Source organism: Maylandia zebra, linkage group LG5 (assembly GCF_041146795.1).
Source record: "Maylandia zebra isolate NMK-2024a linkage group LG5, Mzebra_GT3a, whole genome shotgun sequence".
NCBI lineage: Eukaryota > Metazoa > Chordata > Actinopteri > Cichliformes > Cichlidae > Maylandia > Maylandia zebra.
This window is the reverse complement of record NC_135171.1, coordinates 29,320,309-29,392,397: the sequence shown is the minus strand read 5'-3', so window position 1 is coordinate 29,392,397 and position 72,089 is coordinate 29,320,309. Positions and strand designations below refer to the sequence as shown.

The window sequence follows — 72,089 nt, the reverse complement described above, 5'->3', positions numbered from 1 at the left end:
CAGTGTATGTGTGTGTATACCTGTTCAATTTCAAAACTCAAACCTCTGATTAAAAAAAACACCATTACTGCTGCCTTATTATCTGCGGAACATCAATACACTTGTATTAAAACCTTGTAAAGCTTGGTCATTAGTTATTGTTAAGCTCTGACCCTCTTGGACAGTGTATCCTGTTCTTGTCCTGTCTTTCTTCCCTCACTCCCAAACCGTCATGGCAGATGGCTGCCCCTCCCTGAGCCTGGTTGTGCCAGAGATTTCTTTTTATTAGAAGGGAGACTGTTGAGGTTTTATCTGGTTTATATCTATCTTTGTAGGGTCTTTACCTTAGAATATCATGTGCCTTGAGGAAACTGTTGCTGCGATTTGTCATTTTATGAATAAAATTGAATCAAATTTTATTTTGTGTTTTTAGCTAAATGACGGAAATTTTTTGGCCACTTAATTATGATGTCAAAATCTATGGGTAAAACATACCTTTATTTGTTTTCATGTTTAATTTCAGCTTCATTTCTGTCTTAATTTCTGTTCATTTTGTGCTTTCAATCTACTTTAAAGGAAATAAAAAAAAAAAAAAAATCTTCAAAAAAGACAGGAAAGACTTCACCAATAATGGGAGTATCTTTTTTTATTTTTTATTTTTTTACATTTCTGCCATCTTGTGGCCACAGTCGAGAGCTCTTTTTTTTTTTTTTTTTTTTTTTTTTTTTTTTTTTTTTTTTTGCCTGTCCCGTTTGGCTCTTTTGCCATCAGAATTGTTGTCTAAAGGCAAAGAAATATGCCCAACGGATTTACTTTACCAAATTGACCATCCCAGCCTTGCCATAATGGTCCATTTGATTCACCTTTTATTGTTTATTCGTTTATTGGGCAGCACGGTGGCACGGTGGTTAGCACTGTTGCTGCACAGCAAGAAGGTCCTGAGTTCAATTCCACCATCAGGCCGGGGTCTTTCTGTGTGGAGTTTGCATGTTCTCCCTGTGTTTGCGTGGGTTCTCTCCGGGTACTCCGGCTTCCTCCCACCGTCCAAAGACATGCAGCTTGTGGGGATAGGTTAATTGATTAATCCAAATTGTCACTAGGTGTGAATGTGAGTGTGAATGGTTGTCTGTCCCTATATGTTAGCCCTGCGACAGACTGGCGACCTGTCCAGGGTGTACCCCGCCTTTCGCCCTATGACAGCTGGGATAGGCTCCAGCGCCCCCCGCGACCCTGAAAAGGATAAGCGGAAGCGAATGGATGGATGGATGGAATACGGGACAGACTTGACTGGGGGAAAGAAGGGGAGAAAGAAAGAGGGAAAGAGAAACAGCTGAGAAGAGGGACAGGGGAGAAGGGCAAAAAACAAAAACCAACAGAATGGGCAGCAAAAAAAAAAAAAAAGCATATATCAATCACCTGGATCACCTGCTGAGAAAGAAAAAAGAAAACAAGCAGAAGAGAACAAGAGTAATAGAATAAACAACATCACAATGATATATGGGAATATGACAGTAAATACTAAATATTAAACATTATTGTGCAGCACATAAGATCAACAGAACACAGTGTGCTTTGAGGTAGGAGCCAAAAAGGGTGTAGTTTGTGGGTGTGATCACCCGTGTGTACACCTGTGAGCATGGACGCGTTTGTTTTTTGTTTTTTAAAAGGTTCCTTCATGTAATGATCTGCTAGAGGGTGTGGGGGGGGGGGGGCACAGCCCCGTCCTCCAGGGCATGAAGCAGGTATGGAGGAGATCAAAACTCCAGACATCCAGAGGCCCTCAGAACACAAGAGACCAAGGAAGACCAACATAGGGGCAGCTGCGCCACTGTCCCAGAAAGAGCTGAGGAGAGTCCCAGATGAGGGCTCACTCAGCAGCCGTGGAGCAGAAGCCAGGGGGAGTTGAGTACACAGTCGAGAGCTCTAATTGTTTTTTTGCTGCAGCTATCTCTGTTTTACAGGCATGTCAGTCTCCGATAACCAAAGATGGAAATGGGCAAGCAGAGACGCCAGCAGCTTTTTCTGGTAGTTTTTATAAGCACATTGTGAATAAAGCTCTAACCTTTGACTGTGAGCTCCACCCATTTTTATGACATCCTCCACAATGAGGTGCATCTCACGTGTCGGCACAGAGGCAGGCCTGAGACACGGAGAGAACAGAAGGTGAAAACCGCCGCGAACTGAAGTTATAATGCTGGAAAAAAACAAGGTTTATTTCAAATCAATTCACAAATGGAGACACAATCAATTTTGACTGCATCAAGTAAAAATTATTGTTTCTGCACATATGTTTTTTATTTATTTATTAGTTTTAAACTATCAAATTAAATCACAATTTTATCCTTTGAAATTAGACAAGATGACCCCACAGACACAGAAACGTCATTCTGGTCACTCCCAGTGAAAACCTTAACATTTTCAGCTCTGCCACCTCCACCTCGGCCTCCTGTCTTTTTGTTTGGGCCACTGTCTTGAAACCATACATCATAGCAACTTTCATTTTCCCTATTGATGATATCCTTCTGTCACAAAACACACCTCACACTTGTTTCCACCCACTCCATTTTATAATGGGCTTTTAAATTGTTTTTTTTTTTTTTTAATTAAAGCCCTGCTAATTGTTATCTGGTGGAAGGTCAGACAATTAGCCAACCACTACTTTAGACATTATGAAATGTCAGAATTTCTTAAAATAATTAGATAAAGAACATACTTTGGATTTTTCCCAGTAAATAGTGGCATTGTAAGGTTATTCCTTCTGTATGTTTTTTAACTTTTTTTGTATTAAAACTTTGTCCATTTTGACTTTTCATATTCCAGCTGTACATTCTTTTAAAAGCAAATCTTTGCATTTCCTGAACAAATATATTGTCAGTTGTTTTTCTTCACAAATCTGACTCTGAAACACACTGTATGGTCTGAGTAACACTGCGGTCTAATGTCTCCTTTAGGCCACTGAGGGATGATGACAACACCAGTGCAGAATTTGTATCTGATGTCCCAGTAACAGCTTACAATGTGCAGTGGTGTCAGCTTTTATTTCAGTGTATGTGGTAGTAGTGATGACATATAATACAAAATGTGACATTTATATAAAACATCAGTGCTGTACTTTCTGTACAAGTTCGTGGTGCAGATATGTGACTAACAATGGTGTAACTATGCAAACAATTTAAGTAAAGTAATGGTGGTAACAATAACCAAATGATAATAAATAAAATGTTCTTTACTTATGACTGAACAAAAGTAAATGTAGAGTGACGCAAACAGACACGTTATTCTGTATCATAATTCTTTTTATGACACACCTGTTCTCTTGTGTCCCAAACAACAAATAATAATAATGGATTGGATTTATATAGCGCTTTTTAAGGCACCCAAAGCACTTTACAATGCCATTATTCATTCTCTCTCACATTGGTGGAGGAAAGCTACAGTTGTAGCCACAGCTGTCCTGGGGCAGACTGACAGAAGTGAGGCTGCTATATTGCGCCATCGGCCCCTCTGGCCAACGCCAGTAGGGTAAAGTGTCTTGCCCAAGGACACAACGACCAGGACAGAGAGCCCGGGGATTGAACCGGTGACCTTCCACTTACAGATACGTTTCCCAACCCCCTGAGCCACGGTCGTCCTTTATAATAATAAGAAACATTATTAGCACAAGGAGACTGTAAACTGAATGATACTGAGCATGAATGATTACAAACAAACAGCAAAGAAAGAATGAGTTGTGTTGGTGTGATCGACTTCTTGTTACGAATCTGGGTCGTTTGACCCAGCGTTTTGAGTTTTAGTTTATTTTTGATGTTTATGGTTTATGTTTAAGTTCATTAGGTTATCTAAGTTCATTTGTTTATTAGATTCCTCTTGTGTCTTCTACCCCTGTCAAGTTTGTATTGTCATGTCTGCGTCTCACGTTGCCTCTTTTATTTTGAAGGTCCATGTCCTACGTCAGTGTAGTCAGCTTTGCTTCCTTTTTCTCGTTAGTGTCAGCTGTTTCCCCATGTGTTTCCACTTCCCCTAATCACCCTTGTGTGTATTTAGTCTGTGTGTTTCTGTTCGTCCTTTGTCAGGTCGTCTGTTGTTCACGTCATGTTTCATGTCCAGGTTGTTCTTGTTTGTTTAGTTCTCCCAGTTTAGGTTAATGTTAGTTTTGCTTCAGTTAGCCTTGCTCTTTGTTTGTACATTTCTTACCAGCCTCATTAAACGGCTCGCTTTTTGTTAATACCCAAGTTTTGGTTCCACGTTCCTTTTGTGTCTGCATTTTGGGTCCTCTTTACAAATTCCTACAGTCTACCTCCACCAGACTGTGACACTTTTTTTTTTTTCTTGACACTTCTAAAGTACACAAAAAATGACCCAAACATCCACAAGGTTTTGACAGTTTATTTGGCAAAATTATGCAATCACTTACTGACCCTTTACCAAATTGTGTAAAAATAAAATGTCTACATCAAGCTTTTTTTTTTAAATTTTTTTAATTTTTTTTACTGACTAAAATTACACAGCTTCTACCCTGTGATTCTGAGGAATTATGGTTGGACATTGACAGTACAGGTGCACTTGAGGTCTCTGAAGGAGGAGCAGTCAAAGTCAGCCAGGACGGTCTTCTTGCCAGTCTTCTTGGGAAGTAAGAAAAACGTAACACGAAACCTGTGGCTTGGTTTCAGGTCTGGAAGTCTGAGGGAAACATAAGAGTAAAACAGAACAGTTAAGGTTAATGTTTAATTTGTGAGACCGGATTGGTAAAAGCTTGTGTTCCTAGAACTGTGACGACAGGAGAAAGCTGCAAGATGGGCCAAGGAGGTGAGCAGAAGTTTCTCCACTGGAATTTTGCTGTCCTGATTTCAATGGCCCATCCACTGTTTTACTCCACTGTTTTACACACCATTACAGAAATCTCAGGGACTGCTGAGCACTGTAGTCAGTGGCTAGATAAAGGGGAAAGACCCCAGCTGAGCCCCGAGACGTTAGGGACCCACACCCAGGTGTGATCAGCTTCTAGTGAGCCTGTGTCATTTCAGGTGGTGTGAAGACGGAAATAATGCCATTGCTACATGGAGGAAAAACTGGTGCACACAACACTTGTTGTGTAAAACTGTACACAAGCATTTAGAATCCAGATAAGTTTAAATTATGCACACACGCTTACATGCAATTTTGCTCTCCGTCCACGAGACCACTTCCAGAAATAGTCAGAGTGCAATCTGTCAGTGTCTTGTTGACTGGGTTCATGAAAACCACTTCAGCAGTTGTGCTTTGGTTCACGCTTGCCAGACTGGGAGTCTAAAAGACAAAGATTTTACAGTTCAAAAACTTTTGCATATGCAATATTTTTCCCAACCAAAAATTAGAAACCACAACACGTATATCACTTTCAGTTTATGCAACTTCTGCTATAAATATGACAGCCCACATCATACAACACCACAGATACAGGAGGTGCATGTTTTATACACAGTCATGCACATAGAAAAACACTCACTCTCTGACCATCGCGCATGATATCAGATAAAGGTTTGGGCACACTCACGTGTTCCATCCCGAAGGACAAATATGAAATTTGGTATACATTAAAGACTGCCAACTGTAATAATGTGACCTAACTCCTCATGTAGCAATCAGTTTCAGTTTAACTGTACCAGCTCCATGACCAATTACTTTTAAATACAAGACATGTCAACTGGCAGCGATGGTGCTTTTTGTTTTGTGCTAATTTAGCAAGTCTTTATTTCATTTCACATAATTATATTTATCATTAAAACAAGTACAGCAGGAGATAACAACAGCTGTGAGCTAATGTGTCAGTTGTTCTTCGAACAAAGCTACAGAATGATTACAGAGTGAGAGAGATGGTAGTTTTTTACTCACTGTGATGGAGATTGGAGGATCCAACAGAATGACATCATTCACTGCTAGGTACACATTTTTCGGCTCCAGCTTATCTGTGACCATAGCTGAAATCTTCATGCTGTCAGAGTCCACCATGTGCTCATGGTACACCAAGAAGGGGACCAAGATAGGGATGGACAGATCTGGAGCAGATAGAGGGAGAGAATTATAGTTGTTGCAGTCTCTCATATGACCTGATCTCTCAATCTGTCTTTGAGGTATCTCTAATCTAAGAATAAACCCCACCCCACAAAAAACACTTCAGTCCTATCCAATTGACTCACCTTTCCCAGGCAGCAGTGTCTCTTCCTTTACCTCACTCTGGATGTTTTCAACCGGTGAGCCATTGTACCTCATGGCCTGGACGCTGATATTGATGGACACAGGCCTGGCAGTGCTGCTCTCACTGTTCAGCACCAGCTTCAGACTCACGTCCTGACCGTCCTTTGGCTTGGATACCTGCAGCATCACAAATAGAGGAATAAGGTACAATTCCCTGTGCACCAGGTTTATTATGCACAATTCCTTAAAATATGATTAAAAAGATATGCTTAAAACAACAGCTTGTGAGATTTGAGTTTTCTTAATTTAGATAAGCACTTTGCTTTTAGGTAACAACGATAATGGTCATCTCTTTTGAATAAGTTGTGGTTTTTGGGTGGTTTTTTGTTAAAATTGATTTATAGTAGAGACCATTAAGCACAGCCTTTGCTAGCCTTTGCTAATTTCAGCCAGTGGCTATAAACTATGAGTGATTTGTAATTAGACAGCATTCAGTGTGCTTCATGCACAAGATATAGTTAAAATGTAACGTTTTCATTCTCATTAAAGCACATACAGTAAAGACGAATGCAATCCTTAGTTCCAACAAAAACATTTGGCCCAATCACCACCACAGTTGTTAACATTAATGCTATTTGTGGGCCTCCTGATGACATTTCAAAAGAAAACTTGTCAGATGATGATCCTGCAAACAGCCAATCCACCAGTTATTCATCTAACTGGCTGCTCAGCTAGAGCAGGACAAGTGTGCTAAAATGGTCATACTGTAGACACTTGAGTATAGAACTGCATATAAGAGATAACACATTTCACATTGACAGTGCTTTTTTCAGTCCTTTTTATGGTTTTATGGGGTCTGGTGGATTGGATGAGCTTTTATTCATTAACTGTTTTGGTTAAATTATTAAAATTAATTTAAAAAGGCAACAGAGGTAACTTTTTGTTACATTTGTAATAATAAAATTTTTTAGAAAATCCAGACACCAAGTAAGTACTAAAATATATTTAAGATTCACTTAAATAGAAAAATAAAGAGATACAACAGGAACTCTGTGATGTACCTCTTTAAATTGGATGTTTATTTTTGGCTGTGGAACGATGCCCCCAGGAGATGTTCCATTGGTACTGTTTGTGGCCCCTTCATTGCCCATTGTCTCCTTATTTCTGGAGAGGGCATATTTAAATACGGTTCTCTCCTTCTCAGTGCCTGTGGGGATTGAAAATGTTGTTGAGTTCAAGATTCACAAATTAATTTTTATCAAATAATATCAAATGTTCAGACCATAATGAAATGAACCTTCTCATTACTGATGAAGTTTATTACATCTTCATCTGCAATATATTTTGCAAATTCCTATTACTCCATTAGGTTTATATAGTTGAATTTTGAAATTCCCAATAATACAAAATGTGACATAAATTATGAAATAATTCACAGAAATAACTTTAATCTGTCAAAAGTAATAATAAATAAAAAATTCCATAAATCTTAACCAATGAAAGTCAGACATTGCTTTTCAACCATGCTTCAACTGAATTATTTAAAAAATAAATGCATGAAACAGGCCTGGACAAAAATGATGGTACCCCTAGAAAAGAATGAAAATAATGTGACCAAAGGGACATGTATGTTAATCCAAAGTGTGTTCACTAATCAGCATCACAGGTGTCCACAATCTTGTAATCAGTCAGTGGGCCTATATATAGGACTCCAGGTAGTCACTGTGTTGTTTGGTGATATGGTGTGTACCACACTCAACATGGACCAGAGGAAGCAAAGGAAAGAGTTGTCTCAGGAGATTAGAAAGAAAATAATGTTAAAGGTAAAGGCTACAAGACCATCTCCAAGCAGCTAGATATTCCTGTGACTACAGTTGTACATGCCATTCAGCAATTTAAGATCCATGGGACTGTAGCCAACCTCCCTGGATGTGGCCACAGGAGGAAAATTGATGACAAATCAAAGAGACGGATAATTCGCATGGTAACAAAAGCCCAGAAAGACTTCTAAAAAGATCCAAGCTAAGATTCATTCTCAAAGAACATCAGTGTCAGATCGCACCATCTGTTGTTGTTTGAGCCGAAGTAGGCTACATGGGAGATGACCAAGGAGGACACCATGGTTGAAAACAAATCATAAAAAAGCCAGACTGGAATATGTCAAGTTTCTGGGAGAATGTCCTGTGGACAGATGAGACAAAAATTTAACTTTTTGCCAAGGCACATCAGCTCTATGTTCACAGACGGAAAAATGAAGCATATCAAGAAAAGAACACTGTCCCAACTTTGAAACATGGGGGAGGCTCGGTTATGTTCTGGGACTGCTTTGCTGCATCTGGCACAGGGTGTCTCGAATCTGTGCAGGGTACAATGAAATCTCAAGACTACTCGATTCTAGAGAGAAATGTGCTGGCCAGTGTCAGAAAGCTCACAGGTCATGGGTCTTACAACAGGACAATGACCAAAAACACACAAAAATGGCTAAGGGGAAAGCATTGGACTATTTTAAAGTGGCCTTCTATGAGCCCTGACCTCAATCCTATTGAGCACCTTTGAAAGGAGCTGAAACATGCAGTCTGGAAAAGGCGTCGTTCAAACTGGAAACAACTGGAGCAGTTTGCTCATGAGGAGTGGGCCAAAATACCTGCTGAGAGGTGCAGAAGTCTCATTGACAGTTACAGGAATCGTTTGATTGCAGTGATTGCCTCAAAAGGTTGTGCAACAAAATATTAAGCTGTGGGTACTATCATTTTTGTGTCCAGGCCTGTTTCATGCATTTTTTTTTTTTTAATAAGTCAGTTGAAGCATACTTGAAAAGCAATGTCTGACTTTCATTGGTTAAGATATATAGAATTTTTATTTATTACTTCTTTTGTCAGATTAAAGTTCTTTCTGTGACCATTGTGAGTTTTTCTTTCATTGACTGAAGGGTACCAACAATTTTGTCCACGTGTGTATAGTTTCATAATATCAGGATGGCAATGGACGAAATGGTCAGCTCAAATCTTTGAGTTTGTCAGCTGAACTCACCTTCCTTGTACTTGTACTTGTCTGTGATGTCCAGCCTCGTGTTGGAGCCAACAGTCTTGGTGGAGATATTCTGTCCGACTGACTTGGTGTCAGAGAGCATTTTCGTCATTGTGCCATCAGCTTTACACTGAACACAAAAAAACTATTTAGAACACAAAACTAGACATAAAACATTTCTGCCAAAGACTTCCTTCTAAATGGGATATTCATGTATTCATAGAGTCGAGCTATGTATACTAACCAGCCAGTCAATGCAGTCCGCATTGACCTCAGCAAAGACAAATGGGACATCATATTTGAGATCAGTTTCTCCATCCAAGATGGCTTTGACTGGGGCTGGACCGCAGCAGTATACACCTGCATATGTAGAGCAGCTCATTCAGACAAAGTGTTCAAACGCAATACTTAGAAATTTATCTTATATTTACTATCAATAAATTAAAGTAATAAAACAAAGGAAGAAACAGTTTAGACAAGAAATTTCATACCGTCACTCTTTTCCTGTGGTGTTGGATCCACAACTTGCCACCCGTCATATTTTCCATCCTTTGCCAGGTCAGTTCGGGTCATCCAGCACTCTAACCAGACGTGGAAGTTCCTTAAACAGATACAGAACACAACATTCTGATGTTGGAGTGAGTGGAAACTCAACACTGGATTTAGAAAGTCCAGAACAGTCAACAGAGCTGGACTAAGTGACAGCATAAGGAAATTAAAGTGTTGATCAAAAACTGGGGGGTTGTTGATGATTTTGACAAATTAATTTAAACATGGACAATTACAAAGAAAGAATAATATACCATCTTCAGCTGCACCAAAGAGTAAAACAGTTAAATGTGAATTATAAAATATTAGGGCTCTCTCTTATAAGTCCTTTTTATTAAATGATTTAATAACTGACAACATATTAATTTGTTCTGCCTTACTGAAACCTGGTTACAACAGGTTATATCATGTTAGCTTAAATGAGTCCACACCCCCTCCATCCCACTGTCAGAAACTTGAAACACAGGATGAGGAGGTAGAGTGACAACAATCTTCTACTTTTCTACTTCAATCTATTAATCAAATTAATCATAGACTTAGATGGAGTTTTAATTCATTTTGAAAGCCTAACTCTTGGCCTAGTCCACCATAACGGAAAAAATCAAAAGTCAGTTTTATGTTACTATCGATCTTCCTCCCGCCATCCTCCAGATATCATGGGAGGCCCCTGCAATAGCCTAGACCTACTGCAGCGTAACTAAGAGAGGATTCAGGGCCACCTGGTCCTTCCCTAACTACATGCTTAATAAAAAAGAAATGGTTTAAGTCTAATCTTAAAAATAGAGATGGTGTCTGTCTCCCAGTTCCAAACTAGGAACTGGTTTCACAGAACAGGGGCCTGAAAGCTGAGGACTCCCATTCTACTTTTAAATATTCCAGGAACCACAAGTAAATCAGCAGTGCAAAGTACAAATTAAATGAAAAGCCAGACCCTCCCCAGCCAAGACTCACAGACTTCATAGGTCCCTCAAACTGCCAGGCCTCTGGCTGAGGACCCGAGGTTAAAGGACAAACAAATCTCACATGCAGGGTGAGTGGGGAAAAAAAAAAAAAAAAATCTATATATCTATATATATATTAGGGGTGCAACGATACTCATATCGATATTGAACCGTTCAATACAGTGCTTTCGGTTCAGTACGCATATGTATCGAACAATACTAAATTTTAAATTAATTTTATCAACTTTTCTTCTGACGATGCTGTCTGTGTTGAGAGCTCAGTGGATCTGCGTTTGACTACTCTGTCTAGGCTGCACTGTCGAGCGCAGATCCACTGAGGCGCAGGTAAGCTAGCAAGACAGAAGCTAAGCTCTCCTTGCAACATGGCAAATTGAACCTCCCCCATCCTCATTCAGATCTGGCCTTTGGAACTATTTTGGTCTTCATGTGAAGTATGACCCTGAAGGTAAGCGCGTCATGGACAAAAGTAAAACAGTATGTCGGATGTGCCACGCAATGCTCAATTACATTGGTGGGAACTACTGCGTTAGCGCAGTTAGCTCGTTAACATGTTGACGCCGTCCAGCTGAAGCACGGGGCGATCCGTGGTAGCTCGTTAACGGAGATTTGCTGTGTTGTGGCGTTAACATCATTTCAGATTAACGCTGACAGCACTAGTGGGAACACAACGAATATGACTGCACATTTACACCGACATCATCCTAGTGCAAAGACAAGTGGAAGCAGACAAAAACAACAAGCACGCATGCTATAAACTTTACCTGAGTCATTTAGACAGCCTTTAGCACGTGATTCTCCTTATGGGGACCTGATATGTTTCATATGCTGCTGAGAATATACCCCAGAAGAAGCGTATAGTATAGCTTTTATTTTGGAAAGAGTCATTTCTCTGTAATAAACTCTCCAGTAATTTCTCGATCAGATAGATTTATTATTTTATTACTTTGTTGTTTCAGCAACATTAAATTTAAAAACTGTACTTTTGAGTTAAAATATATATTTATAATTTTAATAAATGACAAATTAAAAAGGCATGAACATTTTTTTGTATCGAAAAAATATCGAACCGTGACACCAAAGTATCAAGCCGAACCGTGAATTTTGTGTATGTTGCACCCCTAATATATAGAGATAGATAGATAGATAGATAGATAGATAGATAGATAGATAGATAGATAGATAGATAGATGTCTTACCAGACACTGTCCTTGGTCTCTTTCTCTCTCACTCCATAGTCAGCATGGTACACATCAATGGTGAGATTCTTGTTATTGTCATGAGCTGACTGGAAGTTGGTGATCACACGGCATGGGATGCCCAACAGACGCATTACTGGATCCCAAAAAACAAAGAAAACAGCCAAAAAAAGAAAAGAAGTGAATGAAGCATTTGTCAAATTGTACATTAGATTTTATTGTTAAATATCATTATTCTTAATGCTATGCCACTAGCTGGCCCAGTGATAGAAAGTTGTAAGTAAGGAAAAGACAGATGAGACCCCTGCATATCAGTAATATTATGAACTTCCAGAGAACATCTAGTATTATCCTACATTAGTACTTTGGTCTAGAAAATTGGCGGTTGTACTGTGAGTAAGGACTTGCAGAGTTAGTAAGTACCTGAACACATCACGCCAGCAAATACCCAGCACTGTCCATATTTGACTGATTGGCAGTTCATGTCATACCAGTGCTTGAGGATGGGATAGCTGCCAGACCAGTGAGTGGGTTCATTCCCACCCGAGTATGGACCTGACCACCGTCCCTCCACGACGCCATAGTCATCATTACTGTTGATCTGGAAGCAAAAAAGGAAAACAAAGTTCTCCTTCTTATATTGTGATTTATACAAGTGAGCTATGGTTTCCCTCAAAATGGTTATAAAACATTGATTAACAAAATGCCATAAACCATTCCTTCCTACATGTTACCTTGATTCCTTTTATATTTAAAGTATAATCCTTTAAATCACCCTTTTGCAGAAATGTTCTTTGCAAATAAAATACATCTGTACAGAACAGATGTATATTCATAAATATCCTACCATGGCGCTGACCACACGACTGACGTAGATGGGGTTACAGCGAGCAGAAACATCATTGGCTGCATTTGCCAGGTGTTTGGGGTTGACATCCAAGATCTTCAGACAAATCTTCACCATGTCTTCTTCAAACTGGGCAGGAAGAGAGCAGCTTATCTTAAACTACAGTGGTGTAAGTCATTCATACTTCATAGCAGAGCAAGTCTATTCATACTTATCGTCAAAAAGTATCTACAGTAGTGTCAGATTGTATCTATGTGACTCACTGAGTCATTCTGTGTGAGTACATTCTTAAAATTTACCTGCAAGCAATTAGCAAACATAAATATATTTTTGCTTATGCAAAGGTTGATGGTGGTTACATCTTCTTTCTCTTGTGTTAAACATTTATCAAGAATCTTAAATTATTCTAGATACTGTATACACCCCTTTAAATTAACCAGTTTTATTTTGCTTTATAGAAGATAAAATATTATAGTGGTGTGAAGACAATGGTGTTTAAACCCTTAAAATAAAATATGCAGTAGCAATAAAATTTTAGCATTATTCAGTAGCTACCATTTTGAAAGATAAGATTGTGCCTTTTTAATATGGTGCTATTTGGTGTCTATTTATTAAACTCAGTGTCAAAAATCTAATAAACCTACACAAAGTGTGTTTGTATGTGTGTACTGGTTTTTCCTATCTTGGTGTAGACCAAAATCTAAAATGTACCATACTTGTGGGGCCCAACCAAAACCCAAGTCCCCATGAGTTTGAAGGCATTTTTCAGACTCAAAATGTGGTTTTAGTGTCAGGGTTACAATTGGGTTATGGTTAGGTTTAGGGGAAGGGTTAGGGTTAGGCATTCATTTTTGATGGTTAGGATTAGGGTAAGCGGCTAGGGAAAGCATTATGTCAATGAGACAACACCCGACATATGTATGTGTGTGTGTGTGTGTGTGTGTGTGTGTGTGTGTGTGTGTGTGTGTGCGCGCGCGCGTGTGTGGTGTATACCTGCCCAAAGTCCCAGGGAACAGATCTGATGTAGTTCTCACTTCCACTATAGATTATACCATGTTCATTCAACACATACTCCTGTCTCTGTGCCTCATCAGAGAGAGACACTGAATCATCTACAGTAAAAAGGACAGGGATAAATACTTAAGACATAAAGATCAATGGATAGTGTTTTTAAGGAAAACAACAGCAACAGATGAACAGTGTTGATGGACAGTTAGGCAAACTGGCAGCAGACAGAAAGATAACAAACCTACCAGGGCACCAGGGATTGAAGAGCACTACCAGAGTTGCCAACAAGGTTTCCTCGTTCCTATATCTGGCAGTTAAGTTGTACTTTCCGATTGGAGCGTCAGCTGGAGGGGTAATGGTCAAATTCAAGGAACCCGTTAGTGGGTAAGATCTCTTCTCAAGCTCCACCTTCCATACCGCCTTCGCTGACGGCGAACGGCTGATTTTGTCTGGAATACCAAAGCGTGACTTTGTCCCCAGGTTCTCGGATGGATGTTTTCCTGTTGAGAGGATTCACAGAGGTAATAGGTAACTAGAGATAAACAATACAATACAATCAAACCGTTTTAACCACCAAAGATGGACATTATGAAAACTATCCTTCTTAAACCCGCATTAATTCTAATGACCAGCAGGTGGTGACTGTTTAAAAAAGTGCAGTTGCAAAGAAGACTATGAGAAAACAGCAGTAAGTAAGCACTTTAATGGTTTATGGTTGCAGTCCCTATTTTCAAATTTTACTGAATGCAACATCATGTTCCTGTTACAACGTTGTTCTTCATTATCATCAGAAACAATGCTCTATGAGTGACAAGTCACTAGTGCAGGTGTGTGTCGTGTTTCTCAGTCCTTTTCCTTGACATGTCAGTCAGGTCAAGGCTTTAAAACACCACTGTCTATAAACTGGTGGAAACTGTCACACCAACTGGATCCATCTTTAACTTACCGTCTATGGTCCCTGACAGGACCTTCCATGTCCAAAAAAAGAATTTAATAAACATAAATCAGTACCTTAAAGATGCATCATTACTCTTTTTTTTTAATTATGCATTAAAAGGGGAAATGGGTTCAAAGTTGAGCACAGTCCAAGAATAAATCTATGGAGCTATAAATGAGCATTATAGGTTACCATTTGAAAGTTTAGCCATGTTTACTAAGATATTGACCACATATACATGTACAACACAGAACAAGTAAATGTGTCTCATTATAGACTTGCACCTCTCACTCTATGACAGCTGGGGTAAATATTAACTTTCAAACTTGTTAGAATTTGCATTATGTACTGTACTTCCATGCACATTTCAATCATGCCAGTCACTGCCTCCCTTTTTAATTTCATGCCAACAAAGACATTGCAACCAATGACTGAAAGCAAAAGGTGAAAGCCTTTAAGAAGTAAAGCTTAGTTTATTTACAACAGAGCCTTTCCCCTTTGTGTTATGTCTAGCTTTCTCCTCACCCTTTCAATTGTCTGCTCCACCCTCATTGCTGTCACCTGACATAATTTCTCTTAATCTCTCTTTCTATTAATAAATATAAAACCTGCTCTCTGTTTGAAATATCTGGCTCCTGTGTTTAAGAGCTCTTTTTAAACTACACTAACACGCATGTATCTTTCATTTTTAATGGGTTTCACAAAGGTCTTGATAGACATCCATATTAAGAATTCCGAAACATTAATATTGCTGATAAAACAGAGAAAAAGAAGAAAATAGAGAAAACAGAAACAAGAAAAAAAAAACCCTCATAAAACACTGTTGATACATGGAAATCAATTTTCAAACAGTTCTTTTATTACTTCAATAAACAAAATCAATTAAAAGAAAGTTATATGCAATTTAAAAAATATCTTCATTGTATAACTACAGACCAACCTGTTTCTGCAGTGATGGTGAGCGGGTAAAGGTCAGGGTTGAAAGGTTGCGTCAGTTCAACTTTCACAGTGAACGGCTGACCTCTCCTCACAATCAGCTGATCCTTTGAGAGTTTTTTGGTGTGGTGTTCAGTGTTGTTGATCTCATAGTTGAGACCGACTCCTTTAAAAACTGGAAAAAATAAAAATATAACTGAAACAGACAAAATCAAAAGAATTGTGGCTAGTTTTCCAGGATACTGGAACCTTCATCCTGTTAATGTCTTTTGTGTGTGTCTGTGTGTGTTTTCCTTTCCCTTTTCTCTCCATATGTTTGCCTTAAATGTCAAATTAACTATTCCACACTTAAGGACTAAAGCCCACAGTGGTGATATGTTTACTCCATCTTTTCAAACTGTCAAGAATTGCACCTTTACTTTGACAAAGTTTACTTGCTGAGTTCAAATCTGAAAACCCCTTTCCTCCAACATGTCCTACTTTTTAGTTATGATGTTGATGCAAGAATTGGACAATTAGGATGACTGAACAGAAACAGCAACACATTTCAGCATTTAAGAAGTAAGTTTGGTCTTGAGATAAGAAAAGCCAGATGTTTCATTCTAAGGTTATTTATAGATGTCTGCTCAAGAAATGGATAAATGTAAGCACAATAATTTAATGGAGCTCAGAAGGTAAAGCAGGTCATCTAATCGGAGAGTTAGTGATTCAATCCCTGGCTGCTTCAGTCTGCCTGCCAAAGAACATTGGACAAGATTAAACCCCTAGTTGTTCTCTGATGTCTCCGTCAGAGTATAAATATTAGACAGAAAGTACTGAGGCATAAAAAAGTGCTTGTGTAATGTGTGTGAATGAGGCATGCTGTATAAAAATCAATCTGGCATACTGGTATTTAAACTGACTTGAACCTGGACCTAATTTTGTTTTACAGAACATATTTTGGATTTTCACGGTTGTGAGATAATGACCACAGGCACGCCGTTAGCTTTGTCTGGGTTTTGTTTTTTATTGTGATAAAGTTGAGCATATCACAAAAAAATCTTCACTTGCTTTAATCCAATGCATTTTTATTCCCCAGAAGCTTTTTTAAAGAAACTGCAAAGGTGACTGAAGTCATATCATCTATAAGCATTTTATGATATTGTATTTAATTTACCAGATAAAAACTGACACAGATGCAACCTTTTCTAAAAATCTCTTTTTTATTTTGCTTTTGCTTCTAACAAACCATGTGATATAATATTATGTAAATACATTTTATTATGTAAATAATACATCTTGTGTTAAAAAGAAAATGTAAATAACAATACATTCTTCATGCATACAATATATATAAGGTGCGATGTATTGTAAATGATGGTAAAATTCAGTTAATGTACATTCAAAAGTTGCTGTACTTACTTGACCGTCTGGTCTCCGATGACATCTTTCTAGACTTTCTGCAGCAGTTTAAGTACAGCGAGAAGCTCTCTGGAAGGCGCTGACCAGCACACTGACAGGATACGCTGAACCATGGTGGATTTTAAACCAACTCCTACACCCATCCCCATTTCACAAACTAGATTAACCAGCTAGACTAGCCATTTCCTGGTTGTTCAAAAGCTGCTTGCGCGTGCGCACGCATGCACACACACACACACACACACACACACACACACACACACACACACACGCACACGCACACAGGGTAAAGAATCTTACCAAAACCTGGATCGACTCCAGAAATTAATAACTTTTAAGCAAGATCAAACCGCACCCCTGGCAAAAAATAAATAAATCAAATTCCATTTAGCAATCAAAACTGAACCCATTGCATGACCTCACTGTCAGAGGTGTCATTATGGATCTGACGGTAATTTGTGGATTCCAGTTTGTGACTGCTAATGTGATTTAACCTGCAACGCATCCAAGCATCACACAATGAGCACAAACCTGGATTAGAACTTTACATGCTGCTTTATTTACTCTAAGTACAATATGCATCAGTTTAAAATAAATACTTGCTGATAATTCACAGGTAATTTAGTATAATACATTGCACTAATTATGTATGGAGGGTTTCATCCCAAGTCAAGCATCTTGTGACTGTATGTTAAGCAGAAGGAAGGAGGCCGGGAATAGTGAGTGCCAGAATCCCTATCAAGAATGAGACAACAAACATCCATAAGTACGTCAGAAAGAACTGATCACGTGCTTAGTGAATACATCAGGCAGCAGAAACCCAAGAAAGAAGATGAGCGAGAAGAAGAACCATTATGGATGGATAGATTGCATATACCAGATAGAAGAAGGGTGGAAGATGCTATCAAGTATGGCATTCATGGAATGCCATAACCAAGTAGCCGGCACAGTACAATGGAACATCTGTGCCAAGTATAGACTGGAAGTCCCAAGGTCAAAATGGCATACTAGGGTGGGTTGAGAATGTCCAAGCTAAGATCTTGTGGGTCTTCCAGATTCAGATGAACAAACTGGTAATGGCTAACCAATGAGAAATAGTAGTTGTGGACAGGCACAGGAAGATGGCCATAGGGACAGATGTAGCTATACCAAGTAATAGCAACATCAGGAAAAAGGAACATGAAAAGCTGAGAGAGGTGCTTGAGAAAATATGGAGGGTGAAGGCAACAGTGGTCCAGCAGTTTCCAGGAATGACATCTGAGATCTCTTTCCAGAAGAGGGCAGGATTAGGAATTAAAAATATATTGTGCAGGACTCTAAATTTGGGATTAAAAAATAATAATCTACATCTATCTATATGGATAACTATCTATATATTCAACTATCTATATATTGTCTCTCTTACTTTTAGGCTTTCACTATGATACACAGGCTTCCTCAAGGGTGTTCTTGACTTGGTTAGATGTTTTTCTTAACCATGGAAATAATTCAGCATGCACTCTAGTTGTCTTACGTGGTCTTTCAAGCCTTTTGGTGTTGCTGAGGTAGTAAATACCATTAACTTGTTTTAACAACTGATTTGGGCAATTCTAAAGTTTCTGCTGTCTCTTTGTTAGATTTATTTGTGTTTTTCAGTCTGATCACCTCCATCACTTGCACTAACATCTCTTTGGGCCTCTTATTTAAAATTTAATTTGAATTACAGCAAAGAGCTTGCCGTGTTAGTCCATTTGATTTACCTTTGTTATCATTATTTATTTATTGATTTACTTTATTTTAAGCTATTGCAGACAGGACAGACATGACAGAGGGATAGGAAAGGGAGAAAGAAAGAAAGGGAGAGAAGACACTAAAAAAAATCAGCTGGATTTAAATGAAAAGCAAAAAGAAAGTAGCACAATATACACAACACCACAGCAATAACCTAGATAAGTGTAAGTAACAGTAAATACTAAATATTGAATTTTATTGTGCAGCACGTAAGACCGACAGCACACAATGTGTGTGAGCGCGCTTGTATTCAGAAGGTTTCTCTATGTAACGATCGGCTGGAGGGAGTGGGGAGCCGTAGCCCTGCCCCCCAGAGTATGAAGCAGACACGGAGGAGATCCAGGCGTTTTTCGACGTTACAATCAGTATGTAAGCACACAGGTTTTAAAAATCACAAACTGTAATCCATAAAATGCAGTCTGGTCCATAATTATACTTTTGGTAGTGAGTTCATACAATGGGTTTGGTTTTTTTGTTAGCAGGATTACTCAAAACAATAGATGGATTTAGATGACAATCTTTGCAAAAGGTGGAGTTTGATCAAGTTTAAAAGTGATTAACTTCACCAGAGTAGGAACCAGGAAGCTTTGGGAAGACTATTTACCAATATAAAGAGAGTGACTGTGTTTGTGGGTGCTGCATCCTGGAACCTTTGGGCTTGGCAGAGCACGCAGCTGTAAGTGATGTGGCTTCCTGTAGAAGCAACAAGAAAAAAAATCATTAAAAGTTCTACAAAGGTGCATAACTTTCCATTTATCATTATCCTGAGATAACACCTTTTTGACGACGAGAATAAAAAACAAAAGAAAAAAAGCAGTTTGTTGTGAGCTTGGGCTTGAAGTAGCAGTTTACAGTTAGTTAGCACTGTGGATACGATCGAACTCGCTCACATATTTCGCTGAGGGAGACATCAACTGGACTGAATATGTTGAAAGACTGAGAGACTTTTTCTTAGCAAATGAATTCTTGATGAGGGGAAGGAAAGGCCAGTTCTTCTCAGTTCAGAACAAGGAAGTACAAGTTGATATGTAACCTAACTATGTCTTGGAATTGAATCAGCTTCAAAGATCTGGTAACACTGGTTCAAAATCATCGCTGCCTCATGGATTGATGAGGCAGTGTTGCTAATCCAACTTCATGCTCACTGTGTGATGTTTGCAGGCGTTTACTCTGTTTAAATGATGTTACAAGTAGTCTGTACATTTTTAAGTAAGCACACAGGTTTTAAAAATCACAAACTGTAATCCACAAATTGCAGTCATGTCCATAATCACACCTCAGTTAAGCCAGGGCCGTGCCAGCTCCAATCAACATCATGATAATCATGGTTCCCAATAGCTAGATGTCTTCAACGTCCTCCATTGAGAGTGTTGCCAGACACATAACCTGCTACTTCTCCCAGTTGTCCATCGTGTATCCAGCAACAAATGTCAATTGCGTTAAGAGACCAATTGATCAAATCCATAATTTCGTGATTTAGAGAACAAGACGGAGAGAGTTTCTGAGAGTTAGACAAGACTAGACAAGGACAAGAGAAGCCAAACAGGAGAGCCACACGAGAGTTATTCAGGCAGCTAATTGTGATTAGTGTGCAACGACTTATGAGATGAATTTGCGAATTCTGAACACATTTTAATCACCACTATATCACTGATGAATGTTACTTTTAACAATAATTAATTAACTCAACAAAACATACCTTTCAGCTTTTCATGTGTTTTGAAACTGGGTTTTTGGAGACCTGGAATGTAAATAATATAACTTTGATAAAATATGGCAACTTTGTGTTGTGCTGGGAATTTTTGACCATTCTTCCAGAAGCACATTTGTGAGGTCAGACACTGATGTTGGACCAGAATGCCTGCCTCACAAGTTCTACTCTAATCCAAAACTGTAGTATTGGGTTGATGTCAGGACTAATACAAGCCAAACTTGCTCATCCATGTCTTTAAGGACCTTACTGTGTGCACTGGTGTCCAGCCGTGCTGGAAAAGGAAGGGACCATCCAAACTGTGGCAGGTCATTTCATAACCACAAGGAATTTGATATGAAATGAAATTGTTGCACGATATCGTCCAAAATGTCTTGGTATGCTGAAGAATTATAAGTTCATTTTGACCGGAACTAAGAGGGCGATCCTAACTCCCTGCTCTACCACACTTTACACTTGGCACAAAGCAGTCAGACAAGTACCCATCTCCTGACAACTGCCAAACCCAGACTCATCCATTGGATTGCAAAATAGAGAAACAGGATTTGTCACTCCAGAGAACACTGAGTCCATTGGTGGCATGTTAATTTTTATATCTGTGGCCATGGAAGTGATTGGAAGACTTGAATTCAATGATTTGAATATATGATTAAATAGATTTGACAATATGGTGTATTTTGGACCATTTCTCACAAGAGGTCTCAGTTTTGAAGGGTGCCTCCTCCAGACTTCATGTTTCAGCTCCTTCCATAGATGTTTAACAGGATTTAAATTAGGGCTCATAAAATGCCACTTCAGAATAGTCCAATGTTTTACTCTAAGCCACATAATCCATGTAAGGACTCCTCCCTCTTAATTGTTTTTCTGCGTGCACACATTTTTTTTATATGTACCCCACCCACATAGACACATAAACCCATCATTCCTCACATAGGCACCAAAGGAAAAAAAAATAGGAAACAACAACAACAGAAACACTCCTAAATGCACAGATACGCTAGCTGTCCTGCTGAATGAGGGCTTTGGCTTTCTGCAGGTTGTGATCGACTGCATCATCTACAAACTGAATCCAGGTCAGCTTTGACTCCACTCACACATGACTGGATCTGGAAGGGTTGTGACAATGATAAACAATTTATTTTCATATCACTTATAGAAAGAAACCACCGTGCCAAACATGGACATGAACTAATAATATTCAGGTTTAATCTAACCCAGAAAAATGCAACAGAAAATGATCAGGTATGATCAGATGTTCAGATGCTCCACCCACGTGTTTTTGAATGCTTACTCTGGACTGCACATACAGCACCTGCCGATTGTTCTCTGACCTGCATTAGTTGAATTTCATCTTCTTTCATCATTGAGTACGTTGCTGAATGTGTGCTGGCCCTCAGGTTGTTGTTTGTTCTTTCTTTCTTTCTTTCTTTCTTTCTTTCTTTTTTTTAATCTAATTCACACATATTTCTAATTAAATGTGGAATATTTGATTGGTTTTGATGAAACAGGTTATGATAATGATACACACAGGTGTGGTTAAACTGGGAGAACAACATCGCCACCTGCCGGTTTAACTGTAATACTGCTACAGCTGCTGCCACAATTGAATGTAAAGACATGTTGACATGCTGAAGCATACCAAGCATAAGTTTATTTTGACCAGAACTAAGAGGGTGATCCTAACTCCCTGCTCTACCACACTTTACACTTGGCACAAAGCAGTCAGACGAGTACCCTTCTCTGACAACTGCCAAACCCAGACTTGTCCATTGGATTGCAAAATGGAGAAACAGGATTTGTCACTCCAGAGCAGTGGCGGTCCCAGCCTGTTTGGCGCCCTGGGCGAGCGTCAAAGGTGTGAGCCTTTTTTGACGTTACACTGTGCGCCACGTTATTGTTTCGGTGAAATGAATTTCTACAATACTGTTACTGTTAATTCTACTCTCTGCAGTGTTTAAATGCTTACATATACACACAGTTACTGTCCCTCCACACATACGACTCGGTTCTGCTTCTATGTCCCATCCTTGTTTACTATTTCCCACCGAGGCTTCTAGACTTCTGATTGGCCAACATTTCTGCACGGTTAGGAATATATCGCCACCTGTTGCTTTGGCATGTTCCTAGCAGCGTTTTCCTTCATTTCTGCGTTTACGTGTGGACGGGATTATTTCTTTTAAACGAAAACGGAAAATCTCCGTTTTCAAAAATACCCGTGTAGCCCAAGGTGTATTTCTAGGATTTCGCACAACCCAGGATTCAAATCATGAATAGATAATGGGCTTGGATTCAGATATCTACTGATACCAGTGTTAAATAATAAAGCTGTACTTGAATGTGAGGTAAAAACTGGAAATCAATCTATTTATGTAAGGCAACATCAGTTTAGGCATAAACATAGCTTTCTTAATTTTTTGCAATATAATTGGACAAATAAATACATTCAAGAATATTATTCACTGCATTTGTATAGTATAAGTTTAGTATAAAATTAGAAATGACTTTACTGCAGTACAGACTTCTTAGCTGTTCCCTTTATGTGTTATTACAGCGGATCATCTGCCTCCATCTAACCCTATCGCCAGCATCCTCCTCTGTCACACCAACCGTCTACATGTCTAATTATATGGTCTAAATGGTCTAATTTTATATGTAGATTGAATTTTTTCCTCTTCCTTTAGTCAATTTATCAATCATACTGAAGAAGCTTTATATATACTTGAACCTGTCTGACTTATTGAACCTTTCATGACATCTCCATATTTTACAACTAATAAAAGGAAATTTTAAATAGTTGTAATTCTGTGTTTGAACAATTGTAATATCATTTACTCATTTTAATGGCTTCAAAATAAAATCCAATCAAAATTTGTTGTACCAGAACTTGAAATTATCAGAACTGGTTATTATGAATTATCAATTCATAAAAAAGTACTTTTGGCCCATGTGATTGCTCTTAAATCTTCACTTAAATTAAATTAATTAGTTAGTTTTTTTTCTTAATGATCAAAATGTTATGTTTACTTGTAAAGATTGTTTCAGTGTATTTTGATCACATAAACAATATACAGAAAGTTATTTAGGAGAATAAAATACTACACAAAATAAAGAATTTATTTATTTATTCATTGCTGTTCTAGGTGTGCTTCCATCTTGGTCAGGTCTCTCTTGAAAAAGAGATTTCAATTTAGTGTCCACATTTTAAGAGAGAAATGACAACTAATACTCATTTTATTTATATATTCGGGGAGGGGGGGGATCTACGCAGTGCAAATAGAACAGACTGGTGTAGTTCTTCAGTTTACTTCTCAGCCACAGGGAGGCACCTAATAAACACTTAAGAGCTCCAGTTCCTTTGGGAGATGACAAGCCTGTCTGACAGCAAATATTACTGTTGTATTGTTGCAGTGTGTGTGTGTGTGTGTGTGTGTGTGTGTGTGTGTGTGTGTGTCTGTCTGTCTGTCTGTCTGTCTGTCTGTTTTTCAGTTTGCTGTCTGTATATCAGGTTTAGCCACATTCTTTATGTTATGCAAACTTTAGTTTTGACATTAGCATTGCTGTAAGTAACAGCTTAAAACAGTAGTGTGAGCTTTTATAACAGTGTACATGGTGCCAATGATGACATATAATACAAATAAATTAGACATTTTTGTGAAACAGCAATGATGCACTTTCTGTCCAGAAGCACAAGCCTGTGGTGCGAGGTCACACCTGAACAGATCTGCATTCAACAGTGCTTTAACCATTAATGCAATTAAACAAAACAAACAAAAACAGTGATTATAATAAACCAGTAATAGTATAATTAGTGCTTTTTACACATGAAACACAACAACAGCTGTCTAAAGGCACTTTACATTATAAGGTAAAGACCCCACAATGATACAGACAATTTAACACAGTAGTCTGTTTGGATAGACTCCCTTTTGGAGCCAGTCTCAAAAAAGTTTCTTCTGGAAAATCACTAAATGAAAGTAAAGAAAAAAACATCTCTTATTAATCTCTTATCACATTGCTTTTTAAAGCTACTAAAGTATTTTTAGAGTTACCTTTTACGGATTTACTCATTGAAATTGAAATGTCCCATCCTTAATGGATAAACATGGACACTGGTGGACATTAAAACACTAAATACCCAATTACATTCAAATGCACGTCCATCAGGAGTGACACATTTTTTTGTTTTTGTTTATAAGCCTTTATCCTTCTAACACATGAGAAGATGATGATCGCGTCAGAGTAAATTCTGCTTCTCATCAATACATTCTCATTGGGAAAAATTAACATACCAAATATAGTTATTTATGTATTATTTGCTTAAAGTACTGCTAAACCCAAGAACAGCCTCAAGCAGCTGCTGGCATAACTGTAGACTTTTACTTTATATTTCTGTATATTATATTATATATTTATCTTTATATTTAGCATTAAACCAAGTAAAACAGGAGATACCAGCAGCAATGAGCTTATGTGACAGCTATGTGATGGAGATTGGAGGATCCAACAGAATGACATCATTCACTGCTAGGTACACATTTTTCGGCTCCAGCTTATCTGTGACCATAGCTGAAATCTTCATGCTCTCACAGTCCACCATGTGCTCATGATACACCAAGAAGGGGAATAAAAAAGGGATGGACAGATCTGGAGCAGATAGAGAGAGAGGTTCATAATTGTTGCTGTGTCTCATATGACCTACAGATGGATTCATTTTCACGTTTCACTGTCAATCTGGTATTGAGCTATGTCTAGTCTAAGAATTAAACAAAGTACTTGTGTCCAGAGACCCACCTTTCCCAGGCAGCAGTGTCCCTTCCTTCACCTCACTCTGGATGTTTTCAACCGGTGAGCCATTGTATCTCATGGCCTGGACGCTGATATTGATGGACACAGGCCTGGCAGTGCTGCTCTCACTGTTCAGCACCAGCTTCAGACTCACGTCCTGACCGTCCTTTGGCTTGGATACCTGCAGCACCACAAATAGTGTAATAAGGTATGAGTTCTTGTGTACCAGGTGTAATATGCATCATGTTTAGCTTCAGATTTTTTAGATTTTTTGTAGGTAATGTCCATTGTTTGTTTTTTTTTCCAAAAATTAAAGTCCGACTAAGTTGTGTGTGTGTGTGTGTGTGTGTGTGTGTGTGTTTTGTTTATTCAAACTGCATTTAATATAAAGAGCATGAAACACAGCTAGTTTATAGCCTTTGGCTATTAATGGTCTGGGGTTCATAATCAGACTGTGATCAGTGTGTTTCATGCCTTTTGTATGCACAAGAAAAAATTACAAAATACAGTTTTACCATCACAGCTGTTAGCAAGGTTTGATGTCATCTTCAGCTGCAGTACAGCTCATATCCAGTTTACTTTTATTGTTTCATACAGTGTGTGTGTTTACATTACTCAGACATGAAAAGCTCTACTTTAAAGTATAAAAAGCGATTGATGATTTTATTTCCTAAGAGTCAAACATGACTGTATGATTCTCAAACTACATATATGAGGGAGAACATTTCAAACTGACATGGTGGATTGGATGAGCTTTTATTCGTTAACTGATTTGGTTAACTTATTCAAAATAAAGTAAAAAAGGTCTATGTCTAACAGTTAGACATAAAATTCACACTTTGAGAGAAAAGTAAATATTAAAATACTAATGAAGTGATACAACAGGAACTCTGAAATGTGTGTGTGTGTGTGTGTGTGTGTGTGTGTGTGTGTGTGTGTGTGTGTGTGTGTGTGTGTATAAGCCATATGAGCTTGTGTCATCTTACCAGACACTGTCCTTGGTCTCTTTCTCTCTGACCCCATAGTCAGGATGGTACACATCAATGATCAGATTCTTGTTGCTGTCATGAGCTGACTGATAGTTGGTGACCACACGGCATGGGATGCCCAACAGACGCATTACTGGAACCACAAACACAAAGAAAAAAAAGTCAATGAGAAATTTCTCAAATTGCACATTAGTTTTTCATTTTATTTTTAAATGTTGTTGTTCTTATTGTTAAGCCACTAGCTGGGGTTGCACTCCCCCAGTGATGGAAAGTGTCAGGAAAAGACAGATGACAGAACCACATATAACCACATGTGGTTATTTTAGTTGTTTTTGTACTCCAATTTGCACTAAGCACTGCGGCCATTCTCTTCTGACCTCTTAAAACAGGGCATTTTCTCCCAGAAACTGGTGCGCACTGGATATTATCTGTTTTGCCGACCATTTTCTATAAAACAGAGATGTTTGTGTGTGAAAATCCCAATAGATCAGCAGTTTGTGGGATACTCAAACCAGCGATTCTGGCATCATCAACCATCTCACTTCAAGTCATCATCTTTCCTTCCTCATTCTGATGATTCATTTTGAACTACCATGTCTGCTTTTCTATGTCTACATGCCTAAATCAATTTAGTTGCTGCCATGTGATTGGCTGCTTAGATATCTGCATTAACGAACAGTCTATCAGATGTACCCAGCAAAGTAACCGTTTAGTGCATGTAGAACTAGAACCCTGTCCGGCCATAATGGAGTTTGTGTTACTGAGCATGTATATATACCTGAACACATCACGCCAGCAAATACCCAGCACTGTCCATATTTGACTGGGTGGCAGCCGATGTTGTGCCAGCGCTTCAGGATGTGATAGCTGCCAGACCAGTGAGAGGGTTCATCCCCACCCCAAAATGGACCTGCCCACCCAGGAAGCCATATTCATCTCCACTGTTGATCTGGAAGAAAAAAGGAATGCAAAGTTCTCTCTCATAATGTGATTTATACATGTGAGCATTGTCCCCTCTCAAAATGACTGTGAACCATTAGTTAACAGCAAGCTATATTTCATATATAATGAAAACAGGACCATTTATGTTTGTTGGCTTCTTTGGCCAGCTCTCAATTTGTCGTATAAATAATACTGGAAGAGCTGTTCTTCTGGTTTGCCAAGCTGCTCACCGTAAAATAAACTAATGAATGAAAAAATTAAAATGTACTTCCAACAACTTGTTATAAATTATGTCAAAATATATAAATTAGGGAAAAATACATACATCTTCCTTCCTTCTTATTTATCCCTTCTATCTTCACATCTTACTTATTTTCTTCCTTCCTTTAATTTACTCTACTTCTAACTCCCTTTTTCATTTTTCATTTCCTTCCTTCTTTCTATACTTTTTAATTATTCCTTCATTTTATATTGCGTTCGTATTTTACCCTAATGCCTTATATTTTATGTTAAACACTTCAAATCACCTTCTTGCAGAAATGTTCTAGGCAAATGACACACGGAGCATATATCCTACCATGGCGCTGACCACACGGCTGAGATAGATGGGGTTACAGTGAGCAGAAGCATCCTTAGCTGGGTTTTCCAGGTGCTTTGGGTTGACATCTAAGATCTTCAGACAAATCTTTGCCATGTCCTCTTCAAACTGGACAGGAAGAGAGCAGCTTATCTTAAACTGCAGGGTTGTAGGTTATTACATAGAAGATTATTATCATGATTTTAAAAAAAATATTTATACCTGCCCAAAGTCCCAGTGAATAGATATGAGGTAGTCTCCACTTCCTTTGTAGATTATGCCATGTTCATTCATCACATACTCCTGTGTCTCTGCCTCATCACAGATAGACACTGAATCATCTAAAGAGAGACAGGGATCTGGGTAAAAACATGAGACAGGCAGATCAGTGATTGGTAGTTGTTGTTTTTTTTGGGTTTTTTTTAATGAAAACCCATCAACAGATGAACAGTGTTGATGGACAGTTAGTCAAACAGGTGGGCAGACAAAAAGATAACAAACCTACCAGGACACCAGGGATTGAAGAGCACTACCAGATTTGCCAACAGTGTTTCCTCGTCCCTATATCTGGTAGTTAAGTTGTACTCTCCGATTGGAGCGTCAGCTGGAGGGGTAATGGTCAAATTTAAGGAGCCTGTTAGTGGATAGGATCTCTTCTCCAGCTCCACCTTCCACAGTGCCTCTGCTGACGGTGAACGCTGGATTTTGTCAGGGATACCAAAGCATGACTTTGTCCCGAGGTCCTCAGATGGATTTTCTCCTGTAGAGAGGATTCACAGAGATCAATAACATAACAATACAATACCTTCAAGCTACTAATTTTAACCAAAGAGTCTACATGAAAGATGTAAAGAAGAAAAACTGAGTTATATCTGCATTATTTCTAATGGCCAGCAGGGGGCAACTGCTTAAAAAAAAGTGGAGTTGCAAAGAACAGTATAAGAAAACAGCAATAAGTAAACACTTTTCTAATGAGTTTATACTCTCAGTTCCTATGTTCAAGTTTTACTGAATCCAACAAAATGTTCCTGTTATACGTTTTTTCTTCATTATTGTCAAAAACAATGATAAGCTAGATATGTTTGAGGGTGGATCTGCTCTGTGATTGACAAGTCCCTATTAGAAAAGTACGGTTCCTCAGTCAGTTCCCTTGACATGTTAGACAAATCAGGGCTTTAAAACAGTGGTCCATAAACTGGTCAAAGATGTCACACCGGCCGGGTCCAACAAGCAGCCTGGGATCATCTTGAGAGAGAACAGAACAAAAGGCAGCCAAAACCCAAAGAAGAGGTTTGAATGCTCTTCAGAAAACCTGGAAAACTAATATTGAAGACTATTTACAGAAATTTAATGAAAGCTTGCCGTAGAGAGTTCAGGCTTCATTGAGGAATGGAGCTGGAACCTGATGCCAGCAAAAGACTGAAAGGTGTGTACCCAAAAAAAGAAAATCAACTGTCATATCCAACTGTGCTAGTTGGCAAACGCCTTTAAGTAAAGCTTAGATTACTTATAAAAGAGCCTTTCCCTTACGTGTCACATCTGGGATTTTCCTCACCCTTATAGTCTGCCCCACCCTTATTGGTTTCACCTGTTTTTATTATTCTTGATCTTTATTTATTTTTCTCTTTTTTAATTCGATCATCTCATTAATAAAACCCACTTTCTGCTTGGAATACCTGATTCTGGTTTTGTGTATTTGAATCCTCTTTTTAAAGTATACTATACTACACGCAGCCTGTGAGCAAGCACTTTTGTAACAGTGGGAAGGAAAAACTCCCTTTTAACAGGAAGAAACCTCCAGCAGAACCAGGCTCAGGAAGGGGCAGCTATCTTTATTAGGGGAGGAAGACGAGTCAAAGACACTTTGAATTAACAATTCATTCTAATAAATCAATTGTTAATTCAACATTATAAATTAAACATCCATGGTTTCTGTCAGTTATTCAGAATGACAGGGTGTTAGTCTTAGGCATGTGTTCAATGATAAAAAGAAAATTTCCTTTCTCAGCATGGTGATACGCTTTTGAAAAAGTCTAATAAAAATGGACTATTTAATAACATACAAACCTGTCACTGCAGTGATGGTGAGTGGGTAAAAGTCAGGCTTGAAAGGTTCTGTCAGTTCAACTTTGACGGTGAACGGCTGGCCTCGCCTCACAATCAGCTCATCCTTTGAGATTTTTTTGGTGTGATGTTCAGTGTTGTTGGTCTCACAGTTGAGATTCACTCCTTTAAAAACTGAGACTTAAAATAAAAAGAAAAATTATACAAACTTTAGTTTTGTGCCTCAAAAGGGCAGGGTAACAAATAAACACAATGCTCGTGTGTGATGTAAGCTCTCTGGAGAACTGCATAAAGAAGTCTGCCAATCCTCAGCTGCATTTGTGAATTTTGTAACTGCACAAAAATGATCATCATGTAGCTCTAACCAAAACTGGTTAGTGTCATATCCAGAGGTTGTCTTTTGAAAATAGATGTATGAGTGCTGCCAGGCGTGGAGGATCAGCCTGATGGCTGTCGTCCATGAAGAAAGCCTCTTCTAAAGATAATGCACAAGAAGGCCCGCAAACAGTTTGCTGAAGACAAGCAGACTAAGGGCATGGATTACTCGAACCACGTCCTGTGGTTTGATGAGACCAAGATAAACTTTTTTGGTTCAGATGGTGTCAGGGGTGTGTGGCGGCAACTAGGTGAGGAGTACAAAGACAAGTGTGTCTTGCCTACAGTCAAGCATGGTGGTGGGTTGTCATTGTTTGGGGCTGCATGACTGCTGCTGGCACTGGGGAGCTACAGTTAATTGAGGGAACCATGAATGCAAGCATGCACTGTGATCCCCTTCCTTCAGAAGGGGGGGGGGATCACAGTCCCCATCATAAAAAACTATGGTGGGGACTGTATATTGGGCCACATTAGTGCAATGTATTATACTAATATACCTGTGAATTATCAATGAGTAATTGTTTTAAACTAATGCATATTGTACTTTAATCAACAAGAGTCTAGATACTGCATAAACATCTAATCAAGTGTTTGTGCCCACTGTGTGATGCTTCCAGGCATTTCCTCATTTTAAATCACATGAGTAATCACAAACTGTAATCCACAAGTTACAGTCAGGTCTAATAATCACACCTCTTGTAGTGAAGTCATGCAGTGGGTTTGGTTTTTTCTTTGTTAGCAGGATTACTCAAAAAATAGATGGATAGCGTGTCCTTTGTCTGCCACGGAGCCAACTCCTGGTGGGACATGCCCAGAACACCTCATGCAGGAGGCGCCCAGGAAACATCCTCGTCAGATGCCTGACCCACCTCAACTGGCTCTTTTCAATGTAGAGGAGTAGCGTCTCCTCTCTGAGTCCCTCCCAGATAGCTGAACTCCCCCTATCTCCAAGGGAGAGGCCAGCCACCCTTCGGAGAAACCTCATTTCCGGCACTTGTGTCCGCAATCACGTTCTTTCGGTCAAAGCTTATAATCATAGTTTAGGTTGGAGTCGTAGATCAACCAGTAAATCAAGAGCTTTGCATTTACACTCAGCTCTCTCTTGACCACAACGGACCAGTGCATCACCAATCCATCTATGGTTCTCCTGCTCCTCTCACTCATGAACAAGACCCCAAGATTCTTAAACTCCGTCACTTGGGTCAGTAACTCGTCCCTGACTGGCAGTGGGCACTCAGCCCTTTTCTGGCTGAGGACAATGGCCTCAGACTTGAAGGTACTGATGCTGATTCTGATTCTCACCGCTTTACACTCGGCCGCAAACCCCTCCAGTGCGAGCTGGAACCCACCACCTGATGATGCCTACAGAACCACATCATCCACCAAAAGCAGAGGTGAGACCACCCAAGTGGACAAACAGAATCAGTGACAAAGGGCAGCCTTGAAGGAATCCAGTCCCACCTGGAATGAGTCCAACTTATTGCCAGCTATGCAGACCAAGCCCTTTCAAGCCACATCCATCTCCCATAGAACACCCTGACAGACATGGTCAAATCCCTTCTCCAAGTCCACAAAACACATGTGGACATGCAGACTTGATTTTACACAATTTTATTTCCTATTTGGTTTTTGCACTATGAAAAAAGACTAATTTGACTTTAGACATACTGTACAATCTGGACAAAAATAATTGTCATAAATTTGTACTTAAATTTATGTGACTATTACATATATTATTTTTTACAATATTAAATCAACATCTAGTTACATTTAAACTACATTTACATTGGTTAGTTTAAAGATACCTTTCAGTTCGAGGTAACTTTAAATTTACAAAAAACCTTTGTTTCAGGTCACAAAAACATTATAGCCCCCTACAGATGAAGCAGATGGTACATGTTATCGTGAACCATATATTTCACATCTTTCTTAGTGTTACCAACTCTTGAGGGCAATATCAGGCTCCTTAGCCGCTAAATTCTCCACAGTGTTCACCAGTTACTGGTGCTGAGCAGACAAACCCAATATGACAGCAGTAAAAGTATGACAATTCATTAAAGTTGAAGCTAGACAGACAAAGACAAAGTAAACAAACAAAGTAAAGTTAAGACTCCTGTTTCAGGAAATACATTGATCCATGAACTAAAAAGTGTAAAATCTGGTATGCTTTAGAGTTTTAGTGATATGCAATTTGCATGTTGCTCATTAAACCTGGTTTCAAAAGCTAAGATGGTGATAGCCACAATGTTCAGCATGAGGCTGGTTGCATAACAGTGTCACTTTTCCCTCTGAAATGACTAACAACTACTTTCTGCATTAATTAGGGTAGACAAACCCTTACTTCCAATCGGTGCCCACACCCTGCATTTCACAGAAAAAAATTACGGAACCTGTTAGAGGTCTACTGTTGTTTTACTTCCAAGAACTGAGACCTTTCAAACGTGAGACAGGTAACTTTGAGTCTTTGTTCCTCAAAATTTGTGTCCAGTGGTTGTCCAGTAAACTAAAGCTTTACTTATTAAATACTATCTGTGGTTCTCCATCTGGTTCATTAATGTTAATCCCCTTTCTACAGAGAAACTGGGTTGTAACCGCTGTAAACAATCATGTGGAATCTAAGCTAATAGAAAATTGAAAAAAATTAAAACCTTGAACACCCTGGCACTGCTTGTGTCATGTCTTAGCATGCAGTTCAGCTTCTTAGTTGGTGAATGTAGTCACGCATGAATAGGATGCAATTAGCATGAATCATCTAAAGCTGACTAACCAATAATATTGCCTAATGTTGTATCAGACTATCCCATCTCTCTTTTGGTTCATGTTGACTGACTCAGGCTTTTCACGAAGACCTCAGTTGCTGATATTGGCCAGACACACAGCTCTACGGAGAGTCATGCTAGTTCCAGACTTCTTCCATCTACAGATGATGGAGGCCACTGTGGTTGTTGGGGCTGTCAGTCCCGTAGTAATTTGGATTTCATGGCTTGGTTTGTTCTCTGATATGCAGTGTCAGGTATGGGATCTTTTATAGACAAGTTCCAAATCCTGTCCAGTCAACTGAATTGCCCACAGGTCGATTACCGAAGCTGAAGAGACGTCAGACAGATGATCAGTGGAAACAGGGTGCACCTGAGCTCAATGCTGCCAACTGTGTCATGGCAAAGGCTGTGAAAACTCATGTTATACTATTTATTTATTTAAAATTTATTTGCAAGAATTTCAAGCAAACTTTTTATGACTTTGTAATTACGGAGTATTGTGAATTTAACTCATTTTGAAATGAGGCTGTAACATGATGAAATATAGGAACAAGTAAAGCATTGTGACTATCAGATGCACTGTACAAATAATCCCTGAGATCCAAAAACTCTGCTCTGAAGGCTGAGGGTGAATAGAGGGGCTACACAAAAACCCAATAAATGTCCCCTTAACCCCTAGTGTATCATGTTTCAAACACACAGATTTTCTGTGAGTTTTTGAGACTTCTACATCATCAGTGTGATTTTTGTCATGTATGGAAATTAAAATTAACTTAAAAAAAAAAAAAAGTCAGATGGTCCAGTCTGCATTTTTACAAAAAGTGTAATTTTCCTCCAATTATTTTATATTTTAGGCTTTAAGGAGATATATGGATTATTTAGTTATTCCAGTACTGTCAACTAAAAATAAAAAAATCAGTTAAACTGTATCTTTTAAAAGTTTAATATCAGAACATTCCACTTGTCGTTCAATAAGGACCTGGGCTGTGAACCATACCTATATTTCTGTGAATAAGAGGGAAAATTGCTAGATGACGACAGTACAAAGCTTCACGGGACTTCGCACACCAGTTGGTGGCGTAACAGTGGCATTTTCCCCCTAAAGGGACTCACATCTACTTTCTGCATAATTTTGGTAGACACACCTTTCTACAGTGAGAAAAGTAACCTTTCGTTTCCCAGTGTTTGTGCGCTCTGCTTTCAGACCTTATCCACTTGTGGATAAGTGCATTCACGTTTTTTCTTAGCCAACTGTATCCCTAAGATCTCATCAAAACAAGTAACTTGACACATGCATAACCTTATTTTTGGGCAAAGTCACCAAACATTTTAATAGCATTTTAACTTAAATTTGATCTGTAATTCTTCAGACTGTTTTATGTCTCTGTGACCATCAACATGAAAGTTATATTTCATTCCCCATTCTTTCAGGTAGAGGATTCAAAAAGAGTGATTTTGTTTTATTTTGCTTACATAATCTGTTGATGAAGCTGTTCTTTCATTTTAACAGAACTGAAAATGCTGTTTATTTGAGTAAGTGAGATCTATGACATGTTATTTTATGCAGATTACATTGTGTTCTCACAAAAAACAGTGTAAGAAGTCCCACCTCTTAATTATTTTTTTCTTTTGCACACATTTATACTTGTTTCAAAATCCATAGCATTTTTATACCCCCCCCCCCCCCCCCAAAAAAAAAAAAAAAACAACAACAACAAAAAAACCCAAAACAAAACAACAGAAACACGCGTAACTGCACAGATACACTAGCTTTCCTGCTGAATGAGGTCTTTGGCTTTCTGCAGGTTGTGATCGATGGCTCCATCTAAGAACTGAACCCAGGTCAGTTCTGACTCCCCACACACGTGACTGGACCTGAACAATGATAAACAGAGTCAATAAAAGAGCATTTTCCTCTCACATCACTCATAGAAAGAAACCAGATTGTCCAACATTGATGTGAACAAGTCATGTTCAGTGTTCATGCAACCCGAAAAGATGTAACACAACATGATCAGATAAGATCAGATTCTCAGAAACTCCACCCACCTCTTTCTCAACATTCTCTAACACACCCAACTACTTTCCCCGAGGGAAACTGGTTGACAAATTAGACCAGGCACAATCTGCTTTCCAGTTTTATTTTCATGTTATGTTGTAGTGTCACTTAACCTAAAATGTCTAAGAACATTTTGTTTTGACTGTAGTGACTCTTACCTGATGATTTCCAGAACTTTCTTTAGAAGTGCTGCTAATTTACACACCTGTTGAGAAAAAAAAACAATGTCTTTATTCAGGTTCTACGTTTATATATCATGAAGAGAGAAAGAAATTATTTTATCTCCTGCTGAATTTTTAAGTTTGCCAACTTACAAAAGAACATAGAGACTCTCGGCTGCCTTTGGATCATCAACAAGCTCCTTTCATATAGTTTTCGACTGATCCATCACCTTTTTCAAGATCATCCTTACCCCATGAAGCAAGATTACTTTATAACTTTATGTAATGTGTTTTTTCTTCTATATTTCTCATTCTCATCATTCTGTCTCTCTTTATTAAAATGAAACTACCCTAAAAATGAAAGACTGTTCATTTGTTTGTAAGTAAGCAAACTTAGAAATTCAGTAGAGGATCAAATAAATAATTCCCCAACTGTATAAATTCAGACTTGAGTCCCCTCTAAACACTCTGTTTCATAACATGTTTTTTTGGATCAATACGCCAGAGATTGGACATCCTTAATATCGTCATCTCAGGCACACAGCTCTGACTCTAATCACAGAAGTCCCACTCATCTACTGTCCAAACCTTTTATTTGCAAAATGTGGCCAATCAGAAGAAAGTTGCGATAAAAGCAGTCATAAAATAAAACGATTTGTTTTTAAACAGAGGATGATCTGAGAGGCTACACCACAGCCCATAATATGATAAATAAAGATTATAACAGGCCCATTTAAAAGTGTAGTTCCAATACATTTAATTTGCTGTTTAGTAAAAATACAGTCTGAGCTGTGTTCAATACTTTGGAAAAAGAGTGGGAACTGAGAAAATTCAGAAGCACAAATATACTTTTTAGGAAAGTCAAGAATATTCCTTCTTGACCACAAAGAAATGCTCATGCCCTGTTTATATTAACATTTCTTTGTTTGCTCTCAGTGTTAGCTTGTGCAACTGCAGAGTCATAAAATGATCGCTTTTCATGATTGTCAGACATAACAGATTAAATGCTGCTCCCTTATACGTCAAACTTTCTTTCACAAAATGCATGAGGTCATCAGGAGGGAGGGGCAAGCTAGCAATTTTTAGAAAACTGTGTAAGCGGGCAACAGTGGACAAATGGTAGTTTCTCCTACCCATTTACAGCAGTACATATCAGAGCAGGTGGGGGGGGATTTTCAGTTGTTTGGCTCCCTGCGATTCTTTACATTATCTATATGCTGTCTTGTGAAAAAGCAAGGCAGTGAAACAGCGATCAACTGAAGTTAAAAGCTTTTCTGTGCACATCTGACTCCACTCCCCTGCACTCTTGTCACTTTACATACCAGCACAGTTCACATAAATTACACAAGCAGATCAACACCACAGGCCTGGAAACAGCATGACACTCTGAGCAATGATGTTACAACCCGAAGTAAGCTGACTCTAACCAAATATTTGGAGATTTTATAAAAGGTCCACATTTAAAAAATGAAACACTCAGATCACTCAGCTTTTTCAGGTGGCTGACTTTGTGAACTTTTGATCAGAGCTGTAACCAAAACGTTCTTAATCCCATTGGATGAAAGTGTGTCTTACATTGGTTTCGACGCCATTATAATCCATGGGGGGGTAGAGACAAAGGGCCAGATCATCAACGCTAAGGAGAAAAGACAACCAACGACAAAGGTGAGTCTGCATGACTGTGACATCATTAAAACTTGCACCTTAATTATGACCCCAAACACACATTTTGATTTGCATAAAAACTATGGAAACCATAATTATTTATATAACATATAAGAACGTCTGCATTAGCCAAAGAAGTATAAGCATCCAGGGTCTAACTGTTAGAAATTTTGTGCTGTTTAGTTCTTTTTGTTTCTACTAGTGTGAAGTCTTGACCCCTGTGTGTGTGTGTGTGTATGTTTGTATGCATGTGCCTACCCAGGGCTGATTTCTTTGCTGATATCAGCCAAGTCGTCAAGCTGTGACACGTTCTGGGGAGTGCTGAAGTCACCGTTGGATTTGACAGCTGATTTAAGTTTCCTCAGACAAGCTGCTGCTGCTTTTATCAGTCCCTGGCACGCACCAATCACCTGCCGATCGTTCTCTGACCAGTACATATCCTGGTTGCCTCGGGGTTCATCTCCGTCCTGGTCATCATCGAGTACGTCGTTGAATGGGTCTTCACCCTCAGCTAATGCCTGATGGGATTTGATAGGCAACATATTTTTGCCATTACAGTTCTTATGAGAGGTGAAACTAGACCAAAACCATACCAGAATATAAACATATTCAATTTTGCTGTAAAGTTGGAGTCTATGGGGACTGACTTTCTTTCATCAGCCAGCTTCAAGTGCACTTTCTGGCACTGCTGGCTTTATTATTATAAAAAAATACACAAAGAAAACTTCTAAAACTGAACGAATAATAATAATAATAATAATAATAATGATAATAATAATGTTGAAATAAAGGCCTAGTTATAAACACCAGAGCAAATATGAAATTCACAGTGTGTGTATACCTGTTCAATTTCCTCTATGGCATCTTTCACAACTCGAACCTCACACAACAGAACCACGACCACTGCTGCCTTATTATCTAGAGAAGATCAATACACCCATTATTAAAACCTTGTAAAACTTTGAGCAAAATTACCAGTTAAAGACTAGAATCCTATATCAATATTTAAAGTTTTCTTATTTTGTGTATCAGCTAAAACACTCGTCTGACGGCAGATTTTTTGATCACTTAACTGTGACGCTAAAAATTTGTGGATAAATGTACTTTCTCTGTTTTAATGTTTCTAACAATCCAAAAATGAATATAAATGGATATAAATGGATAAAATTCACACCTGTTCTTTATTAAATGTAGACATTTTGGTTTTGATGAAATAGCTTATGGCACTGATACACAGACTGGGAGTTAGACTGGGAGAAAAACATCCCCACCTGCAGGCTTAATGGTAATACTGCTATTGCTGTCATAATCAATGTAAAGGCATATAAAGCATTATCAAAGTAAAGATATCTCCTGCTTCTAATATTAACATGTAACTTCAAAGCAGTGGCGTTCCGTCAGGCCAAGCACATAAAACACACAAAAGTAAAGAAATCTCTGTCCTTTTATGTCACAGTGCTGTCATGAAGCCGTCTTGTGGCCACAGCTGGCTATCACCGCTTAAAGCTCCACTTGTTTCATAATCATAGGAAACTGCAGCTGTCTCCATTTTATTAGTTTATCTGTCTCAATTAACAATGACTGGAGCCGATTGGCCACCTTTTCTCTGGTGGTTTGCACATATGCATTGTGGATAAACCTCAGATCTTTGACAGCGGTCACTGGGTCCACTTTCACTGCTCTGGGATCAGTTACAATCTGCACGCCCTGTGGAAACAACTAGCATTGGCAAGTAGACAGGTTCCTGGCATTTATCATCATAGTTTCCTCTTGCTAACCAGCTTGGCCAACATGTTTGATATAGAGATAGAGAAGATGAAGAGTGAAAAAACTGTTAATAATGCCTTTAGTACATTAGATAGGAAAGCTGACCATGATGGAGAAAGGCAGACATCTCTGACTATATCTAGTCTAAAAAAACAAGCAAAACAACCAGGTGCTGGCTCAGCTAGCACTGTATACTTAAAAAAAACCCCAACTTGTAGGGTTGTGTTTCCGAGCTCATGAACAACAGTTTGTTTTTGTTTTTTCTGCAATATGTGGTCCTCACAAGAAAGCCACGACATGCTTCATAAAATATGATGCTGAACATTAAACTTAAATATGAAATATTTTAAATAAGCTCAACCTTAAAGATAAGCAGCAATAATACTAATCAGTTTAACAGTGACGTGGAACACTTTTCTGCAGAATACTTATTTTTACTTTGATACTTCATGCATAATTTTTCCAAATTTATAGTGTTTCATTGCTTCTTTTCCTAAAACCCCACTGTTTCAAAGTATCATAAAACAACTCCCTGAAAGACTGGAGTTAAACATCATTTTACTGGTTTGTTTTGTTTTGTCTTTGTCAACGGACCTTTTGACAACTGAGGGAACTGGTCGCAGGCAGACCACACTCCTCCTGTTGACATCAGCTGTTCCTGGCTGAGGCTGGAAGAAAGTGTTGGAAAGAGAACGAGGAAGAAGATGATAAATTAAGAAGAAAATAAAACAGAAAGGGGAATATAAAGAAAATACCTTACAACTTACAGTTTAAGCCGCTAATCAAACGCGGCTTAAACATGTTAACGCTGTCATCACAATTAACGCGATTAACAATTAATCCACCTGGAGCGCAGACTGACTCAAAATCCCTGAAATGTCTCTGTCACAGCATTTCAGGCAGTTTGTCCTAGCTTTGTCGATTCTGCACTCCAGATGGGTCTGCACTAACACCGAGTAACCCCTTACACGGGTGCATTAACGCATTAATGCGGAGAGCACTCATTTTTTTAATCACGGGATTTCCCCAAGTCCTATTTTGGTGCTACCTGTTGATTCTAAAAATTTTATTTTTTACCCATTAAATGTTCAGAAATGACAGAAACATGACAGATTTCTGAAAAATATGGTCGTACAAACTCAGTACCATTACTACATCTGAACCATGTAGTCACCAGCCAGGAGAGATCCGGTTAAATCTCACTGTGAAACAGATCGTTTAATTCACCTTAAAACTCATGTCCTTACATAAGTAACTGTAATATGCAGAATTTGTTTATTTTGCCTGGTGTGATTTTTATATTCTGACAGATTTCTATCATGGAGGAACGTAAACCATTGCAAACAAATAACACCAACAAACAACAAAATGTCGGCATCGATGCAAGCCTTATGCTATTTTCTTTACCTTGTTGTTTACCTTGTAATCATTGAAAGACAAAATTAAAATTTCCCAATTTCCCAGGTCCCACATGTAAAACTCTGGGTTTGGTGTCCATACCTTTCTACAGGTGAGCTCATTATGACCTCTACCAGTTGTGCAACTCCCTCTAGAACCTCGACAGTAGCATCTCTGACCAGTCGGCGCAGAGCCAGCCCTGAGACACCGAGAGAACAGAAGGTCAAAACACTCTGACACTGAAGTCGCAATAAAGGTACAGATCTACATGTATTTCAAATCAACTCACAACACAATAAATGTTGACAGCATCAGCATCAAGAAAGTTACAATGACTGTTTCTGTACATAAGTTTTATTTTTTAGTTCGCAACCACTGAATCACACTTGTTCTATTCAAACCAAATGTGAAGTGAAGTATTTGTGCCATGTGATCACACAGAAATGGCTGTAAGTTCAAAAATGATGTTACTATTACTTAATTCCAGTCTCTGGTTGTACTTTGGAGGTTGCAGTGGCTAAAAGCGGTGAATAAGTGGGTAAGGACGCATCAATCTTCTCCAGTCCGATTCAGACACCTCAGCTTCAGATACCTACTGATACCAGTGTTAAATTATCAAGCTGTACACTTGAATGTAAATGGCCTGTATTTGTATAGCGCTTTACACTACATTCAGTCATTCACACACACACTCACATTCACACACCACTCTAGGAAAAGACTAGAAATCAATCTGTATACTTAAGGCAATATCAGGTTAAACCTAAACTATTCTTTCCTAAATTTGTCAAATATAATGTGACACATAAATGTATCCACGAATACAGTTTGCTTCATTTATATTGCATGATTTTAGTAGTAAAATAACAAAAATATATATTTATGCTATTTATTTGTGAGACTTTAACACTGAGCTAAAGTGTGAATACTGCTGTTGCTACATTGGATATACTTTCTTTTTCCCCCCTCTCACTTTGTCTCACTGTGAGTGGAACAGAGATGCACAGTGTGTCCTTAAAAAGTCTGAGGAAACAAGACAAATAGAAGACGAGTTTGCCTAAGAGAGTTCAGGCTGTGCTAAAGAATAAGAGGGGTCATACCAAATACTGACTTTGATGCTTGTTAGAATTATACGAACTGTTTTTGCCTCATTAACTGTATTGCAGTCTATAATTGCACATTTCAATAAGTTGTTCCTATTTTCCAAAAAAATAGGGTGAGTGAAGACTTCTGTTAGTACTACCGTAGTAAACACAGAAGCGCGTCGCACTGAAGTAAATAGATAAGCCCACAGACGGGCACTTGCTCTGGCTTTTGGAGTCTGGATTAGATTGACAAGTGTATTGCGATATTCTGGCATTGTGAAATGGTCCAAAAACCTGAATGCAGTGCAACATATTCACCTCGCTCGTCTGAATACAACATAACTATTCTGCTGTTCACAGGGTTTTACCTTGGCTCTTAGGTAGCCAGTAATACACTGTGGACAGTGTGAGGATGCTCTTCATGATGGACTCTGCCAGCTTCTCTCCATCCTGGAGATTGTGGAGGAAAAACAGACAGAAAACAAATGATGTAATGGTCTTTAGAAGGTTTATGTGGAAATTCAAGACCCTGAGATACATGACAATAATTTATGGCTCCAAGTAAGAGCTCAGCTCACATCATCATCATCATTTCTTATTTTTACACTATACCAGACTTCAAAACAATCTGTTTATCAGCTCAGTGAGAAACCTTCATGATTACAGAAATAATATGACCTGTTGTGATGGCAGAGGAGGTTTGGAGAAGGCCAGGCTGAGTTTAGTGGCTTCCTGGGACACTGCCTTCACTGCCTGATCTGTTGACACAGACAGTTGCATCATGTAACAACAAGACCATGAAGGAAGGAATTCCCCTAATGCTTCTTTTCTTTTCTTTTTTTTTTAATATCAAATGAGTCATTGCAAAAACATTATAAAAACGATGCAAATACATTTCTCACAAAACATTCACTGTAACGAGACATGAACATCATCCAGTTGTCAAAGGATGTTCAAAAGTCTAGGAGCTGAAACAGCAGCAAGAGATCATGATACTCAACTCAAAGTGTCCCAGAAGTTGGAGAGGTTGAATGCTCCATCGGACTCGTTTGATTCTCCATCTGCGAAGGAAAAAAAATGTTCTAAATTCTTGGTTCTAGTTCTTAAGCTAAACTGCAGAGGAGTCTTCTTCTTTTGGCTGCTCCGTCGATCATCTGTCTCCATCTCATCCTGTCCCTGCATGCTCTTCTGTCATACCAAACCTTGGCATGTCTTCCTTCACTACATCCATGAATCTTCTCTGTGGTCCTTTTCTCCTGCCTGGCAGCTCCATATACAACACCCTTTGCCTAGGATATTCCATATCCCTCCTCTGCACATGTTCAAAGCATCTCTGCCTTGCCTCTCTAACTTTGTGCTGCTCAGTCTGATCTGTCCATCTGATGTACTTATTTCTAATCTTGTCCATACTGATAACTCCAAAGAAATTCTTAAACTCTGCCACCTCCAGCTCCACCTCCTGTTTTTTCCCCACTTTAGTCCCACTGTCTCCAACCCATACATCATAGAAGTTCAAACTACGATCTTGTAAACCTCCCCTTTCACTCTTGCTGCTCTCCCTCTGTCAAAAGATCACCCATGACACCTCGTCTCCAGCCTGCTGGAAATCTCTTCTTGTGCACTGTCTGTTGTTTTGGATGGTTGACCCCCAGGCCTACTCATCTAACCTTCACTACCTTTACTCCTTGCAACTTCACTGTTATCAAAGTGCAGAGAATTATTTTCAGTACAAACAATTATTAAAATAATTTATTCTTTAAATAATCTAATTTCAACTTCTGAAAAAGGAGAATTAGCTTCTATTGCTGTTTAAAATCACTGTGAAATGGATAAGTGGTCAGAAAATAGGATTTAAAGACAACTCCATGGCACAAAAATATTTCTTTCTTACAATCTTTATTATTTAAGGGTTTCTTGGGTTAAAGCTGTCAGTTTTGATCAGACTCATCTTCTCAAGTGTTAACAGAAGTCAGTGCATTTCTGTGTCGTTTCTGGACATTACTTTGGAGAAAAAAAACAAACATATTTGGGCTTTTATATACTGGGTTTTCTTCAGAGGGAAGACCAAAACCTCCCATGTACAGAAAAACACGGACCTCATACTAAATAATTAATAAACTAGATTGAAAAATTCAATAATTAAATGATCAACTACAATTAGCTAGCCACTGCTTTGGACATAATGAAATGTCTGAATATTTTGATGACGACAACAAAGTAGGTGTTTTGGATTTATGGCAGTAACTAAAGGGCCACTTAGGGCTGAGTGGCGCTTTAGTTCCTGTCTGTATGTTTGTCTTGATAAACATTTTTTTTTTCGTATTAAAATGTCTGATATTGTCCATTTTGTCATTTTCGTATTTCAGATTTACACTTTTGTAAAAGCAAACCTTTAAGTATTCTTATGTCCTGCACAAGCAGTTGTTTTTGTTCACAAAACTGACTCATGAAACACACTCCATCTACCGAGTAACACTGATGTCTAATGTCACATTTAGGTCAGTTAAGATGAGGACAAGATAATATAACTGAAAAAGCAAGACAAAAAGCCCCAACCTCCATTTTCTACAACACCTGGGAATACAAACCTGAATAAAAGCGAACATGAATTAGCAGCTAAATGTAGCTGGGTCACGTAATAAAGTGCCAAATGTCTTTATCGCTGTATGTTACATTAGTTAAATCCCCGTCTTTGTCTGCTAACAAACAGCAGTCAAACTCGTTAACTGCTGCTAAACTCACGAATCGAGTTTAACAAACAGTTAAACTCGTAAATCTACAACAGTTAACAATAAAGTTTATACCAATGTTAGCACATATTTTAGCACATATATTAGCACGTTTAGCTAGCTTGACATAAGCTTTTATGGTTAAGCAGTTTCATTTGTGACAACACAGACAGATAATGTGGCGCAGTTACCTCTGACTCGGTCTCGGATACAGTTGATGGAGTTAACCAGATTCCGCAAAGCCACTTTTCCACCACAACTATCAGCACTCATGTCGCCAGAGTTTGTGGATCGTGTTACATGCGTGTTGTGGAACTACATAAGAGGAGCCCGTTGATAGGGGGACAAAAATAAATGAAACAACGGCGCCGCCGCCTGCTTACCCGGCTGCCATTCAGCCAGGAGTGCAGCAGAGGGCGCCAACGAGCTAGTCTTCAAAAACTATTAAACAAGCCCGCATACCTACCTCAAACCAAACAAACAAAGACATTACAACTCTTTAGTTCACAGTTGTGCAAGATGTTTGCTTTATTTATCTATAAATTCTTAGCAGGGATGAATTATTCTACACAAATTATTTTGTAGGTCTGTGTGCTATACAGCCATACACTGTTGTATAACAACCCCAGTAATTATCTATTTATTAAAAATCAAAGTATATTAACACCACATCGTCAAGTGAAAAACAATACAAATTGTAAGTACACATTAAACACATTAAGTAAACAAACTGTCATTTATCATTAATGCAGTGATATAGAGAGGTTATCTGTAAGCACAAGAATCTGGATGTTTTTTGATGTGTTTTACTTGTACATATAAAACCAGTTAATCAGAGGATTAAAGATTGAATGATTAACGTTAATTTAATTATTTCAATCTCAAATTTGAAGACATTAATTTGGCTGCTTGATGAAAAAGAAGACTCCGGTCCCGAATCCCATCAGGCACAAAACGACACTCACACCGAAAAACACGGCTGCAGGGCTCACTCTGCTCCTCTTATTTTCCTTCAACTCTGAAAATAAAAAAATAAAAAAAAAATTTTATTTGTGTATTTTGAAAATGACTGAAAATTGCATCTGTTTATGTCTAAAAAGGCCTTCTTGTAATAATTCTATGACTGTTGTTATTTAAGGTAAACATAGGAAGCCAGATGACTTTTTTAAATATAGAGTCTGCAAAGGAGGCATTTATCACAATAAACAGATATCTGTGCAAGACTGCAAAGAATCTGTTAGCAAAGCTTTTAATGTTTCTAAACTGCATTCAAGCAGGCTTTGGTTGTATGCAGGTAAAGGTGTGAAAAAAGGATTATGCTTCAGTCAAGAAAACACTGGTTTTCATGTGAAAGCTACTCAGTTTTTCTTTAGCCTTTAAAATTTTACCTACATTTGTTAACAGTTACCAGCACAGAGAACAGGAAATCATTTCCTGGATATCCTCTAGCTAGCCCAAAAGCCCCTAATATTGGCATGTTGCACATGTCATCAACCAAAGCCAAACATATTTTTTGCTTGAGGCACGCTTGGACTCATTGTAGTTTTCTCCTAAGTTGTAAGTGCTGCAACTCTGCATCAGCGCTGGTGTGGAATAAGAAGAAGTCAAATGAAAAAAATCACAGAGATTTTTTCTTTGTATGTTTTAAAAATTTCTTCAGGGTTCCTTGTTTTTTTTTTAAACTGTTGCACCTCTTCCCTCTATCTAAGCTGGATATTTCTGAGCTCCAGCATTAACATGACCGAACCCTCTCATAGATCCATGCCTCCAACCAAGAACGAGGTTTACAAAAACCATATTACAATACAAATCAAGTGAATTGTGATATCACTTTTGACATGTGCAACTGCTTAGAAGGATGACAATAGGAAGCATAAATTAAATATAAGACATCAGACGGTAGATGGAGGGTTCCCCGATTCACAGAACATGAATGTTAGGAGGCTGCTTTTTGCTTCAAACAGCTTTATTTTAGTTGCTAATTTAGGATGTATGAAAGCGATAATGTTGCAGACCTTACATGTAAAAAGAAAAATGTAATCTAACACAGTATTGGTATTGCTGGAGGGTTTCTACAATTGGTATCATCACCTGATTGTCTACTGGGGAGAATTTCAAGAGTCCTTGGCTTATTCATAAAAACAGTTCAGTTCAGTTTAATTCAATTTTATTTATGAAGTGCCAAATCACAACAGCAGTTACTTCAGGCACTTTATATTATAAGGTAATAATCCTACCCCAGCTCTTGCTGATAGGCACTTGCGCAGCTTGATGCTCCACCATGCAGATATAATAGTCTCCAGGTTTTGGAGTGAACAGAAGCGTAGAAATCATGTGGAATGTCCCATCACGATTGTGACGATAACGTAAGTTTGCCACGCCCTCTGTGAGCTCCACTCCATTCTTGGTCCATGTGAAGTTGATGGTGGGTGGGTAGAAGTGGTTGGCCACACAAAAGAGTGTGTTCATCACACTAGCCTCCCCCTCATACCGGGTATAGATGTAGATGTCAGGAGGATCTGGTCAAAGAGGGACACATTTCATACTTTTAGAGCAAAATCCCCCCCAAGAAATATTACCTTGATAGAATTAAGAATATATAACAAATTCACAGATTTAAAATGTAAGACATTGACAGAGACATTTAAGCATCTAAAAAAAATGAAAATTGTATTTTCTTTTGCATTTTTTTTTTTTTTTGCCAAACATTGTTGGTGCCGGAGGTTATTTTAATATTTAAACGAGACTATTACCATAAAAAAAAACTGCAAATGTGCCAGTAGAAGCCAGAGGGGCTCCTAATGGGACTGTAGCATTTTTAAATGAGTTGCTTCTCTGTCATCATCTTTCTGCAGGTTACATGTTCATCACAAAGTTATAGCAGTTAACTAAACCAAAACTAACAACTAAAACTAGGCACAAAAAACACTCAAAAATTAAAATATAAGCCAGGCTTCTGATTTAAAAATATGATAAAAGAAAAACTAAATACTTTGTTTACAAACCAACCAAAAAAAAAAATATATATATATGAGAATTTTGATGTGAGGAGGCCTTATTGATATGTTTATTAATTTCAAGGCTGAACCATGAAATAATTGCCAGAAAATTCTGAGTGTTTATTGAGCCTTCTGATGAGAAACAAATATTAATTTGCATATGAGAGTTTTCACTTGTGTCATATTTGCTACATCAGGCAGTTTTTTGAACATTTATTCCTTAAAATTATATTGTGTAATTAACTCGTAAAGTAAATAAAGGTACTAAATATAAAAAGGTAATAAATAAAGATGGGAACCGACTGCTTTTTCACTGGAAAGTTCATACGCTATGGCAGACAGACTGCAAAAGTAAAGCTTATATGGAAACAATCTAAACATTAATGGTGTCATTATTCTGTAGACATTACGTTGTGCAGTCAGCGGAGTAATAACAAAGCTAAAATGCTCTATTGACAGTTTAATTTAATCTGTGCTGAGAAGCAGAATGAGATATCCAGCAGTGCATGGTTATAATTCACAGACATAATGGGCTGGATTGAAAAGAAATGATTTGTACCTGTGCTGACCTCCAGAATATTTTCTCATTGCCACTTGACCCTCTTTGAGCTTTGTTTTTCATCATCACCAACTATGCTGCACTTTCATTTGAGAGAAACTCCAAACACTAAAATAACAGTCTACAGAGTCAGGCAGCTATTCTCTGTGAGTTTGCCACACGAAATGACACCACACACATTGCATTTGTTCATCTTATCTATAATTTCTAAGAAAATGCTGGCATAAGCAGAAGAGTTCAGTTTATGGAAGGAGACTGCCTTAGAGTAGTTTAGAAAGGCCACTGTAACACAAGTTTCAAGCTAATTTAATAGTATATAATTACTTTTCAAAGGTGATTCTGTCTCAATATATTTTTCAAGCCAGAGAGAAGGTCACTGATTAGCTGTGTAATTAAGGCTCCACCAGTCTAGCACCTGCCTGGAGCACTTAGTTTCAAAGCAGCTTGTGTAAGTAAGTCACAGAAAAGAGATATTTTATGTGCTCTCTTAATTCTTTCTGGTTACATCTGCTTTCAGTTGGATCAACAGTGTTCTTTCTTCCCCTCGATCAGGCTGAGCTAAACGAATGCTCGCAATGAAGTGTGCCAAGATCAGTACCTCGCCGTAGGGGAGCGCCGGGATCAGCATTTTTTGCTTTACCCAAAACGCTGTGACAGTGTGCAGTGCTGGCTTTGGCGAGTTCATAAGCCATTTTCTGGATGTCTTTTGCAGGTTGTGGCAAGTGAGGTAACACCCACACTACCTCTTTCTTGTTGAAATCGGCATATGCAACCACGTCGTCGTCAACAACAACGTCCACCCGCACATCATCAGATTCATAGCATCCATAGATGTAATGGAAGTTGTGGGACTGTGCTGAAAAGAAGAAGGTGCAAAATGAATACATGATGGAAGCAGTTCAAACATTCTACACACTGATTTCCCCGACCTTAACTGCAGCCAACAGGCTGGTAGGGGGTGTAGCTCTTCTACTCAGTATATTCTAGTTTGAAATAAAAGAGTAGTTTTTATTGTTGTTAATTAATGAATTACTGTCTAACTGGCTAATTTAAGTCAACTCTATGTCAAGTGAGGACACAACACTTTTCTTCTAGAGTTGTTTTGTATTCACTCGTTCTTTAGGTTTAGGCACTAAAATCGTTGCGTTTACCAAATCACTGTGTCTTTGCTTGAACTACCATATTTACTGAGCACTTCACAGGTGTCCATATGTGATTAGCTGGGAATGATAGACCTCACTCACTTTTAGCAAACCCTGGTTAGCTGTATTCCCCTGTTTCCAGCTCGTCTTATCTTCACTTAGGCTAACAGCCTCCAATCTGCTTAATCTGCTGCTGTCTCTTTCACACTGCTCCAATTGCAGCTACTTGAACACAGAGCAGAATACCTGTTCAGTCAGTCATATTAATTTCACCTGAATCTGCTGACAAAATACCTTTATTACGCTATAGGACAGTACCCTTTAATCTTTAAATGTATGCACTTTAAAGTTTCAGAGCTCTAATGAGCCATCACATTATAAATACACTTAGCACAGTGAGTGCACTCAGCACTAAAATAAATATATTAACTTGAATTAAAATGTTTATTTTACCACTCTGTGCACTAAATCAGCTGATTATTAATTTTCTGTAGCATTAATTGCCTGTCTTATTTGCAACAGTGTTGCATTTTACCATTACATTGTTATGTTGTTCATCACCATTTTCTCATCATTATCTGACAGTGTCTATGGTTGGGGCAGATCAGCGTAGGCTGCACTCACAACGATCAATTTTTGTAAGGAAAGAGTCATGCGACGTGTCAAACACCCCTTTTCATGAGTATGCACAGAACCTGAAGCAGAAAGCAGAAAGCTAAGGAACACTGTCATGGCACACATTATCTCCAGTTGGGGTTTTAGGTTTGGTCAAGCCACTAATGCATACAGAGCTTGGCTGTGCTGCACTTTCTTCACAGTACAACCCCTCAGGCTATCGGCATGCACTCCAATATGCTGACATAAACAGAAACCAGCAGCCTGTTATCATTTGGTAAAATTGAGGCATTTGTTTTATTTCAAACTTTAAACTCAAACAGCATTTTTCACATTTTTTTTTAAAGGTGAAAATATATAACGATTCCATTATGACAGTTATTCTAACCTTTCAACTTGAGCCAGGCAGACATATTGTTTGGCTGACGTTGTGTGCAAATACTGGCCTGACACAGATATACATGGATATAAGTGCTGATATGATAAATTGCTAATGTTTTTTTTTTTTTTTTTGCAGAACACAATGCACAAAAACATCAAAAACATCACATTTTATCTAGTATATTTCACCTTAGTGTCTGCAGGTAACTAAATATGTAACAGAAGTGAACAGAAAGTGGTGTTGTGCCTAACTCTGTCTTCATTTACCATTTCATGATAAAGTGCTAATAAGCTTAGGAAATCATACCAATGATTCTGTCATTTTGCCTCTGTACACCACCACAGTGAAGATGTCACTGAAGCGCAGACTTTCAGAATAAATTCAGGGCTTTACAAAAAGAGTAGCATTAGCTGTTCGGGAATTACACCCTTTTTTTATACAAAGGCCTCCATTTTTATTTAGTTATGGGCCTGGTTATGGTTGTTAGGTGAGTTGGTAGCATCTGTATTGTGAGAGGTACAAACACAATACAGAATTTTAATCCCCTAAAATCCTCTTTAAAAATTCCAGAATTTCAGGCGCTACTTCCAGCCAGCTATGTAATGCAATAAAAACTGTTGAATGTCACATTGCTAAATGTCATTTAAATGTACAACAGATTATTTTTGTAAACACAAAGCAAATGTAAGAATTGGAGTCGACATCTTGATCTAACAGTTTGTAATTTTGTCAATTTTAAAACATCAAATTTAACTAGCACTGGCTGAGCTCAGATTACAACAAGACATTCCAAACTACTCGCATTTTACCATGTGACTGGTGTTCAGCAAACATTTCCTGAGAAAGACATATTTAAATTCAAGTTCTTGTTTTTTCTTCCTCTTGTATTCTCACCTACTGTAGCACAGCTCTATAACTAAAGTAGACTGATGTTGTTGTTGTTTTTACCTTTTGTAATCCTTTACTAACTGTGGCTGTTAAAACATGTTTCATGATGACCACCTATACAGCAATACCTGCAACTTAAACAACAAACATCTACACTAAGTCATTTTTAATTCTGCAGGATACTTCCACTTTCTCATAGCTGAGCTACTCACAAAAAGCCAAGTGACAGTCGTAGCCTTACTTGGTATATATCCACAAGCAGCTCCAGCACTTAAAATCAGTGCAATCACAGAAAGAGCCATCCCTGTTAAAAGGCTTGTATCTCAGCAGCAGCTCCAAAGATAAACAGCACGGTGTGCAGCAGCCAAGCAGAAAGGATTACACCTCTGTATTTGGGTAGAACAGGAAGTTATGGGCAAGCTCTGTAGAGGGCTGAAAAGAGTCAAATTAGAAGTGAAACTACAGCCAAGCTGTCACATTTTGTTTCAAGCGTTATAAGAATTATGCTTGTTTTTTGGCAGTTATATCCATCCATCCATATAGATAGATAGATAGATAGATAGATAGATAGATAGATAGATAGATAGATAGATAGATAGATAGATAGATAGATAGATAGATAGATAGATAGATAGATAGATAGATAGATAGATAGATAGATAGATAGATAGATAGATAGATAGACAGACACATGTATTGTGATTGTGTATTTTTTTTATTTCTAATTGTTTTGTTGTATTTATTGTAGCCACACCGGATAACTATATGTTATTGCTATATTCTAGATGGGTATTAGCTGAACTCAGGAGGTTAAAGCTTCCTCCTTTGGATGCTAATCATGAGGACTGCAGGTGTTTCCTGTTGGCAGATATTGATTTCGTCTGGCTTCCTCTTCCTCCTCGGACAGTCGTTCTCATACTGTTTCTTGCCTGGCCTCTGTCACTTGTCAAAAAGAGTTAACATCCCCTTGGTCTCTATTTTGTTTTACATGAAAGAGTGACAATCACAATCTCTTTTAATCTTCCCCCTAAATTTATTTGTGTTTTCATTTTCAAAATGAAAAATGTTCAGATAGGGCGTCGTTGTGCAGTCACCTGTCATTTCTCATCGTGTGAGTCTCATTAACTGTCAGGTTTACGATCTCAGGTCAGCTGCACTGAAATCTCAGCAGTCTGGATCTTATCGGCTCTCAGTTTTGTGAAGTCATAAAACCACAGTCCCTGTATTGTTCACAAACTCCCTTCTTATTTCTCTTAGTGTTTAAAGTTCTTCCAGTAGTTATAACAATTGCAACAGGAGAAGTTAAAAAATGCTGTTGGATGCTGTAGATGATTGATGGTTCTGGGGAAAGAAAGTTTATGCAGTACACCAAAAAGACCACTCAGAAGCAACAGGCACGTGGGTCTTTTTGAAAGGTTTGGATTTTTAAAAAAAAATAGATACTTATGTAAATGTTAATCCAAGGTATCAGGTTCAAAAAATAATGTTCTCAGCAGAGTAGAAAATAAGAGAGTTGAGTTAATGGGAAAAAAAAATGTCTACGGTTGTAGTTTTAGTTTTAGTCATATCCATATCAGATATCATGATAGAAAAGCAGTTTATTAGAGAATGCTGCTTTGTATGCTCAGTCACAGATGTGTTCAGCGTGCCCACATGTAATAGACTCTCAGACTGAGCTCACATAAGGTTACATGTTTATGAATCATCTTAATCTGATCATTTTACAGCAGTGGTGTCACAATAGATTCTATTGTGTGAGTGCGGGAAGAAAGCATTTCCATGGACACTACTTGTTTTGTTCAGCTGTTGGAATTTTTAATGTCATAGGAGTGTCTGAAAGCTTTATCGTGTTGCAAACTTGAAGCAGAGGTGATTTATTGCAGTTTGTTTGATACCTATCACTAACTGGATGGCAGCTGGAAGGTATTGTGTTTCTCAAATACACAAAGCAACATTGTGACAGAAGTAGATTGTTAACATTATCTTATAAGCCACACTACGGAGAAATATTTACCCTAAAAGGAGCATTATTTGATAATACCAAGCACCAACTTCATGAAAATCTCCCACAGATTTCCAGTCAGATTTGAGTGCAATGGTGATATTTTTGTCATGAATCACTGTGCAGCAGGCAGAAGTTGGACCCGAAATGCAGGACTCAGACTCAGGGGATGAATTCAAAATCACAGCTTTATTTGCTGGTCACAGAAAACGAGCATACTAAACTAAACTAAACTGGGAAAATATAAACTCACACTTTGCAGAGAGGCACACCAGAAAACACACAGCTTGAGGGACAACATGACACTGACTCAGAGAAACACAGGGTTTAAATACAATGGGAAGTAACGAGGGGAATGAGACACAGAAGGAAAGCACAGCTGGGAGAAACCAGAACTGACGAGACAAGGGAGCAAAGTAGGATACACTCACATGAGACACAGACCTTCAAAGTAAAACAGGAATTAGCACAGATGCAAACTAGACTAGGGGAGACAGAGCAACTAAGAAACACAGAGGGCAGCTACCAAATACTCAGAACTAAGCAGAATACAAGAAAACCAAACTAAGACACTACACTAAAGAATAAGCTGGGACAACAAAGAGAACTAAGAACATAATACAAAAAAACTCAGAAGCACAAGAAACTCAAAACACTGGGTCACTGACCCAGGACCGTGACAATTTTTGTTTCCTAGCCAGGAACTGCTTTACAATTTCCACAGAACTAGTAACAGAGATTTATTGTGTTTATTACTTCATTCATGTACTGCCTGTCATTAACAAGAAGTCAATATCATTGGCTCTAAACAGTAAAAAAAACATTATTCCTCGGCGTTGTCATATCTTTCCAGTCATGTTGGACTCATGGTTGACTTAACCTTACACTGACTACAGCCCAAAAACAGTATTACCTTAATGTATTGAGATTTGGAGCACACAGTTCACGTTAGAAATGTATTGTGCCTTTTATTGCAAAGTTTAGAGATATATTTCACATACAAATGCAGAATTCCAGTTTGTCACACCTATGAAACAAACGAGATTTCATATTACACAAATGAACCGCTAGCTACAGTAATTTAAAAAACTAAGCAAATAAGGAAGTAGTATCTACATTCTCATTTAATGAGGCATATAGGAGATTAAATGGTTGGATAAGCAAAACTTACATGTAACCAATTCTTAATGCATAGCATTAGCACAAATGCATTTTACATCATGAGCCAGACCAGTGAAACAGCCCTTTCTGTCACTGTAAAGAAATTTAGTTACATGTTTAGTCCTTAAAATATCTGAATGTAAGACAAATAATTGCGATTTTAGCAGGAAATTTCCAGTTTAGCTGAATCCCCTTCAGTTATTCTTCCTGACCAAGACTCACTCAGAGATGGACCCACTTGGTTATAGTATTCCCAGAGTATTTTAATGTATTTATTGTAATATTAATATTTGGAGTCCCTAAAATTGCTATGCAAATTACTCCAGTGGATAATATGAATAAAAGAACTTTTCCATCATTTATTTGTTTAAATTACTTTGTTGTGTTATGAAAGACCATGTGGAAAGTCTATCGGTAAAAAAAAAAAAAAAGTTGTAAAACTTTAAAACTGAAAATACAGTTTAAAGTCAAAACATATGTCTTTCCAAAGCTGTCCAGTGGGGCCAGATTGGAGTCTTTGACAGGTCAATCCTGGGTCCCAGGATTCTGGTCGTTTGGACAAGAGAAGTGTAGTCAGATGATAACAAAAAGAGGTAAAGTAGTCAGAGCTGAGGGGATCAAACTACCAGAATGTGTGTGTGAATGTGTGTGTGAATGGGTGGATGATTGTGTATAGTGTAAAGCGGTTTGGGGGTCCTTAGGACCAAGTAAAGTGCTATACAAATACAGACCATTTACCATTTACCAGAAGGCAACATTGCAGACATAGAGAACAGCTGGGGATCCCACATGGGAACCATGAAGAGGCCGCTAGAAAAGCTGCAACCACCAAGTACCTGCAGAGGGTCAGGCAAGTCTTGAGGAGTCAGCTGAATGGTAAGAACACGATCCAGGCTATCAACACCTACGCCCTGCCCGTGATCAGGTACCCTGCTGGGATAATAAGCTGGCCAAAGGAGGAGATAGAAGCCACTGATATCAAGACCAGGAAGCTCCTGACCATGCATGGAGGGTTTCACCCCAAGTCCAGCACCCCGAGGCTGTACGCTAAGTGGAAGGAAGGAGCCAGGGACTGGTGAGTGTTAGCACCACAGTCCAGGATGAGACAATAAACATTCACGGATACATCAGGAAGATGGCCCCAACTGACAGCGTGCTCAGTGAATACCTCAGGCAGCAGAAACACAAGAAAGAGGAAGACGAGGAACCATCATGGAAGGACAGGCCCCTGCACGGTATGTACCACCGGCAGATAGAGGAGGTGGCTGACATCCAGAAATCCTACCAGTGGCTGGACAAAGCTGGACTGAAAGACAGCACAGAGGCACTAATCATGGCAGCACAAGAACAAGCTCTGAGCACAAGATCCATAGAGGCTGGGGTCTATCACACCAGGCAAGACCCCAGGTGCAGGCTGTGTAAAGATGCCCCAGAGACAATCCAGCACATAACAGCAGGGTGCAAGATGCTAGCAGGCAGGGCATACATGGAATGCCATAACCAAGTGCCCGGCACAGTATACAGAAACATCTGTGCTGAATATGGCCTGGAAGTCCCGAGGTCAAAATAGGAGACACCCCCAAGAGAATGACCGGGCCAAGATCCTCTGAGACTTACAGATACAGATGGACAAAGTGGTGGTGGCTAACCAACTGGACATCGTTGTGGTAGACAAACAGAAGAAAACAGCCGTAGTGATAGATGCAGTTCCGAATGACAGCAACATCAGAAAGAAGGAAATACCAAGGGCTCAGAGAAGAGCTTGAGAAAATGTGGAGGGTGAAGGTAACAGTGGTCTCAGTGGGGTAATCGGAGCACTAGGTGCGGTGACTCCCAAACTAGGTGAGTGGCTCCAGCAGATCCCAGGAACAACATTGGAGATCTCTGTCCAGAAGAGCGCAGTCCTGGGAACAGCTAAGATACTGCGCAGGACCCTCAAGCTCCCAGGCCTCTGGTAGAGGACCCAAGCTTGACGGAGAGACTGCCCGCAGGGGCGTGCTGGGTGTTTTTTTTTATATATACAGTGGGGCAAAAAAGTATTTAGTGCAAAGTGCAAGTTCCCCCACCTAAAATGATGACAGAGGTCAGTAATTTGCACCAGAGGTACACTTCAACTCTTTGGTCTTGGCCCCCTTGGCGGAAGGGGCTACATGAATAGGATGAGGGACCTATGGATATATATATATATATATATATATATATATATATATATATATATATATATATATATATATATATATATATACACACACACACACAGAAAATCCATGGCAAACAGCCCTTTGCCCATGCCTTTGTAAACACTTTTCATTTACTGATTACAAGTTCATCACATTTCCTTTGACAAAATGTATGTTTAAAAAAATTGCAACAGAGCTGAGCACAAACAAGGACATTCAGATTCATCACAGTCAAAAACTGCTGGCTTATGCTCAAACTACAGCTTCGTGACTAAATAACTAGCAACAACACTGCTTCCCTTAGTGGTATGTGTTATTTAAAAAACAAAAAAGCAAAAACAATATTCCATGGCTTTTAGACAAATAGTTCATTTTCATTGTTTTTTAAGAGCCTGTTTTATATTCATACACAGACTGCATATTAATCTAGTTATAAAAGTTGTCCAGATGTCCGGACTTTCCAAAAGAAGCCTCTTAAACCTCACTCCAAATTGCTAGCAAAGTGATCATCATAAAAATAGAAGTGCAAGACCACACACTCACACGCATACGTCAGAAAATCAACCAGTCTAGACCGTAGGGAACAGAGCTAATGAAGGTACTCCATACTATCAATCTGCAGTTTTGCAAAGTCTGTCTGCATGTGTGTTATACACTTTAGTCTTTTTATTGCCGCTTTTCTAGCCTCCCTCCCCCTTTCTTTCATCTGTCTTTCTCTATTCCTTCTCTCTCAATCTCCCTCCTTCACTCAGTCTGCTTTATGTGTCAAACAGCTTTCCTTCGAGTTCAGCAGATGAAAAAAGGCAAATCATTTTATCACCAGTTTTTTTCCTTCTCTTCTGTCTCATTTCCTTTTTCGTCTCTCTTTTTTCTGCTGCTCCCTCCATCGCTCTCTCTCCATTTCCCTCTCTCAGGTGTGATCTGTGTGGGGAGTCACTGTCTAGACAACCGATTATACCGAATAATGAGGGAGAGGGAGGGAGGAGGGGATAGATGGAGCATTAAATGGGAGAGGGAGAGAGAGAGAGGGAGGAAGATGAGAAGGAAGAGGCAGAGTGCCAGACAGAAAGAGAGAAGTGTAAAGGAGAGGAAAAGTAGGAGGAAATGCAATAGACAAGGGACTGCAGGTAAGAAAAAATTGGAAGGAAGCATAAACAAGAAAGGAAACAAGAAGTGAAGAGAAAAAGTAAAGAACAAATGCAATAGGAAAAAGGTTTAAAGAAAACAAAAATATGGTATAAAGGAGAAAGGAAAGACAGGGTTGAATTCAAGCAAAGAAAGAAAGATTAAATGAATGAGCCAAAAAAAGACTAAAGGGAACATATCACACACACACACACACACACGCACGCACGCACGCACGCACACAAATACACACACACACACACACACACACACACACACACACACACACACACACACACACACACACACACACACACACAGACACCATCGAGCCAGAGCAGAGACACAGTCTGATCTGCTGTGTTAGAAAACCCTATCAGTCACACAGGCTTTACTCATTTTGTGCATGTGTGTGTGTGTGTGTCTTAGCTTTGCGATGAGTAATCAACGAGTCCAAAAAACCTCCCAGACACACACACACACACACACACACACACACACACACACACACACACACACTATAATAGGCTTATCCAGCGCTGCAGTTTCAGTCCTTAAAATGGGACTTTTTTCTTTGCTGTTTAGGATGAAAGAATATTCTGTATCTGCTAAAACAATATTGACTTCTGAAGAAACCTTCCTACGCTTGTGTGTGTGAGAGGGAGACTGTCAATTTTAATTTTGTCTATACACATAACTGAAATAAGGAAAATATATATATATATATATACGTGAGACAGGGAGGCAGACAGTGAGACAGTCTGCATCGCAGTTTATGAGTCTTAGGATGGACAGGATGAAGCAGACATTTCTTTTGGGGGTTTAAGGCCTTGTGTGAGAAAAAATATAACCATCATTTCAATTAGTCCTCTCTGTTGCAGTGGGAACCCCAATACAAAAAAAAAAACCCTGATAAAAAAGTTGAAAAGTTGAAGCAACTTTTGTCGCAATGCGGTTCAAATAATCCCCTGCTGACTGACTTTACATTGGGCTGATGTTATGAATATAAAACTCAGGTTTATAGGGCCTGGGCGATATGAAACAGAAGATATACATGTAAAAACTGATTACAGAAAAAAATTATTCTTTGTAGCTGGAGGATTAATCAATCTATAGGAAAATGTTTGCAGGGGATATTTTGTTGCAGTACTACAAGTGGCCACTTGGAAAGAAATTAAGCAAGGCTGAGTTGTCACACCTCTAAAAACTCACAGAAATTGATAGATATGGACAAGAGTGCATGAGCATGACTGTCTCCAAAGAGACAACTGAGAGTGGCCTCAGGTCAGCTGACTGCCAAAGGTTAAAGGACTTACAGACTAATTTATGGTGCATGAAGCACAGTCAGAACATTTAGAGACTATGCCTGTTAAAATGTAAAAGCATACCCAATTAATCAGTGGCTGCTATCCTCTCTATAGCAGTCTCCTTGTGGAAGGTTCACAGTACTCCTGCTATGGTTGGATAAATCCCTTTAAATTCATAGGGGCACATGCTGGATCTTGTGTAAAAAAGGGACAACCCTTCAACTTGAACCCATCAAGGAAAACGTTGCAAGCAGACAAATCAGCTGAGCATCAAGAGAATGACAAACTCAAGAATTCTGGTTGTTTCTTCAGACACGTCAGAATATTAAACTCAAACTTAGTGTTTCCAGTCTGATGCAAAATCTCAAATGCTTTGATCACATTCCTGGCCCTATATGCACCCTCTCCAAGCTTACAGGCTATGAGGTCATTCACTACAGACTCCTGTCTGGTGATGCTGGAACAAAACCCTTGTCACCAGTGATGCCTCTTAACATGAAAGTTAGGTCAGCTTAAACCCAAATATGATATTACCTGCAAGCGTTAGGTTGAAGAAACATGTTAGTGGAAAAAGGCGAGAACAGGTCTATTAAAGGAAGCAGGATTGTTGGCAGCAGCTCCAGGAGACTATCGGGTATGACTTTTTTATAGACGCAGTCTCTACTGATTGCAACTAATACTATATAAAATATAAATACAATATATAATTGATTTAGGCTTAACACATTAGACTTTTTTCCTGTGTATGATTAATAGCTATCAGGCAGTCAGACAACTGTATTACAATGTAAGTTGTATATATGAAAGACAGGCAATCCAAGTGGCATTTCTTTTTATTTATAGAGAAAAGTAGCAAGATAGACGGACAGGAAATTGAAAGGCATCAAATCTGTCACACTGTAACAAGATTAGCCTGATTATACAATGACACCATTAAATCTACCACACACGTCTGAACACACAGACACACACTGAATTAGAGACCCTCTGTGTTGTTTGTGCTTGGATAACTTGAATGCCTGATATGTCTGTCCAAAAATGATTTGTGTATGTGAAGTCTTCTTATACAGTGTGTGTGTATTTGTGTCTCGGTGTGACCTGATTTTAATTTTCATGGTGTGTGTGTGTTTGTGTGTGCGTGTGTGTGGGAAGATCGACTGCTTGTTTTTTAGTCTTTTAATTCATGTTGCCGGCCTTGCCTCTGCTCACATTGTATTTCTGCCATTCACCGGAGACACCACCGCAAAATGGCGGCTTCACAGATTTTTTTTTTTTAAATCCGAATGCACACACCCTCACATCCTTTTGTGTCCTCCTACGATAAACATACATCTGGTAATTTTCTAAATGCTTATCCAGCTAGGGTCGTGGTGGAGCTGGAGCCTTTCCCAGCTCAAAGCGTTAACCACTGAGACCACTACAAAGGATAAAAATGCAAGATTAACACGATTAATGCAGCTTTAATAATTTGTTAATAAAGACCAAGAAGTGTTCACTTAAAGTAACAAAACAAACACAACATGTCTCAAGTTTAATGCCAGGGTGCTTTTACAATTAGTTTGCATCCACATTGACCATTAGTCAGTTTACTGCCAGTAATCACAGCAAAGTATTTCATCATTTGATCATAATGTTCTCCCTTACATCAAAATATAATAATTATTAAATGTTAAGGTTTTAAGAGGAAATAAAAAGCTGCTATATCACAAGCTAAACACAATTATTGCTATGTATTGGGGCAGCTGTTTAAGCTATCATACTAAATTACAGTTGATTGAGCATGACAAACACCGGCAGGGAGTAGATACAGTCAGACTAGAACGTTAGTGCTGGAAAGAGTTCTTTAAGTTAGTGTCAGATATGGTATGGAAGTAGAAGGTGGTGAAACAGGTTAAAATTTCGAAATTAATTAAGGAAAGTTTAGTGGAGAAACAATCTCAGTGCTCAGCAAGACAGGCCCAGTTGTGAATGGGTTCTGGCAAAAAGTGTGAAATTGATTTTTAAAGCAACATTCATGCAGGTCTAGAGACTGGTCAGTGACCCTCTGGTAGCCATGTATTGCCAGGGAAAAGCAATTATTCTGTGACTGGTTGGTGAGTGATTTCTATGGGTTACTGGAAGTCACTGGTATAAAACTGGTCAGACAGACATATATGTTGCTATACCGAAAGCCTCCTTGCAATTGCTTTGGTTGCTAGCAAGTTGATATAATCAAGAGTAGTTTGCATGGTAGCAGTAAACCACAACTTTTACTTTGGAGATGAACACTTTCCAGTTTCACTATTGCTCAGTGATTAGTTGTGGAATATTTTCAGTCTTCTATGCAAATTATGTGCGACTGTGGAAATCTGCTAAAAACCAAAGCAATCACAGGGAGATTTTTGCTGCAGCACACTCTTTCCTACAGATTTTATCTGGTGAAAGCCAGCAACCTCTCACCAAGCTTAAACACAAAGAAGGAAATATTTAGTTTGGTGACGTCTCTGAGCAAATCTCAGTTTCATGAGGTTTTCATTCTTTAATTTTATTGGTTTGCTGGTTGGGCTTCAGCATTCTTAATTTGAGAACGTTTGCTTTAAACACAAATATTAAATACTGCACCTATAAGTATAAACCTTTGATTTCAGAGGAATTTGTAGTGGAATTTGTATTCTGTCCATTTAATGCAGGTAAGTCCACCAATATCTCCCTTTTAGTTTTGGTTTGTACTGATCCCTGAAAAAAATGTCAGCTAAATTCTCCACTATCTGTATTAGTTGGTTACTAACTGCACAGCTCAATTTAAAACCAATTTAAGCCACAGAAGCAGGTGTTGGCAGTTCATCTTGTAATCAGAAGGTTGCCGGTTCGAGCCCCAGCTTGGACAGTCTCAGTTGTTGTGTCCTTGGGCAAGACACTTCACCTGTTGCCTACTGGTGGTGGTCAGAGGGCCCGGTGGTGCCAGTGTCTGGCAGCCTCACCTCTGTCAGTGCGCCCCAGGGTGGCTGTGGCTACAATGTAGCTTGCCATCACCAGTGTGTGTGTGAATGACTGAATGTAGTGTGAAGCGCTTTGGGGTCCTTAGGCCATTTACCATAATTCTGTTTGGAATTAGATAAAATATTATAAGAGCCAGCATTCACCGTGACATTGTTTTTACACCGTGGTGTTTTAAACATTATTAATATAAACATACTGATTAGAGCCACTTCAATATAACGAAACATCTTCTGATTTGCAAATGCACAAGTTCAGAACATTTTTTTATCTTTTTTTTTGTCTTTTTCAGGTTACAATCAAGCCTGCTCATACATGCAGAACATTTCAGTGAAAAATAAAGCCTTATTGCTCATTTTAATTTCACTGTGGGTTTTAAAGGTTTGCTGAGGGATTTTATTTTTGTTGATTTGTTCCACTGAGAATAATAATAGAAAACCGTTTTTGTTGGGCTCTTCAGTCTGACTTGACCCATATTTACCCCTCTGTGTACTTGGCTCCTCAATCTTGTGGTTGTCTCTGTCTGGTCTTCAAAACACAGCCATGCAAATGTCTCTAAACAACACATATATATGTTTCCTTGAATACAGCGTAGAGGAACATGCTTGAGGCTTCAGAGGTTAAGAAAAGTGCAGAATATAGTGATATAAGATTGTTAAGCTTGTGTGTGATTTTAGTGTCTTTTTTTTCCATGGGATTTCTCTCTACCCTCCCCATCTAATGCCTGTTTCCCTCATGCACCCTTTCTCTCTTTGTTTACAACACAATCTTTTCTCGACAGAGGACATTTTTAATAGTCTACTGCGTCTAGCCTCAAACAGAAGTGGGGGAGTAGGGGGTGGGCGAGCGAGCGAGCAAGGAAAAGATGAGTGTAGACAGAGGGAAGAGAGACAGGGAAGCAAAGGTGGGGGGCAGAGAGAAAGACAGACCGAGGGTGAGATAATGAGATAGAAAAAGGATGAGAGAGGGAGAGAGGTGGATTTGTTATTCTTGCAGGGTGTTGCACAGAGACACAGACAGACATTACCTCACACAGCTGCGGCAGTGAGAAGAGAGGGTGACACTGTGTGTGTGCAGCCAGACGGGAATCTGTTTATAATATCCTGGAGCACAGGTTTTAGTCAAATGTCAAGCTTTTATCGAATGTATTTTTCACAGAGCAGAAGAAAAAGATTATTCCAGTTTATTCAATATTGGTTTTATTTATATGGCTCTGCCCTTTTCATATCTATCAGTTATGATTGAAATTTTACCATTCTGCCCTCTTTAAAAACCAGAAGGGAGCATTTACCTACAAGGCTGATAAATCCTGACTTTGCGAGGACAATTTGTTTTGCATGCATAATAAGTGGCTGTTATAGTAATAGATTTTGAACTAATGAGTTTCGCCAAAAACTAAAATTAAAAGGGCAATAAAATGTAGTCAGAAAAAAGTAAATGATTCAATTATGCTATCACTTTAAAAAATCTTCAACTTTGTCCTTCTTTAACCAAATGGATTAGTCAAAATATGACTTCACGGTACACAACTTTCGTACCTGGAGGCTGGCCTGTACAGTCTTATGGATGCTCAAATCAGATGTTTTGGCTAAATTCTGGTTTTTTTATGAGCTTCTAACTGATACCATTTAGCTTTGGTTGGCCAATTGTAGTTTCAGCATCGCATAGGTGCACTACTGGTGTTGAAGAAACCAGTTTGAGACGATCTGAGGTTTGTAATAAAGCAGATTATCTTAGTGGAACCAGCCATCAGAAGAAGGTTATACTGAGGTCATAAACGGGTGGACATGGTCAGCAAAACAATGGCAGGCCGTGGAATTTGAAAGATGTCTGAGGAGTTTAAAGTATCTCCCATTTTTCTAATCTTCTATTGTCCAACTTTGGTAAGTGAAGGAAAATTATACCTGAATTATTTTTAGCTGACAGAAGCAACATCAGACACGGTCTAATGCTACTATAACTTATATGCTTGCAGGTCCTTGTCAGTGATTGGTTCTTGTGGACATGTGCCATGTGACTGTGCAAGCAAAGACACTCCCTCCGATCCCTCCCTCTGGCACACACATCTTGAAATGTTGACATGTACATGCTGGACAACAACACGTTTCAGTGCTGTGCCATGGGAGGAGGAACACATCACCGTATTTACATAAAAAAAACCCATAGAACAATGCAGGCTTGAGATCTACAAAAAACAGACTTGAACCTTCAGATTTGATGACTCTAAAGGCATGATGACTTATACAAACAAAAGCAAAAAAAAAGAACACGCCTTACATTGTGTAGGTCCCCTTTGTCCAACCAAACACCCCTGACTCATTAGGAAATGGACACGTTATTTTGAGCGTGTCCTCAGGTGTCTGGCAACAGAAAGTACAACCCACAGGAAGATTTGTGTCTTGTGGGTTGCGGGCTTGGTCATCCAAGAATAGGTCTCATTCTAACCCTTCTTGTGAATGCTTGATAATACTACAAAGTTTGAAGGCTGGGTTGATACCTCTGATTTTGTCCTCAAGCTAATCCTCAGAAGTTTTTGGATTGTAGCAGGGAACCTTGCCCTGCAGAGGCAGGCTGCAGCCACTGGCAAGTGCCATTGACGACAGCCTACAACAATATTTAGATAGGTGGTGCATGCCAAAGTCAAACTTCATAAACACAGAACCCTGGTATCTCAGCAGAACATTGCATTGTATAAATATTACCACTATTGTTCACATCAGCCCTCTGAGGCTGGGTGCCATTGGCTGTTGGTAAAAAAAAGTTGTCAAAGCCACATCCACTCCCACCAGCATGGGTACATTTCTCTCACTAATACATGCCTATGGTACAGTATTGTTTGGTCTGTTTGCTCCATTGTTAGGTGATTGCTAGTCAAGCCATCACAATATGTCTTGAATAAAGACTGTGTTGCGGATTTAAAATAGATGTTATTGTTGTGTTATTAGCAGCATAAATGCTGCAAATAGCCAGTTGGTAGGTGGTTACTAGGCAGTATGATGACATAATATTAGCTGATATAGATGAGAACCTTCAGGGGCCTCAGATGAACCTGTGTGCCAAGTTTGATTGTCCTCCTACTAAGATTTTGTGTAATGTAATATTCACTGTTTTTGGCTTAGGCATCAACTTATTCTGCATTGTAAACTACAAGTTTGATGAACATGTAGATGACATAAGCTTAGTGGATTTTTTGTCTCAAACCATAATTGTGAGCTGTTATAGACTCCACTTCTCCCTCTAAATCTCAAACAATAATTTGATCATGGGCACGGATTTCTACCCAAAGATTTGTCAGAATTTCACCATTCATACAAATACTTTGATCAGCAGTGAACATGATGTGGATGACCTTCTTCTTATTAGCTTGCACTCAAGTATTCTGGACTCTATAGTCCCAGTCAGCTTTAGAAAATTGAAGCCCTTCACACTTCGTTGGTTGAATGAGGACTAAAGACATCAAAAGAATGAATGCAGAAATGGCTGAGAGAAAGTGGAAAAAGGAGAAAGTAAATGCTTTTGTCTCTGCTTTTAAGAACCTTATGTTCACCTACCAGCTGAAATTCAAGGAAGTGAGCAACACCTATCTTTCATGACTGATCATCAACCATGGTCACAATCCCGGAAGTTTTTAATTCAATAAAATCCATCACTGATACTCTTTAAGTTCTTTAATTTTAAGTGAGGCCCATCTCCATCCAGCTGTAAGGCCCATCTCCAAACTGCCATTTTTATCCCAAATTTTAGGGAAAAAAACCCCATGGCCGGCCACTCAGCCACAGTGGCCACTGACAATCACATCTTTGAAAAATTTCAGTCTGGGTTTTGCTCACATCATAGGACTGATACTGCTCTGGTCAAGGGCTCAAATTATCTGCTGCTCACTGCTGACTCTAAGCTGTTCATTGACTAAATTCTGCTTGATCTTAGCTCAGCTTTTGATATATAACAATAGCTTAATCAACTATTTAAAACCAGTGTTGGTGATATGGTGCTGGGATGGGTTTATCTTTCTAATAAGTCATTTTCTAAGGACTGGTGATGCCTCATCTTCTCATAGTCATCTTGCTTGTGTGGTCCCCCGGGATCTTTCTTACTTCTGAGACATGGTTCAGATTTTTATTGCTATGCAGGTGATACACAATTCTATGTTCCATTAAAACCTGGTACTGCTGATAATGCACACATTAGGTCTTGTCTGGAAGAAGTTCCGATCTGGATATCTAAAACTTTCATTAAACAGAATGACTCCAAAACTGAAAAACGTATCATTATTATCATTATTTTAGATTTTAAATTATTGTTTTTTAAATTCCACTGTATTTATGTTCGATTAAATATTTCCTAGTGGTTTCTTTTATTATTGTTTAGCACTTTGTATTGAAAAGTATACATACAAATAAAGTAAAAAGTATTTTGGTGTACTTTATCTCTGTTTGTCAAGGTGAAAAATAAATATAGTTCATTTATTCCTGCCTTGCTTTTGAGAGGCAGCAGTCATTACAGTCTTATCAGTCATATATTAGGAGAGTTTATGACAGACATTTGGATATTGATTTTCTACTAAGTACTTACTAGTAAGTAAGTTCTTCTCATTGTTAATCCAAAGTGCAAAAGAACGCAGTTTGGGTTTCTTTCATAAAGGTGTAATGCAACAAGACGGTACCACCTGTCAGAAAGCAGACACACCAATCAGCTTAATATTTATTAATGTTATGGATTTATATAGCAAGTACTAAACTATTGGACTGTCATGGACTGCAATGGCAGACCGTGGAGTTGCAGTGAGAAGGAGGCCCCAAAATGCAGGACTCTTACAATGAGCAGTAAATTTATTGAGAGTGAGGTGATGAAGAACAACTATATACAATCCCAGCACTGTGGCCCCCGTGGCAATTCTCCCAGAATCCCACACAGTGCGAGTGTCCATGAGTGTACAAGCTGAAAACAGCAACTCCAAAAACTCCAATTTCCGACCCGTGGCTCTGCTCCAAAGAAACACACTCCGCTCCCAACTCCTAGTGAACACACAAAACACAAAATGGTGACTAAGCAATCCCTTCCAAAGCGAGGTTTTCAAACTATAGCTATCAGTCAGTGTTGGGGAGTAACGGAATACATGTACCGCCGTTACGTATTTAAAATACAAAATGCGAGTAACTGTATTCCGTTACAGTTACCGTTTAAAAAGGTGGTATTCAGAATACAGTTACTTTGCTGAAATAAAGGGCTTACATGGCAGTATTTTCCTGTATCATATGTTCAGCTATGCCCTCTCTATTTTTGGTTTCCACACCCCAAGCAAAACACGCATTAAAAGGCTCTAATGCCTGTGTCTCAATCCCGCGGCCCATGTCACCCCTACTTGCGGCCTGCATAATGATGTGAAGAAATATTTTTAAAAAGTTATTCACAAAAATTATTTAATATGAGTGTTACAGGCATAGTCCCAAAGAATGTAGCCTCATGGGCAGTGTAGTCTGTGCTGCAGGGAGAATGGACTGCCATACCCGTTATGTGTCTGTGAGCGCCAGGGAGGAAGAGAGTCGAAAAGTAAGAGATGTCACTGAGCAGAAGTGGGAGATGGAAGCATGTAAATATAATAATAACCACTGCAGCCACAAAGAATATCTGACGAGTCCAGTTGTAAGTAAGCTATTAAGACTCGACTGTACACTGTGTTCATGTTTTCCTCCGAAAACAGTTGGAGCGGCCTTTCAACGCCTTTCTCTGTCTCTCGCTAGCAAAGTTCACCCAGACAACAAAGTAAAGCTAGTTTTTGGCTACGAGCCCGACACGAACCCGACGTATTAGCCAGAGGTCCCTTTACTACAATTCGGACTTCGGAGCCGCGGACCTGTTTTCTATACGCGTGGAATAGTTTTCAATACGAGATCGCTGCAAAAAGTGCAGCCTTACCTAATGTCCACCCTACTGTTACTCATTTTATATTAAGATTTAAATCTAGTTGGTATTGGTATGGCAGGTATCCTTCAGTAATAGTAATAATTCACACAGCAATAGTACATTCATGTAGTTGTAAAAAGCATGATAATATAATAGGTAATCCAAAGTATTCCGAATATGTTACTCTTATTGAGTAACGTAACGGAATACGTTACAAAATACATTTTGGGGCATGTATTCTGTATTGTGTAATGGAATACATTTTAAAAGTAACTTTCCCAACACTGATCATGGTTGTACTGACGAGTTTGACTTTAGGAACTAGTGCTGACTGGAGCTCAGCCACACTCTTAAATGGGGCGCTCTTAACGAGGCCATCAGCTGGCAAGGGTGGCAGCTTCCAGCGCGCCGGGAACACTTCTGAGTCACAATCCCTCGGCGACCCAAAACATCCAGGAGTGCGAACGTAAATGACACACACAGGGAGAAAAAGGAGAGAGAACAACCAAAATACTGCACACGGAAAAATAAACATGAACATAGAAATACATGAGCTCTGGGTCCCTAGATCCAGGCCATGACATGGACTCAATACAATTTTTTATTTTTTATTTTATTTTATGATGCCCTATAGATGTCTTGTCCATTCATCCATCAATCCATATGTGTCTTAGTAAGAAGTAATTACTGAACTTTTTAGTGTACTTTATCTGACAGCTGCTCTTACTAGCTGCTTTAAAGATTTAAAATCCATAATATGTAATGTTAATGATACCTTGCCATTATAATATATTAAAAGCATGGTGATATAATAAAAATTACTTCACCACATTCAGCTGTAACAATAAAAAGGCATTTACATATTATTTCATGAGTCAAAAGAATCTAAAGGAGAAAAAAACAAAAACACTCAGTGATATTGGTGATGATTTTGCTGTTAGAATTTACACGTTACTAGTTTTCTCACTCATAGCAACAAGTTACCTTTTAAAAAAAAATTATCATTATTTTTCACTGTACCTGAAACAAAGTACCTGGAAATATTACTTACGTAAATGATATCAACCAATGCATGTAAAACACTTTAGCCATAACTATAAAACCTGACCTGAAATCCAGTTCCTACTGTGGTTTTAACCTTAAACCCTAATCCAAAACTAACCCCTTGTAGACGTCAACATTTATTCCCTTACGTTTTGTTCTCCAGTGGATATTTGATTCCCATAAAGGTAGAAGCCCAAGAATACACACACCCATAAACACACACACTTACACAAAATGCAGGCACGGAAGAGTGGGATTGCTCAAGCCTGCTGCTTTTCAGTACAGGGCTAAAGTCAGATTAGTGCTAGTCTGTCTGTCTGCTTTCACAGAGAAACACAGTTAATCCCTGTTTAATCCCACCTGCAATGGGATTGGCCACCGCCTAAGACTCTGACGGCTATTACCTCAAACACAGGCGTAAGACTGAGACTTCTGTACACCTGGGCCAAGAGACATAAGCAGATGTAGGGAAAGAGGGATGTAAAAATGTTTATCTTTGTCTTGGATATCCTTTGTTTGTCACATTTGCCAGTGATGCATGAATTTTTAAAGAAGCAAAGAAGCAAGAAGATAAGTTGACAGAAAATTGCAAAGTGAAGGATTTGGATGGGGTAAAGAAAAGACATAGGGAGCCCAAAAAAAAAAAAAAGAAAAGAAAAGAAAAGAAGGAGGCAACAGGAAAATTACTAGTATGCATGTAGCCGGGTGGAAGTTCGATATTATGGGACATGCCACTGGATGGCACTGTTTTTCTTTTGGGGTACCTCTGAGAGCGGAAGGGATCATGGGGATCTACGGAGACATGCACGAGTGCTAGCTTGCATTGGTGTTATGTGGGTGTGCAATGCCTTTTTTGCGCTGCGTGATCTGTTTTGAACGCAAAGTGTGCAACAGTTAAGGCACCAGGAGTAGCTGCCACCAACTTCGCCGTTCGTCTCAGAGGGATCCATATTCCGTTTTCTGCTGGATTAATGCACTGAGAAGCCACTACAGTTATTTTTGCACTGCTAAGTTTTGTTTTATTTATGTTTGGGTTTATATCAGACACGAAATGACGCTAGATGTCCTTGAGTTCCAGATGCTGATAAAGTTGGGGAAATAACCTGCAGTAGCAGTGGGTTACCAGAGCACAAAGCTGTTACTGGATAGGAGCTGTCTGTAACAATTTTATTTCTTTATTTTTACAACCTTGTTATTTTCTTCTGAGCACTTACTTTATCATTCAGATTAAAAGAACCCCAAAGATAATCTGTGTTCTGGGCTGGTTAATTTAGCCAGGCTACACAATTTGGTACCAGGAGTGGGGTATCTGCAAAAGTGGCAGCTCAGCGATTTTGTTTTTTATGGGTTTCCGTTTAAGTAGGTTATTTTACGGTGCAAGAAATAACTGTAGTGGTGGTCACCTGCGACGCGAGGGATTGGAAAGGATCGGACGATTGAGGCCATACCAGAGGTGTGCAGAGGAGCAGTGGCCAGTCTTTCCAGAAGAGGGTGATTTCGATCGAGGGAAGGATTCTTTCCAGAGGAGAAGAGGACATCAGTGGCACCTAGCTGAATAGACTGCTAAGGCAATTTCTGCATCCTGACCAAAGACTAATCTGGACACAGACATTTCATTATGTCAGACACAAACAGTGACGATGACCAGGGTTTGGCGGGGGCCACCGCAAGGGACCCTGTCACTGAGCTTCAGGCAAAATTGTCAGAACTGAGTAACAAACATGACCAGGCTATGGCCAGGATAACTGCTTTGAGTGACGGGGCAAGTAGGTCATATGTATATCTGCCGCGAGAGCGACCTATTCAACCCTTTAGTGGGGATGCAACCGTAGATGGACGTTCTGTAGAGGAGTTTATTGATGAAGTACAGAGGGGTATCAGAACTAGAGGCTTGGGTAATGATGATCAGGTTGACTTCATTTTTTCCCTCCTCAGGGGTTCTGCACTTGAAGAGATCAAGTTATGTACTGGGGGAGAGCAAATTGAACCCGAAGAAATATTTTGTTTTCTCAGAGAAGCTTATGGTGAGAGGCGCAGTGTAGCACAGTTACTGCAAACCTTTTTTAGCCGTTTCCAGCTAGAAGGTGAAGATTTCTTTGAGTACTCACACGCTCTGTCCCAGATCCTCCGCTTAGCCCTTAAACAAAGGCCTGATGCAGTACGAGACACAAAGATGGCAGTTAGAGACCAGTTTGTGGAGGGAGTAAGAGACTCCACTCTGCGAAGGGAGCTTCGCAAGATGGTGAGGGAAAAGCCAGAGTCTACGCTTTTTGATGTACGTCAGGAAGCAATTGCTTGGTCGATGGAAGAAAAACCTAGTGGCACCAGAGTTGCCAAGAGCAGGCCCATATTAAGTGACAGTGCGGTTGCAAGGGATCAGAGTACCCGTGAAGCTCCAGATAGGTCATCTGCAACTCTAGATGAAATCCTTAAGGTGGTTTCTGAGCAGGGCAAGGCTATTGGGGAGTTACTCAGTGTGGTTAGGGAGAGTGTTACATCCGGAGAAAGGGCCCCTAAACGTGGGATTCCCAGATCAAAGTTCCAGTTCACTGATGATGGGAAGCCCATCTGTTTCAAGTGTAAGGGAGTTGGACACATTGCTAGGGAGTGCAAAACCCTTAAGCAAGGAGCCTCTCCAGTTTCTGTTCCTGCACCTGGTCAGGGAAACTAGCCACCTCGGTTGCCAAGAGCCGGGCAATTCGAGGGGAGACTACTGGCTCAAAGACCCTAACTCGTGAGAGATTTTTTGACAGAGCAGTTGGTAAATGTCCTGAAGTTGAAATTGAGGTGGGAGGGATTAAGGCTAGAACCCTTTTGGATACAGGGAGCCAGGTTAGCACCATCTCAGAGGCATTTTTCCGACAACACCTAATGGGTGAAGATGATGATGTAACCCCTACAGCTAAATGGCTTAAATTGACTGCAGCTAACTCATTGCCAATTCCTTATATAGGTTACATTGAGCTGGATGTGCAGGTCATGGGGTTAACAGCGCAGGAGTGTGGGTTTTTGGTAGTCAGGGACCCCGCCCCAGAACCAGGAGGGCCACAGGACCAAGAGCTAATGTCAGCTAAAGTTAAGGTGCAGGAAAATGATGTGGAACAGCAGGTGGGAAAAGGTGCCAGCAGACTAGAGGGATCCCCCCCTGTTCTTGTTGGAATGAACATAATAAAGAGATGTAAGGAGCTAGCCATTGCTAGTTTTGATTCAACTCTCGGAGGAGAGTTAAATGCTGCTTGGGGAGAAGCTTTTCAGAGGGTGCAAGCCTGCGAAGTATTAGAGAGGTCATCCATCGCCCGGTTAGCTGGTAAAAATACTGTACACGTGCCAGCATCATCCGTGGCCACAGTATTTGCTAGAGGGCTTGGGAAAGTTTCAGATGACCAGACCTTAATGTTACTTGAGCCAACCAACACGCTCGTTCCCAGTGGTTTGGTTGTTGTTCCTACTCTTGTTGAAACTGACAGGCACGTGTTTCCAGTTCAAGTTGTGAACTTCTCTCAGGAAGATGTGTGGTTGGCTCCCCGGACCAGACTTGGTATGCTTACTGTAGTGGAGTGTGTTGAAAATGCAGCTGAGGTGCAGTTTAATCGTATCTCTGCTGACCACGAGGAAGTGTCACTGAATAAGGAAGGGGCTAAAGAATCTGATGGTGAACTGAAATTGCTGATAGAGCAGCTGAGCATTAGTGGCTCCCAAGAGGAACAGACCAAATTAGCTGCACTTTTGGCTCAGTATGCAGATGTTTTTGCTTTCAAGGATGAAGATCTAGGTTATACAGAGAAGATCAGTCATGAGATACACCTAGTCGATGATGTCCCGGTCACTCAGGCCTACCGACGGATACCTCCAACACAGTACAAAGAGGTGCGAGAACACATAACCCAGCTTCTGAAAAAGGGTGTGATCAAAGAAAGCACTAGTGCCTATGCATCGCCCATTGTGCTGGTGAG

General features: G+C 39.1%; 3 protein-coding genes across 3 annotated transcripts; all 3 read right to left on the bottom strand.

The window, feature by feature from the left end:
- Positions 1–4,349: 4,349 nt before the first annotated feature.
- LOC101483349 (protein-glutamine gamma-glutamyltransferase E) lies at positions 4,350–17,152 on the bottom strand. The gene is made up of 15 exons (XM_004548847.4): positions 17,017–17,152; positions 15,620–15,790; positions 13,988–14,242; positions 13,728–13,846; positions 12,735–12,863; positions 12,311–12,488; positions 11,888–12,023; positions 9,672–9,781; positions 9,425–9,540; positions 9,184–9,310; positions 7,215–7,360; positions 6,156–6,330; positions 5,851–6,014; positions 5,132–5,265; positions 4,350–4,659 (listed from the first exon to the last, which is right to left on the bottom strand). Exons 1-15 carry the CDS (start codon positions 17,039–17,041, stop codon positions 4,512–4,514), a joined length of 2,133 nt encoding a protein of 710 aa, XP_004548904.3. The 5' UTR covers positions 17,042–17,152; the 3' UTR covers positions 4,350–4,511.
- A 17,519-nt stretch (positions 17,153–34,671) lies between these two features.
- Positions 34,672–44,219, bottom strand: ccndbp1 (cyclin D-type binding-protein 1). The gene is made up of 11 exons (XM_004548848.6): positions 44,044–44,219; positions 42,125–42,184; positions 41,802–41,881; positions 41,492–41,573; positions 40,141–40,237; positions 39,235–39,308; positions 37,715–37,791; positions 37,132–37,391; positions 36,784–36,844; positions 35,206–35,252; positions 34,672–34,863 (listed from the first exon to the last, which is right to left on the bottom strand). Exons 1-11 carry the CDS (start codon positions 44,123–44,125, stop codon positions 34,755–34,757), a joined length of 1,029 nt encoding a protein of 342 aa, XP_004548905.1. The 5' UTR covers positions 44,126–44,219; the 3' UTR covers positions 34,672–34,754.
- A 131-nt stretch (positions 44,220–44,350) lies between these two features.
- On the bottom strand, positions 44,351–50,859 carry LOC101483076 (H-2 class II histocompatibility antigen, A-U alpha chain). The gene is made up of 4 exons (XM_004548846.2): positions 50,679–50,859; positions 48,009–48,266; positions 46,090–46,371; positions 44,351–44,870 (listed from the first exon to the last, which is right to left on the bottom strand). Exons 1-4 carry the CDS (start codon positions 50,737–50,739, stop codon positions 44,749–44,751), a joined length of 723 nt encoding a protein of 240 aa, XP_004548903.1. The 5' UTR covers positions 50,740–50,859; the 3' UTR covers positions 44,351–44,748.
- Positions 50,860–72,089: the final 21,230 nt, after the last annotated feature.

What these genes read in the sequence shown, in the direction of transcription:
- ccndbp1 (XM_004548848.6), bottom strand. Translation starts at nt 44,125, where the DNA reads ATGAGTGCTGATAGTTGTGGTGGAAAAGTGGCTTTGCGGAATCTGGTT. An exon ending in CTCCTCTGCCATCACAACAG is followed by an intron (nt 41,574 to 41,801) that starts GTCATATTATTT and finishes CACAATCTCCAG; the next exon opens with GATGGAGAGAAGCTGGCAGA. An exon ending in AGCAAAGAAATCAGCCCTGG is followed by an intron (nt 36,845 to 37,131) that starts GTAGGCACATGC and finishes TTTTCTCCTTAG; the next exon opens with CGTTGATGATCTGGCCCTTT.
- LOC101483076 (XM_004548846.2), bottom strand. Translation starts at nt 50,739, where the DNA reads ATGGCTCTTTCTGTGATTGCACTGATTTTAAGTGCTGGAGCTGCTTGT. An exon ending in CGGCGCTCCCCTACGGCGAG is followed by an intron (nt 46,372 to 48,008) that starts GTACTGATCTTG and finishes CTCTTTGACCAG; the next exon opens with ATCCTCCTGACATCTACATC. An exon ending in GCCTATCAGCAAGAGCTGGG is followed by an intron (nt 44,871 to 46,089) that starts GTAGGATTATTA and finishes TTTTATTTTCAG; the next exon opens with AGTTGAAGGAAAATAAGAGG.
- LOC101483349 (XM_004548847.4), bottom strand. Translation starts at nt 17,041, where the DNA reads ATGTCATCGGAGACCAGACGGTCAA. An exon ending in TTCCCTGGGACTTTGGGCAG is followed by an intron (nt 12,864 to 13,727) that starts GTATACACCACA and finishes CTTCCTGCCCAG; the next exon opens with TTTGAAGAAGACATGGTGAA. An exon ending in TGCTGGCGTGATGTGTTCAG is followed by an intron (nt 12,024 to 12,310) that starts GTACTTACTAAC and finishes TTTGGGATCCAG; the next exon opens with TAATGCGTCTGTTGGGCATC.